Genomic DNA, 72,089 nt, shown 5'->3' with positions numbered 1-72,089 from the left:
GATCCGTCCAAGTGGCCACAATCCTCTGGGCAGTGTCTCGTCGCAGATTATGACTGTATCGCCAACTCGAACCGTTGCGTGACTCCTGGTAGACTGTCTAGGCTGTAATGTCGGGAGCACCTCGCGCACCCAGCGTTTCCAGTACAGGTCGGCGAGGCGTAAGGCTTTTCTCCACTCTGCTCGGCCAAAAAGGTTGCAGTCTGCAGTTTCCGGTGTAGATACTTGAGCTGGCAACCCTCCAAGTAAAAAATGAAATGGCGTGATGGTCGTCGGGTCATCAGGCTCCACGGAGACGTGCGTGAGGGGTCGCGAATTGGCGATCGCCTCAGCCTCCGCCAAAAGCGTCGCTAAAGTTTCCTCTTTGGGCGACCTTTCCTTCAGAGTCGCTCCCAGGGCCACCTTCACGGTTTTCACTATCCTCTCCCACGCACCTCCAAAAGTGGGAGCCGCCGGGGGTATAAACTTCCAGCGGATCGCCTTGGTAGCTACGAAGTCTCGTACATTTTCGTTAAACAATTCTCGAAGAATCCGATTTGCTCCCACAAACGCCGTGCCATTATCGGAGAAAATGGTATCTGGTTGTCCTCTTCTGGCTATGAAGCGGCGAAGACTCATAATCGCCGAATCAGCGGACAGGCTATACACCAATTCCAGATGTAGAGCCCTCGTCGTGAGACATGTGTAGAGCGCTACGTATCGTTTCTCGTGGCGGCGGCCGACAGTCACGTTTACGGGGCCAAAATAATCGAGGCCAGTGAAAGTGAACGGCCGCTGATGGTGTGCCAGTCTTTGTGGCGGCAGGTCTCCTGTCGGTGGATTCAACGGTGCGGCTTTTCGTATTCTGCATTGTAGGCATCGGTTCGCGACGGTTCTGACGGTGTTTCTGAATCTGAGAAGCCAAAACCTTTGTCTAATTTCATTGATGACTGCTTCATGGTTGCCATGGCCGGCTCGCCGATGGTAATGTTCGACCAATAATCGGGCAGCTGGGTGACGTCCATCGAGTAAGATCGGAGAGCGTACGTTGGGGTCCACGTTTTCGACTGCTTTAATTCGCCCAGCCAAGTGTAGGAGCTTGTCCTCTCCCAATGAGGGCGACAGTTTGGAAATGCGGCTGCTCGAGAGGATTGGCTTCGAGTTGACGATAAGGTGGATTTCGTTCTGGAATGACTCGAGTTGGATCCGTCGTAAAACATGCCTTTCTGCGGCTTTCATGAGATCGGCATCGAGAGGCGGCAGCGTGGCGGGCGTGGACAAGCGGCGGAGACGTTGATGAGCGGTAGCCAAACAGTTTTTTAACAAAGCCGCGGCTTGATGCGTTTGTGCTGTGGCACGCAACAAGCGCACCCAGTCACTAAAACGGTCCAAAGGAGGTGTGACTGGGTCGGGAATGACCGCGCCTATCGTGAGTAATCCCACCAATTCGTTACGCGGACATTTCAACTCGTCTCGAACTGGTGGGACATTCAATGGCTCTGAGGGCCAGTCCGTGAGCTACGGTGGTAGCTGATGAATATTAAGTGGACTGTATAACTAAATTAAATGAAGGAATAACAGATACTTAGCTTTGAGAATTATTTAATATATTTTCACCAGTCACCAAAAAGCAAACGACAAGAAGTAAAACAAAATCAACATACAAAACGTCAAAAAAGAATAAATATAAAAACATAATAATATAAAAAGATTACTTACAAAACCTACGAAGAGTTCGCAACAGTGTAGTTTTTAAATAGTTTATTTAAATACAAATAATTTCTCCAGCGTTATCCCGTTTTCGTAGGGTCCGCTTACTATGACCTCAAGATTTGACAGGTCCGGTTTTTTATTGAAGCTACCTGTCTGACCTCTTCTTTTTATCCTTTTCCTTCAGTAATCGGGACCAACGGCTTATCGTGCTTTCTGAAACACGGATCATCTTACTTTCGTGTACCGTTTACAAAGTTGTAACATTTGTTAGGATACGATCCCTTCCCTCGCCTTCCCTCCTTCCCTTTACCTATAGAACTGAAGGTGATGTAGCAGAGTACAAACTCTGCACATACTGGCCTTTCTTTCTGACCGTCAATCATTTTAAATTTCGAAATTGTCATTCCATTCCGCTCCTTTCATTTTACGCTGACGAATTGCATTCCCGACCTTCATAAGAGCAACATAATATCATACTGCTTAGCTCTGGCCGCGCCGCCTAATTTTGGATTGAGATCATTAATTCTTCACTGTACTTTATATCTAAGCGTCGTTATCATTTCTTTGTGAGGTGCTATTAATAAACTGGATATTCCTGTTGGTGTTACTATTTTCGTCGTTATTGCTAATCATTCCACTACTCTACCAGCACGTCGGGACTCCATCCCCACCAATTGTGACGTGCAGCGATGCAGAGTGGTAGCGACCATAGTGTCCTAAAGTGATAGGGCCTTAAGCAATACCATAGCAAACATGAGCCCTATTTACCCCCCTGCTCTAAACACAAGAGCGATAAATGCGTAATAATTTATTTTTGCGCCAAAGGAAGGGTTGCCAAAGGAATTAATGGCGAAATTGCCTATTCCGAGTGTTTCGCCCGTAATGAGGCGAGATTAAGATTAAACTCGGCTGAAAGAGGCTGGATTGGGGAAAAATTGGAAGCACTAAAAGGACTATTAATAGCATGTAATATTAGGCTTGAATGTTTTCGCCTTTGGAAGGTTTTTGTGGAAATAATCCTTTTTCTGTTTCCAAAATTTTTAACATTTGAAATACTTGGTGTTTTTACTTCTTAAATAAATGTTACTGAGATATTTTGCAACGCTTAATAAGTTAATATTGTCAGACGTTCGTAATATAAAAATATTATTGTTATTACATTCCCAATTGAGAGGTAGACGCATCCATTTTAAGATGAACTGAGTACTCACGCCCCACCAAGCTTTGGGTTAGAACAAAGTGATAGGTGAGTCGTATCACTGTGTATAATGGTCGAAAATGTAAATGTATGTAGCCATTTAGTCCACTTATATTGGCCGTTAGTCATCCTAATATTGTAAAGCAACTTTAGAAATATAACATAAACATAATCCCACGACTATGTACCCAATTGGTGTAGTCAGAGATATATTCATCGCATGATGTAGTTAGTACCCACGCCTTACCAAGTTTTTTGTTAAACCAACGTGATAGATGGTGAGCCGTATCGCCGTCTATAATGGTCGAGCTGTGTTAGTGAAAATGTAAAAGTACTTATGTGTAAATATTGTAACAATAAAATACCAAATAATTTTCTGAAAATAAATTTAAAGCTCACGGGGAGCTTACTTTATGTAAAAAGCTTGTTATAAGATTAATGATTACGTAAATAATAAAACAAACAGCCAACAGCCTCTGTGGTCTAGTGGTTAGAGCGTTAGGCTCACGATCTGAAGGTCCGGGTTCGATTCCCGATGGGGACATTGTCGAAATCACTTTGTGAGACTCCTTTGTTTGGTAAGGACTTTTCAGGCTTGAATCACCTGATTGTCCGAAAAAGTAAGATGACTCCGTGCTTCGGACGGCACGTTAAGCTGTTGGTCCCGGCTATTAGCCGTAAAAACACCTCCATCAACCCGCATTGGAGCAGCATGGTTGAGTATGCTCCATACCCCCTCCGGTTGATACAGGGGAGGCCTGTGCCCAGCAGTGGGACGTATATAGGCTGTTTATGTTATATAAATAATAAAAATATTCCTCTAGTTATTAAATAACTTGTAATGTATACCTAAAAAAAATATATATTATTATTATTATGGTGTCAAATGAAAAAGTGCTGGAAAGAGTTGAAGAAAAGAGAACCATATTGAAGACTATAGAGAACCGGAGAGGAAATATGATTGGCCACCTGATACGATACGATTAATTTATAACAAACATTGTAGAAGGAAAAATTGAAGGGAAGAGAGGAAGGGGTAGACCTAGGATAACATTTATGAAACAAATAACAGAGAAGGTGCAGGTCGTGTCGTATCGGGAGGTGAAGGTTTTGGCGGGAAGAAGAGAGGAATGGCGATTACTCCACCGACAAGAGCGCAGCTCTTAAATAGAGAGAGAGAATGTATACCTACATCGATATAAAAGATGTGTTGCCGTTGCAGAATTATGAGGGGGTCAAAAGTGGCTCCAAATGGTTTGTGTAATATTACACACAGTGCTGCTCGCCAGTTCTGTTACTTGCTGAACTTGGCTAGACACTCTTCCACGTGTCTAGATACTGGCTACTGACAACGCTCTTTTCGTAGCCAAATACTGGGTGGGTGCTATATAAGTCTGCCATCAACTTGAACAGAAGAAGTCGTCTTAACATTCCGAAGCAACTTTGGAAGGACGAATAATTGCTTTTATTAATTAATTGCTACCGTACTTGTGCTCACGTAGGTGAGGTGTGGGCAACAAGTTTTAGAATAGATAAGATAAAATTAGAGCATAGTTTGAATTTGAATAGGGTGTTACATAGTCAATTTGCTTATCTCACGAGTAGACGTCATATTTCATAGCAACATTCAATTATCTACTCAAAAAAGGACAGCTTTTATACGGTAGTATTTTGTTGCTTAGATAAATAAATCCGTACTGAATTATGGGTGCCAGTTATGCCTGTTAAAATCGGTGAACATGCTGTATATTACTATATAAAGAGGTAACATTATTCTTCTTCTAACGACCTCCGTGGTCCAGTGGTTGAGCGCTGGGCTCACGATCCGGAGGTCCCGGGTTCGATTCCCGGTGGGGACATATCACAAAAATTACTTTGTGGTCCCTAGTTTGGTTAGGACATTACTGGCTGATCACCAGATTGTCCGAAAATAAGATGATCCGTGCTTCGGAAGGCACGTTAAGCTGTTGGTCCCGGTTACTAATTACTGATGTAAGTAAGTAGTCGTTACATGAGCCATGTCAGGGGCCTTTGGCGGCTGAATAGTAACCCTGACACCAGGGTTGATGAGGTTGGTACTCCACCTCACAACCCGTACGATAGAAGAAGAAGATTCTTCTTGAGGTGAATTACCAACCTCACCAATCCTGTTGACGCAGGATTACTATTGAGCCGCCACAGGCCCCTGACATTGCTCATGTAACGACTATTCCCCACAGGGATTTGAACCCGGGACCTCCGGATAGTGAGGCCGTTCAATTATGTTAACATTCAATTATCTACTCAAAAAAGAACAGGTTTTAAGTTAAGCTAAAGTGACTAATTCGAAGGCGCCCTTTGAAATAAAAAATAAACATATTTCTACAATGTTACATAACAAAACTTATACATATCATATTTTCACTGCAATACGAAGGTAAAACCAGCCCAATTCAGGTTAGGTCTGCTGAGCGTGATAAACATTTATGATTCAAACAAGAATTCGAAAATAAATTCGATAATTTTTGGTTTAGGCCTGTGCGGGGTTTAAACATGCGAGTTCAAAGCAATATGTACCCATTTAAATTACTTATCATTTAATACTCCAAACATGTTACCCCAAGACGCCATTTAAACACGAAAAATTACACATTTTGATTCGTAACCTAGTGTTGGTTATATAATTTGCGTATCTACCGTACTGGGGTATAATAAGCATGTTCAGTAAGTACCTAGAATCGGTACAGACAGCCAGTGATATGCCGTAATTACCCACAGATAAAACTAGTCCAATAAAATATGTTCACTGGAATATTTATCCTTTTTAGATAAGCAAAATTGATTGGCAAATGTGTTTCGATTACGAGGACATTAGTTAGGTAAACGGTTGACATGGATAGAGGGTCGGTCTAAAAATAGCGAGAGGCCAGGAAAGCATTTGATAGGATATTATGTGGGTTTCTATACTCGTTTCGTCTGTCACTGCAACGTAGTCGGATTTGAGTTTATGTTTATCTATCATAGTCTGGTTTATCCATAATTAAAACGAATTCAGACTTTTCAGGCTTGAATCACCTGATTGTCCGAAAAAGTAAGATGATTCCGTGCTTCGAAGGGCACGTAAAGCTGTTGGTCCCAGCTATTAGCCGTAAAAACACCTCCACCAACCCGCATTGGAGCAGCGTGGTGGTATGCCTCATACCCCCGTTCGGTTGCTCGAGGGGAGGCCTCTGCCCAGCAGTGGGACGTATGTAGGCTGGTTATGTTATGTTATGTAAAACGAATTCGAAAAACAAAAAAGAACCATGTCCATCTTGAAAACTGTCACGGGCAAGAATGACTCCCCGATTATGAACGAACGGGCCAAAGTACTTATAACAAAGTTTAAAAAAACTATTCCCGTAGTCTAATATACTAAACTTAGTGTGTTACTTACTAAGTTAGTAATGCTTATTAAATGTTCGGGGAAGATGATTTTAGGGTGTTATATTTGGGGTTTAATGATGTGATTTATTGTTTTTAGTTTATAAGTTTGTATAAGTTTAAAATAAATAAAATGTACCAATCATGTTGTTTAGTATGCCTACTCTCATTTGCCATTATTTAGTTTGTTTGTTTGTTGTGTTTGTTTGGACTAATAATTACCATTTTTTTATTATTACATTGTGCAATCATTTGATTTACTTCGGCACCACGTTTATTTTCCAATCTCGACACTGGCAGAATTGGGAAGTTTCCTAGGTCAAAGATAAATTCTGAAATTCTCTTCACTAAATAAAGAAAGATCTTTTATTTTCTATTTAACTTATTTATTTTATTTTATTTATTTAGATAGGTATACCAACAGTACACATTTTGTAAAATTATAAAATACATGTCTTAAATTAGTTTTTTTACACACTGCATTCACAATTACAACAACTAACTAATTATTTATTTATTTTTATTTATTTATTTATTTATTTTTTTGGACGAAGCCAATTGTGGTTTTGTTTTTGTATTTTGACGAAGCTTGTGCGGATTTTATTATGTATGAATTGAATATGCTTTCCCTTATTTTATTTTTTTTTAATATGAATGTTGGCACTGACGAAGCCTGTGGTGGATTTACATTCTGTTTTTTTAGTATTAAAAAAAATAAAATATTTTTAATAAATATAAATGTTATAATAAGTGCGACATTTTGTTACGTTTTTCTACGACGTCACACGTTGCTTTTTCATACTGATTTGACTAGTTGGAAACTAGCCTATTGCCAGAAGCTTACTTACTTACTTCAAAACATTTAATTTATCGACGGCTGGTTCGCCAGAGTCGTTTCCTTTTCAATCAAACAACACAACACGATTACAACCACACACACATACCCCAAAAACCATAGATAATCTCTTTCAGGCACATTCTCTTTGTAAATTACATCCAGTCGTATCTCAGTCGGTTGCACTAAAATATGATAATCTGCCAGAACTCCAGCGAGTTTCTCCCGCTCGTGAATGTTTCAGTGGAGTAGCTGCTTTATTTGGTTACGAGTCTACTATCTCAGAGATATTATATACGGGTGTTTCCAAGCGCATGCGTTACCCACTGCCAAATTACATGAGCCTCATTTGTCCGGCCAAGTAGTTCAATTAAATTCTTCTCTTCTATCGTGTGGGTTGTGAGGTGGAGTACCAACTACATCAACCCAGGTGTCAGGGTTACTATTGAGCCGCCAAAGGCCCCTGACATGGCTCATGTAACGACTACTTACTCACATCAGTAAGTAGTAACCGGGACCAACGGCTTAACGTGCCTTCCGAAGCACGGATCATCTCATTTTCGGATAAATTGATTTCAATGAAGTTTACAAGAACATTGTCTACAGGTAGAGTCCAAAGGCGACAGAATTTAAATACAAGTTTTCTTTTTACATTTTCAATCTAGATATAAAAACATTAACATTTAATTATTTAACATACAAAACGATTACATACATATGTATACAAACTCACGCCTATTTCCCATCGTGGTAAGCAGAGACTATGTACGGACTGTCAGAAAATAAATTTAAAGCTCATGTGAAGCTTACTTTATGTAAAAAAGCTTATTATAAGATTAATGATTACCTAAATGATAAAAATGTCTGGTATTGAATGTGTTCCTCTAGTTATGAAATAACTTGTAATGTATACCCTCATTGATTTAAAAGATCTGTTGCTGTTGCAGTTTCTTGTCATTTCTTCTCCTCAGCTATAACACCTTGCGAAATGATTCTGATTTCGGAATTACATTTGGTTCGATCCTGACACACTTCTCTTGCTTCCTCCACATTTATTAAAAAAATACTAACAAATAGATTACAATAGATAAAAAGGTTTTATTTAAGTAAATAGATAATAACATGTTTTGTCAATAAAAATCACAGCAGAATAAATATGATTCTTCATAAAGGCGTTTACCAACAAGGTTTGTGAGTTCCATAGCAATTTCGTGTTTTGACGTTTAGTAAAAAATAACTGATTTGACTAGTTGGAAACTAAACCTAACTTCGTTTATGTTTGTAGTGACTTATTACATATAAACTCACGCCTATGATGACTTACTTTCAGCGCTCCCCATTTGTCCGGCCAAGTAGTTCATGCCACCTTCGGCAAATATACAATAAGTCACGTCAAAAAAAAAAAGATGACTAATTTGTTGTATTGAAAGAGTGTGATATTTTTAAAAGTCGCTTACTAGGCTTTCACTACAGAGCGAAGATAAACTGAATTTGCTACTTAAATGCTTTTAAAATATTTACCTCTTAAAGGCTCGTTGACAAATCGTATGGCAGCGGTCGCGGCACGACATTAGCCTCCGTCACTGTGGCACGTGGCTGGCATGCAGGTAGACTGATGCTCTGTTCACGCGGGACATTTTGTATTATACAGGATGTACAGATTTTAACGTATTTTATAACATAATACCCCTCCGGTTGATTGAGGGGAGGCCTGTTCCAGCAGTGGGACGTAAGAAGGCTCTTGAATTATGTTATATTGTGTTATGATATAACATCTTCTTCTCTCGTGTGGGTTGTGAGGTGGATTACCAACCCCATCAACCCTGGTGTCAGGGTTACTATTTAGCCGCCAAAGGCCCCTGACATGGCTTATGAAACGATTAACGTGTGTACTGTGCGTGATGATATAACATAGTACCACCCTTATATTGTCGAAGTAAGTATAGTTATGTCTAAGCCCCAGCTCGTGGGGACCGGATAGTAGCCATTCTATACGTAGTATGTCTTATTCTACGCTTCCGGTCAAGGAGTTATTGCCATGTGAGGCAAACATACGATAAGTCTTCTTTTTATAGTGTGGGTTGTGAGGTGGAGTACCAGCCTCATCAACCCTGATGTCGGGGTTATGATTGAGCCGCCAAAGGCCCCTGACATGGCTCATGTAACGATTACTCACTTACATCAGTAAATAGTTACCGGGACCAATGGCTTAACGTGCCTTCCGAAGCACGGACCATCTTACTTTCGGACAGTCAGGTGATCAGCCTATAATGTCCTAACCAAACTATGGATCACAAAGTGATTTAATAAGTGACGTCAACAAAAACAGAATTTTCAAATAGTCGATAACAAGGACTTTTTTCTATACTGAGACGAGATATTTATTTCAAATTGTTCCATAGAAAGTGAGGAATAAACCATATTCTTTTCTACAACATCCTATAAAACATTCTATATGGATCAAGCCAGAGTGATTAAATGGTTTTAGCATACAGAGGGCGACCGCGCTTTAAAAACATGCACGCACTTGGTATGATACCGTTTCGGTATTTTTATTTTAAATTATTTTAATTTATTGAAAAATCTCAACGTAGTATACTTAGTATAGTACGTTGCCACTTACTTCAGTAGGCCGGAGTGAGATGGTGGCTGAGTTCGGATAGGGACCCTGACCTACGGGGTATAACGTAGAACCCTTGCCCAGGGATACGGGTGAAGACCTCAACGGTTGCAGAGGCGGAGATGGGAGTCATCTTTACGGCAATGATGGAAGGGGCAAGTCACATGGACTGTAATCTAGAACCTGACAGAGGGCAGCAATAACTGTCAGTACTATTCAGAGGCGAAGGAAAGAAGTCCTAGTACGGCTTTGAAATAGACTACTCTGGGCGCCATCTCACTCGCGTACTGCGGCGCGGAAGTTAATAGGGAAACCACTGCCCTTTTTTTCCCTAAAAAAGAAGCATGGAGAATGCTAAGCCGACAAGAGCGTGGCTTCTTATAATTATATTATTAATGAAAATGATAGTATAGTGCATGCGCAAAACCAGACCTGTTAAATATTCAGGTTAAGTAAGTGGACAAGAATGTTATTGAACAGGATAAAGCTAGGGAGATTATGAGTGATGATGAGTCATGAGTGGCGATGATGAGTAGTAGTAGTTTTATGTATGTGTCTGCCCATCCTAATAGAGATCACAGTCATGAGGTTATCCTTGTTTTATTTATTTATTAAAGGTTACCAACAGAGTTAACAACAAGTCCATATACAAATTACAAGTGATCAGAAGACAGTCTATCAGCCGCCGCAATCAGCGGCTCGACAAACGATTGGAAATCGTAAAATTGACAAAATGGATTTTTTTGTTTTTCAGCGAAAAATACAGCTTATACATACCATGATACACCTTAATCTGGGGGCACGGCAGTGCCCCCGCCAAGACGAGCAAAGCGAAGTGTAAGGGCAGGCACTACCTACTTTTCTCGAAACGTATCGCCGATTTTTTGAACCCTCATAACACAGGTTTGGATTACAATAGATAAACTAAACTCTACGCTACCATCACATGAACTTAACGTGACCAAACTATTTCGCTATCGCCACCATAGGTAACAAATTTATTGACTGTTCATTGCCATTCGATCATACGAAACGACCAAGCCCCATATTTTGCCTACTCGTAACGTATAGAGTTTGTGAACTTATAGTTTGTATAATTAGGACGTGTAAGAGTCAGAAACTTGGCGCTACATGAGATCTGATGACTTTTTGATATTGTGATCGATATGATCTCGTCTTGGCAACATTTTTACATACATACATACATAAACTCACGCCCGCAATCCCAAATGGGGTGGGCAGAGCCACAAGTAATCAAAGACAACTTGCAGCCACTGTTGATACGAAGTCCTAAGATGGATATGATGAACCTTACGGTGATAAGGGATCAGCCTATCGCCCATAACATTAGTCCATCATGTTAGAGGACGCAATCCCTCTGTCGGACATTTTTACATGAAAATGTTTTTGTTGAGATTTATTTTTTACGAAATGGCCACACAGGGTCGGATGACGTAGCTAACCATGAAATTTTAATGTTATCCGTCACTTTTGAGGATACCAGGGGGGTTAAAATGGCTACATCGAAGCAATTCATCCAAGAAAGCAATATTGCTATTTGACGTTTGTTTGCATTGCGCACTTACTTTTACATGAGCGAATGTCAAATTGCAAGATGTGGCCTTTTTAATCCCCCTTATTTTCTTATACCATGCATAAAACAATAAATTCCCTAGTGTCTGTTTGTATCTGGATTAAGCACCTAACTTTATAACTGCACTATAATTATTTACGTAGTTCGTAAATAAAATTACGCTTAGGATTTACGTTTCTATGGGAATAAATTTGCCCTGAGGATAACTATTGTTAGATTTGCTATGGTAAATTGATCCGTAGCTCAAGTGGTATATTGTCTGAACTACTTATGAACCGTTAAGTATTGAGTGTTGGCGCAGTTGGTTTATGATTTGATGTTAATACGCAATCTAGAGATGTGCTTCATGTTTGGATCATAAATAATTATCATAATGCTAACGGCCTCACGATACGGAGGTCCCGGGTTCAATTCACGGTGGGCATATATCACAAAAATCACTTTGTGATCCCTAGTTCGGTTAGGACATTACAGGCTGATCACCTGATTGTCCAAAAGTAAAATGATCCGTGCTTCGGAAGGCACGTTTAGACGTTGGTCCCGGCTACTATTTACCGATGTGAGTACTCGTAAGTAGTCGTTATATGAGCCATTTCAGGGGCCTTTGGCAGCTCAATAATAACCCTGACACCAGTGTTGATGGGGTTGGTAATCCACCTTACAGCCCACACGATAGAAGAAGATAATGCTTAGCGTCGAAGGAAATACACATTTTCAGAAAATGCGTTTTGACTGTATGTGATCTAACCTATACTGGATTGATTTTGTTTTCGCGGGTTGGAAGGTAGGACAGGCAGTAAAAATATAAGAGAGAATACTAATGGCTAAAAATTAATTCTTGTTTCTTATTTTTTATTTGACAGATTTTTAACTGTATTTTTTATTGTGGTATTAACTTTTCGGAAGCTTTTAATTTAACTGTACACAACCAAATTATCAAAACATATTTAAATTCCGAAACATTAAAGCGTTAGTGAACTTTCTTAATACTTTCAATCTTTTTTTTTATTTGTCCCAACTAAAGTTTTACCCAAACGAGAGTCGAACCCGCACCCGCGTCTATCAGTCAAACGGTCACGGTACGTTAGGTGTGTCCAAACTGACCATGTAGATGGCCAGATATGGTGATACGGGATTTGATTGTATCTCGTGTTACGTGCTATTTGTTTTGATACTAAGAGTTTGAGTTATATGAATTGTTTTTGATCATAGATTTACTACTACCGTAGATTAAACATCAGCGCTCAAAAAGTAGGACTCAAAGTTTCTGTTAATATGGCGACGTTGACAGTACTTTACCTCAGTCCGCGATTAGACGCCGAACTAGCAGCACGGGGAAGTGCGTGGTAAAAACTTAAGCGAAAATAGAAGGATGAAACACCGTATTTCTAATAAATGTAAATGACATTGTGCATGTTATCATAGTACAAACATTTTAATTTTCGCAATAAAACTCACCAAAATGATTTTAAAAGTTTAAAATACACTAAAACAAGTTCTCCCGGTCAATCCGAGTCGCAGTATAACCCGACTGCGGTACGAAGCACCACGCGGTAATATACGCAAGTTTTCGCCGAATTTTTGTATTAATCACTGTATCTACGGTAGTGGTAAATCAATGTTTTTGATGGAAGATTTAAATGATGTGGATGAGTTCGTTTGTAGCCAATTGTATCCTTAACTTGTGGAAATCTATGCTTAATAACAGTAATCTGCTACTGACGCATCGCATTCTCGAACAACATTTGTAGGTACAGCTAAAAACTATCGGCGCCCAAAAAACGTTCCAAATAAATAGTTGTATTACTTACACATTTTTTATAATAGTTCTTATACTTAATTACTATATTTTCTACAAATAAGCTCGATATAACTTTAAAATATTAATAAATATAAATTTCATCGTCTCCTTTTCACAGGGTTCGCTTACCTAAACTGAAGATTTGACAGGTCCGGATTTTTACAGAAGCGACTGCCTGTCTGACCGGAAGGTCAGACGGGTTGGAAAACCTGCGAAGCGAAAACCAGCCCAATACAGGTTAGGTTACATACCTCCGAAAATGCATTTCTCGGAAATGTGGGTTTCCTCGCGATGTTTTCCTTTACCGCTGGGCAATAAATATAAATAAAAAATATTAATCATTCTCGTTTCGTCTCTTTTAAATTGCTGTGCCCTTGCAAGGCGTCACATTTATCTATCTACTTACAATGTTCATATCAAATAGCAGTGATCATTCTATAAGCCGTTTGCTCATAGATATTTAATAGTATATCGGAGGTCATAAAGAACAAAGTATAAAAAGATAAGGCTATTGAAACGCCGCCACCCATCCTCCGTATGATACACTCACCACGGTGTCGCTAATAACATTACGACGGCAGTGGAGTTGCTAGTTTTATATTTTATATTTTTTAAATTTTATATACTCATAAAAGCAAAAAAAAAAAATAAACAGATCAAAAACTGGCTTCAAAGGCATGATGGGATTAAGTTGCATGTTACAGATTTTGACAAATTTTCATTCGTTCGTTCAGTGAATAGAATAAGTATTTTTATTTTTTTGTTTTATTTTCGATAAATCAACTTGATCTTTTCTATCTTTTAAAAGACTCGTATGTTTTTTTTACACTGAGACATCAGAACCTTTGCATAAAAATAAAGTAGTAACACACATTATCAACTAACCATTATTTATTTTACTTGTTTGAATTGTACCTTAATTAAACATAAATTAAACCTTACCTAATGTGAATTGTATTTTATTTAAAATATATTTTTTTAAATCAATCTCTATTAACAACGACATTGTATTTTAAATAAATGAATTTATTTTATTTGCTCAACCATGAATACAACTAGCATGCCAAATGAAAAACAAAAAATTATAATAAAAAAAATATCAGCTTCTGACCTTATTTAGCCCATTGCTATCAGCTAATAAAATAGATTATTATAATAATAACATGCGATTCAACAGTTTCCCCTGTGCCGGACACAACAAAGACATAGTAGCGACGCTTGGACCATTCATCACGACGATCTCTATCTCTCTATCGGGCGATCTGCGCACAGTGATTAGTATTGTGAGCATTATTTTAATAGGCCCGATTTATGCTTTCCAGCCTTACGTAAACCTATGTTACTGATCTGTGTACTTTGATGGGGTGTGTTGAAATCAAGGCGGGATTGTGAAAGTTTGAATTGGGTCGGTCCCGTACCTTATGTTGGTATTTTGATTTAAAATGTATGTTATCCAATGATGACCTTGCGGTAAAAGCGACAGTCTCACTTTAAATATGGTAAAGTTTTTGAGGTGCAGATACCGTTTCGTTTCTTTTAAAAAATAAATGTTTAAGTACTAAAACCCGACTACGGAAAAATGACGCTCTAAAAGGTATGAAACAAGAAAATAGATATATTACTCATAATATTCTCCTAAATAGTGATGTTTAGGAGATTTCAAAAATATCTTTATTCAATAGGTAACATAGTTACACTTTGAATCGTCAATTTTTACATAACGAACGTCTCATCCGCTTAAAACTACTGCAGCTTCTCACAACCAGTAAACATAATTATAATACTGATTTTAAGGCGGTAAGAACCCGGTATTATGTGTTTAAATTATAGATCAGTGTGATGGAATTGGTTTAATACGTGTAGGTATAAGTGTCTTCTGATGGAGAAGAGTTTACTGGTGGAGTGCGATGAATCAATGCCAAAACAGCACTGTATCTCTAGTACTTTATCATGTTTAAACCACTGGACCAATTTGGATAAAAACTGCCACAAAGATTGACAGCGAGACTATCTATTTATCTATCTATCTACTTAGCCTTTATCCACTGCTGAGTATAGGTCTACTCTCTTTCACGCCATCTTTTCCGGGTCTGTGCAAGTCTCATCCATTGCTTTCCGGCATACCTCACAATGTCATCCGACCACCGGGCTGGTGGTCTGCCTCGACAGCGAGGTCTGACAGCGAGACATATACATAAAATATGTATTTATAAAGTGAGATATATTATACTCTGCTTACGCGACATAAACGAAGCCCACGCTGATAATAAATTAAAATAGCAACATTAATTCGATATGTATAAGTATCTTCATAGATCAAAATATAATAATCATAACCAAAGGCGTACAGCCGAGGCAAATGTTATGACCACAGGTATAGAAAGCTTAGTTCCATATCGTATATGGTAGCCGTAACCTCGATCTAAAAGCTATTCATACTTAGAACGACTAAGTACTATTGCATATAATAGCGTGATTTCATCACCTCTTGAGTACTTCAAAACGTTATTTTATGGGTGAAATAAGAACTAATTGCTAAACACACATGAAATGGAAACTTTGTATGATGTTATGGGACTCTCTACAAGTTTACTGTACTTGTCCATCTCAAAGCGGCTTTTTAAAACTATGACTATTAACCAGGTTGGCTATGCAAAAGACCTGTGAAAACTGCGATTATCATCATTTCCCTAGCATTATCGCACAGGGTCCGCTTAGCTAACCTGAAGACTTGACAGGTCCGGTTTTTTACAATAATGAGCTAATTGCTATAATTTTTATAAAGCAGGCACAAATCTTGGAAACCATATGTTATAAATTTGTCAATGATCAAAACATGAATTCAACCTAATTTCAAACGTTCTGCGAAGTCTGCGAACGCCCTAGGAGGCTTCTGAGCTTCTGGAAGGAGCTGCGTTGGCTAGCCAAGAATTATTACACGCTAAAATGGGTCATATATGTGTGTAAATACGGAAAACCCACTAACAAATCATAATTCAAAGTCAAAAAGTCGAATTCAGTGGTTCAGAGTCCGATATGGGATTTGAACCCCACTGCGATGTATGTCTCGCGATCTCCGAACAGGCTATCACGAATTTATTATTTACTACCTTTTACCCATGTTAGATAATTGGGGGGTTAGAAAGAGACAAAATTCAAATTCAAAAATATCTTTATTCAGTAGGTAACAGTTACACTTTGAATCGTAAATTTTTACATAACGAACGTCTCATCCGCCTAAAACTACTGCAGCTTCTCACAACCTGTATAGCCGGGGAAAAGAAGCTGCAAGAAAAACCTCGGCACAGGGCCCTAGATGTTCTTTAAAAAAATATATTAGGTAACTCTCCATCCCTCCAACTATCTCCACTTAAAAAATCACGTCAATTCGTCGCTCCGTTTTGCCGTGAAAGACGGACAAAGAAACAGACACACACACACTCTCTTACATTTACAATATTACTACAGATTCACAAATAAACTTGACTTTTATATGTTTAAGAATGTATGTATGTTCATAATTCCTGTACACTCACATAAAATATAGTGTGAAGTTTAGTACCCAGACCGAAACTAAATTGCCTAAGCTTTGTTATAGATCATTACGGCCTAGAGTGGCGCAAGAGGACCTTTTAACCGAGTGCGCTAAAGCGGGTAATGTATGTTCGATGGTATCGACTATCGGTATAGGATCACATCGGCCGCGGGCAGACATTGTTCTTATGCTTTCATCTATAGTCTAGTCTTTGAAATTATTATCTAGTGCTTGAAATACAACATACAAAAAGAAATGTTTTATTGGGACCACGTGTTCGTCTAAAATGAGGTGTTATAAAAAAAACGGAAGTAAGTATTATAGTACCAACATGGACCCGGTAAGGGCACTGCAACTGATAGCATAAATAGTCTGTATACGTCCCGTTGCTGGGCACGGGCCTCCCCTCAATCAACCGGAGAGCTGCTTAATTTTTCTTTACCTTTGATGGGTTTGCTCTTTGCCTCAGACTTGCCCGAAGGCATTGACGAGGCCTAAGATGGAGCTCGCCCAGGTGCTTTTATATATATTAAGTGGTGATATTTTTAAACAGCAGCAGCAGTAGGGGTTCAGCAGTGGGGACGTTAATGGGCTGATGATGATGATGATTTTTGACCCGTCTCGGCGTCTAAACCAATTTGGAATTCATCATTCGGGGTGCGGCGCGCGCGATATACATATAGGTACTAACACAGACAGACTACACAATACACATTTATGGAATTCGTATTTGTTTATATTATTACATTTGTTTACTAGTTTTACCTATATTAATAACTTTCTTTTTTTTTTATTCTAACCTTAAGTATTTACGTATACATCTTTGCGATAATTTTTGTCTATGTACACTCTAATTCTATTAAAATAATTTGGTATATATTATAAAGTATATTTTGGAATTGAATTGGAATATATACACCATTAACACATGTTTATGAAATACGATGTTCGTGCGTCACCCAACAGGGTCCACATAATATCAGCGTCGTGGTTCACGCCGCGACTTGTGCTGAGTGAGGCCCTTTTATCTCAGGACGTCCACCACCACCTTATGGTCATTTCGACAAACATCCGTCTTGCTTTTTTGTAATTGTTTTAGTGGAAATTTGATATGATGTTGTTGTCTTTTTTGTGTGTTTTGTTGTCCTTTTATAATAAACTTTTCTATTCTATTCTATTCTAATTATTCGAATTGGAGTCGATTTTGAATTTTCTCGAAGATTCGAATTTGGAATTCATGTTTGGATCATAGATAATTGGACGTGGTTTCCAGGATTTGTACACGGTTAATGGCAATAGATTCGCCCCTTATTACTAAACACACATGACCATGGAAATTTGCATTTGTTTGTATTCAAAAATACAATAATTACTGGCACTATACATTTATACAGAATGATGTCCAGGTAAGACCATGGTGTGACTATAAATACGCGCACGGTGTAAAGCACGGCAGTAACGCAGGTTGTAATTCTCTGTACATTACAGCTCGGACGAGAGTGAGAATTGTAGCCTCCAGGACATAGGGCTTACGCAAGGCCGGCCGATGTACGAACATGTAGATGCGGCATGACGCTTTCAAGAGTACTACTCTCATATGTATTTTTACTTTGCTTAATGTTGGTTTGCTTCGAGCGGTATTGTCTATTACCGACGCCTGTAATACTTATCCCACCAAAATTATTTTCATGTAAAATGTGTAGCTTAGAAGATATCATATCGATTGCAGTGTCAAAAAGTAATCAGATCTTATGTAGAGCCAAGCATGTAACTCTACACGTCCTAACGATACAAACACTATATTCACAGAGACAGACTCTACACGTTTGGCAAAATATTGGGCTTGCCCATTTCGTTGCTGCAAGAACTATATAAACAGAATAGCAATAAAAAAATTGGAAGTGGCGAAGACGGCGAAGTAGTTTTTCCACCTTACGCTCATGTGATGGTAGCGAAATGGTCAGATTGGAGTGCCCACCACACACACACAGACTCACTCACACACATACCGACAGACACAGACAATCTCAATCGCAATGCCATAATATGCTGTAAATCTATAATATCTGCTACTTATAATTATTTAATTTTCTCTTACGTCCTGCCTATTAACATACGGTTCATCATATCCAACGGTTACAGAACCACTTCTGTATATCTCCACAGATAGGAGCCATCGGTACGGTATTGCAGAGAAGGGGCAAGTCACAGCGACTGTCACCTGGAACCTGACAGAGGGTAGCAGTAACTCTCAGTACTATTTAGAGGCGATGGACAGGAGTCCTAGTACGGCTTTGAAATAAACTACTCTTGGCGCCATCCCACTCGCGTTAGACAGAGTTCTGCGGAGCGGAAGGCAAGAGGGAAACCACTGCTCCATTTTCCCTAAAAAAGTAGCACGGAGAATGCTAAACCGACAAGAGCGTGGGTCTTAAATTAGTTAGGTTAGGTTAGGTCTTTAATTAGGTTAGTTTACAAATATAAAAATATGGCTGTAAATGACTGTGAACTCTGTCTTAAATTATTAATGTATTAAACTGCCGCATCGCCTTAAAATCATCTTCTTCACTCCTCCTTCGCCCTGATGGCGAATTTACACGCTAGTGCAACGTATATGAAATGTGATTACGCCTGTTTCTCCGGGATATTGTGTTACGATGTTTGGATAGCTTCCTTACTGCCGCCATTACAACGTATTATATACCCGGACACCTCTACTATATTGCTTAACTACCCACTTAGTTATAGTTTTCAAAAAAAAAATGGAGATGTCCTTAGAAAAGATTTAGTACGATCTTCTCTGAACCGGCGTGCGTGTATAAAACGATTAATGAATGTGGAGTAAGCAGGAGAAGTGTGTTAGGATCGAAGCAAATGGAAATCCTTAGTGTCTGCTTACCCTGGTAGGAAGGAGGAAAAGAGTGGAATACTTTGCCGTCTTCTGTATTTCCGAATGCTCATAACCCGGGTGCTTTCAAGGCCAGAGTGAACAGGCACCTTCTGGGCGCTCCATCTTAGGCCTCGTCAATGCCTTCGGGCAAGTCTGGGGCCAAGAGCAAACCCATCAAAGGTAAAAAAGAAACTCGTCTATCTTCATTATCCGTCTTAAGACTTCATGCATCTTAGGGCTTCTTGTGAAACATGGCGTTACCTACCTCAATCGGGATGACCTTGTGGTTTGGTGTGAATCTAAAAACAAATCTACAGTGATGTCTTTACCAGGGTTTCGAACCTGTTACATTCGATATGCTGGTGCGCATTCTAATCGAATACGGCTTTAAATTAAAGAGATAGGTACCTATTTGACTCCTGTAACATATGGACCGGACCACCTTTCTCTATAATAGATCTAAACGTTTTTTATCAGTAAATGCCAAGTCAATCTAATCAAAACACACGATTTAGACGGAACAAAGTAAGGAAGATTTATTTGTGTGCCACTGCGCATATGAATTACCGGCCGTGACTGATCGTCGCATAACATATTGAGAGAAAAAAGTCGCCTTACCACCGGCTTCAATCCCGTCGATTTATTACCCGTCCAAGCGTAGGAGGCAACTAAAAATTAACCATGAACAACTACCGGTCTCGGATTTTAAAATTTCCAAGAGTAATAGTCGAGATTAAGAGCATTGTTGCCTCGGGAGCCACATAGAACGCTTATTAGAATTTATGCGGACCACTTTTGCTGCGGCGCTGATCTGGCACTTGTTTTTCAGACTATCATCGGTTTTATTAGAGGAGGAAATATGGAAGCTTCGGCGATCATGACGTATAGAGGCTTGTTAGCGGGCCGCCTCGAGCTTCGGAGGGCAAAGTAGGATAATTCAGTGGTAATTCGAGCTGTCGACGAGATATCAGCCGCTGGTGACGCTATGCTTATGCGTCTGGATAATGGTCCGTTCAGTAATAGTCAAGGCTGCGCAGTAGCGAGCGGTAATAGGTGGTTACACCAGGGCGGAGTCGCTGCGCGGGTTGCGCAAACGCAGGAATTCGCGGCCATAGTGGGGACACACCGACACTGCCATGTCCACTAACTAAACACAGCAATTGGTCCGGTATTTGACAGCTTGATATATGGTACCATTAGAGCCTCGCACACTGAAATAATAACAAAATCAATACAAACCTCAGTTGTTTGGAGGCTAAATTTGCTACTATTATCATATTTTACGTAATTATGTTGCCGCAATCTATTTGTTCAATTGACTTTTGTAGGTAGAGCGAGTCGATAGCTTTATGAACTAGCGGCCGCCCACGGGTTCGCTTGCAAGTGACACTTGATTAACCTGTGTAATTAAAATGCACACTCACTCTTATCGGACAGTTAGCTTCGCGGATATGAGGTAAATCGTCCGGAAATCTTATCACACGTTCAGAGATAACGTAATTTGCTATAACTTGTTTATTTACTATATCTGTTTAAATGTAGGTTTCCGATTGACGGGCTTTAATTAAATGATTTTTGTTTTTATAGCAATCACCAGTCCGCGTCCTGTCGAACACGATGGATCATCTGTAAGAATAGGCTGATCCCCTATCATCATACGGTTTATCATTATCCACCTTAGGGCTATGTATCAAAAGTGGCTGTAAATAGTTTCTTGATTATTTGTAGTTCTACTCACCCCTTCGGGGAATACGGGCGTGAGTTTAGGTATGTATGTAGCAATCACCATTGAATTGGGAAACTCACGAAAGGAAAATAAGTCGAAAAAAATTGACTAGGATGAGACTTGAAACCGCAACTCTTGTCAAGCCGGGACGATCGTGATAACTATTACATCACTGGGTCCTCCTGTCCATGCGAAATTCTTTCGATCTATGTATCGTCATTAAGCCGACGCAGACGCCATCTATCTAGAATATTGAGTAGTAATATTACTCTTTTTTTTCTCGTTACGGGCTTTAATAATTCATTGAAGAATATGCTTAAGTGCTAATTAAAGCACATAATAACGGGTTCTTACCGCGTTTAAATGGGGATATGAGACTCCCGATATTTCGACACTGTTGCAAGTGCCATGATCACGGGGTGACATACTTTTCTACGTATAAAATTATGGATCTACCTACTCCACTCCGTGAGGAGCTCGGTGGCGCAGCGGTAAACGCGGTCTGCGATTGTTGAAGTTAAGCAACTTTCGCAAAGGCCGGTCATAGGATGGGTGACCACAAAAAAAAAAAAGTTTTCATCTCGAGCTCCTCCGTGCTTCGGAAGGCACGTTAAGCCGTTGGTCCCGGCTGCCTTAGCAGTCGTTAATAACCATCAATCCGCACTGGGCCCGCGTGATGGTTTAAGGCCTGATCTCCCTATCCATCCATAGGGAAGGCCCGTGCCCCAGCAGTGGGGACGTTAATGTGCTGATGATGATGACCTACTCCACTCCAATCTCATCAGTCATCCCGTGATCATGGCACTTGCAACAGTGTCGAAATATCGGGAGTCTCATATCCCCATTTAAACGCGGTAAGAACCCGTTATTATGTGCTTTAATTATGATAATAACCGCGTAAACTTAAAACAATGTATGCTTAAGTGCTGTTTTAGGAGCCAATAAAAAACTATTTGTTATACGAGGTCTATGTCTACGATAAAATAAATCAGTTATATTTTCTTAAAAAACCAATCAACATAACACACAATCGATTCTACATATCAAAATAATTTCATCACAAATAACAATGCAATCAAAGTAACATACTACAAATTATCTTCTTATTAAATTCTCTTGACCTCGAAAACCTCATAATTATACAGGGTGTTAGTGACATCGTAACGAATACTCAGGGGGATGATTCAGACCATGATTCTGAGTTAATATCAGGTGGAATTTTTCGTCGCAAAATTCATGATTTTTTTTTAGTTTTTTTAAATTATTTTCAATTCTATACTTTTGCGATGGAAAATTCCACTTGATATTAACTCAGAATAATCAGCTGAATCATCCTCCTCAGTATTAGTTACGATGTCACTTACACCCCGAACAAGTACATACGGTAGCCATACAAATAGGTATAGGTGTTAATGACACCGTAACGAATACTGAGGAGGATGGTTCAGACCATAATTCTGAGTTGATATCAAGTGGAATTTTCAGTCTGAATATTCATGAAAATGTTTGTGTTTTTTTTAAATTATTTTCAGTTCCATACTTTTGCGACGGAAAATTCCACTTGATATTATCTCAGAATCATGGCCTCAATCACCCCTCAAAGTTTTTGTTACGATGTCACTAACACCCTGTATAATCAAACCTATTGATACATTCCACTTCACATTTAACTCTCTTATCACTGGTATATCATTATGGTGCATATGTGTATAATAATACACGTTTTCACTTTTTAATTAGTTCATTATCGATTGATAGAATAAACACAATCTACATGTACAGTTGCGTACAATAGTGTTATGGAATAATATATTTATTTATTTAAAGTTCTGTGCTCACTACACCGTATATAATTCTTTCAAATATTTTTCCTCTCAGACGTCCTGAGCCGAGGTTCGCGCCCAACTAGGTACCCTCAGGCCTGTTGTCTTAAACGTTGTACCGGGTGAGAGCCTTCAGCGCTCCCCATTTGTCCGGCCAAGTAGTTAATGCCATCTGCGGCAAATCTACAATAAGTCACGTCAAAAAAAAAAAAACTACACCGTGTCATACTAGGACCGTATCCGTCCCGGCTCACGAAAAAAATATTCTTTGTATGATTTTTTATGGCGCGAAACTTACTAGATCGTTCCTTCACCAACTATGAGGGATATTATCCAACATTCGTCAATCATGACTTTTTATTCAAACAAAAATCGACCTTTTTACCGTGGTAAAACCACGATCAGCACCCGACCCTACTCGTACAAATAACGATGGCACTACAGTAATAATAAGGTCGATTTTTGTTTGAAAAAAGTCGTGATTGACGAAAAATTGGTGGATAGATGTAATACCTCTCTAACACCATAGCATGACATGGCACGCACGTCCGTGCATGCATGGACCGGCCATGATAACAGTCCTGAGCATATGTTATGTTATAAGTATAAAAGAAATGCATAACTAAGTCAAGTTATAAAATACTTAACCACTGCTAACGCGACTGTCCGTTCGATGTATAATAATATAATCTGATGGACAAAACCCCACAAAAAGTGGCATATAACATAGAGTATTTACACGGCTGATTCAGTTAACTGCTAACCAGAAGTGGCTTCTCGTGTAATGTAGTTTAACTGTTAAGGCGCAGCACTAGCCAATTAAGATGATGTACAATCTTTCCCTAGCTTGGTATTTTTTTTTTTGGCCTGTGCTAAGCAATGGGACGTATATAGGCTGTTTACGTTATGTGTATAATCACCTGTTACATAACAAGCAGTATTAGCTACATCTTACAAGCAAACCATGGTGACGCATGGTGACGAATGGTGACGCATGGTTACGCCATTAACATAAAGTACTCACTTGAATAAAAGCTCACCAGGTGCCACTAACTATCACATGTCAACTTCTTACATTTTGATGACTATGGTGGCGCCACCCTGATTTCCTAGTGAGATATGGCCTTAACAAAACATAAATGATACAAGACCTTAGAAACGTTAATACGTTAGTACGATCTACTCTGAACTGGCGTGCGTGTATGAAACTATTGATGAATGTGGAGGAAGCAAGAGAAGTGTGTCGCAGGGTCGAAGCCAATGGAATTCCATAGTCTCTGCAGTCAACGTACATCGGACAAACAAAACGGTCTATTTCTTGCCGGATTAAAGAACATATTAGTGCCATGAAGAAAAACGACGTGCAGAAATCTGCTATAGCTGAGCACGTACTGGAGTCGGGCCCTAACCACTGGATCGAGTTTAACAATCCACAAATATTATCGACAGAACGTCATTACATCCCCAGACTCGTAAAAGAGGCTATTGAAATCAGAAAACATAAAAATTTCAACAGGGAAGACGGGTTCAAATTATCGAGCATGTGGAATCCAGTAGTAGGTGTTGTAAAAAGCTTGAAACGGCCTAATGTGGTGAAAAAACGTGAGGACACAGTGAGTGCGGTTTGTCGTAGTGAGTTTCGTGCGAGTTCAGATGGTTCCGAACATTCCGGTATCAAAAACATAAACAAGCGGCAGAGAAAGAGGGTAGACAGATATGTCTGCCCGTAGAAAAATTATGGATCTACCTACTCCACTCCAATCTCATCAGTCATCCCGTGATCATGGCACTTGCAACAGTGTCGAAATATCGGGAGTCTCATATCCCCATTTAAACGCGGTAAGAACCCGTTATTATGTGCTTTAATTATGATAATAACCGCGTAAACTTAAAACAATGTATGTAAATGACACGAGATATAGGTTCTTGTGAAGATATTATAAACTATTACAAAGAAAGAGAGAGAGAGTTTTGTGGGTGATAAGTATATACCCTTAAACCCGGTGTACAGTAGGTAATATAACTCTGTTTACCCCTTTGGGGATACATGCGTGATATTATGTTAAGTTATAAAGAGCAATAACTATAGAAAAAAAAAAACAAAAAAAAAACTATAATTTCTAACATTTAACCTCTCATAAGTCACAAAAAATATTCACTTAATTTTATTATCAGAGCAATAACTGTAGTTTCTAATATTTAACCTCTCATAAGTCCCAAAAAATATTCACTTAATCATCACTTAGAAACTGACACTTATAAATAACTTTATTTTCACTCTTCCTTTCTGGAAGCTTCTCCTTAACACTGATATAACCGCAGTGCTTATTACGAATGTAGTCATTATACTTAGGAATGTCAGACATATATGAACTTATACTTAAACGTGACTTAACTGCGACTTAACTATAACTTGGAAGTGTGTCAGGAGTGCTCTGTCTATCTGCAGTCACTTTTATTATCGTTTGACATTTCTAGTGCTGTTACACTGCAGTTACAAGTATTATTTGTAAAAACGATATTGATCATTTGTACGTTAAAGTTTTGCAGCAATCGTTACTAAAATGTTCTTTCATATATTATTTTAGTGACGTGACTTCGCTTTAATTTGCTGAGTGAGGCCCTTTTATAAAGGACACCACCACCATCGTTGACCAGTCCATACACTCAATTATTTGTATTTCTCGTGTAAGTTGTTTTTATTATGTGTTTTGATTGTAAGTTACGTGTTTTATAATATATATTTGTTATTTGTATTACTTATATTTGTTACTGTGGTGTCCCTTTATAATAAACGTTTCTTTCTTTCTTTCTTTCTTTAATATTAAGTATATTTGATTTGATTAATCCGTGATAAACCTATTCACGGGTTTGAATCCCAGCTCGGGTCCTATGCCTCAAAATTCACCATTGAATTGAATTCCATTAATATTCTGATCAAAATAAAGAGAAGCAGTTTAAGTAGCAACATAATGTAATACAAATATCAAGCAACAATTCTTTTTATGTACGCTTCGGCCATTACATTGTATTTTGGAATAATTATGTATAAACAGACAGCCTCCGTGGTCTAGTGGTTAGAGCGTTAGGCTCACAATCTGGAGGTCCGGGTTCAATTCCCGATGGGGACATTGTCGAAATCACTTTGTGAGACTGTCCTTTGTTTGGTAAGGACTTTTCAAGCTTGAATCACCTGATTGTCCGAAAAAGTAAGATGATTCCGTGCTTCGGAGGGCACGTTAAGCCGTTGGTCCCGGCTATTAGCCGTAAAAACACCTCCACCAACCCGCAGTGGAGCAGCGTGGTGGAGTATGCTCCATACCCCCTCCGGTTGATTGAGGGGAGGCCTGTGCCCAGCAGTGGGACGTATATAGGCAGTTTATGTTATGTTTTATGTATAAAAAAAAAAATAGGTACAACGCCATCTATATTGGTTTTGGTGAATGTAGCCTGGGAAGTCTCTATTTCTTACCCCCCATTGAGGCTTTTGTCAAATATTATCTTTCATCATCATCATCATCACCAGCCCATTAACGTCCCCACTGCTGGGGCACGGGCCTTTCCTATGGATGGATAGGGAGACCGGGCCTTAAACGACTTTGAGAGACGAGACGTTATTATCGACTGCTAATGCAGCTGTAACCAACGGCTTAACGTGCCTTCCGAAGCACGGAGGAGCTCGAGATGAAAACTTTTTTTTTTGGTCACCCATCCTATGACCGGCCTTTGCGAATGTTGCTTAACTTCAACAATCGCAGACCGAGCGCGTTTATCGCTGCGCCACCAAGCTCTATTATCTTTATTGAAATATAATCACTCATTTTACTCAACGAATCCGTCTGTGGGATTGAATTAGGCAGTCGATGGGATGGTCACAACTCACATGCCAGAAAATGGGCCTTCTCTCTCTCTATTTAAGAGCTGCGCTCTTGTCAGTGGAGTAATCGCCATTCCATCCATCATTTGTTGGGCCTTAGTCATCTGATAATTTGTGGCTCTGCCCACTCCATTTGGGATCACGAGCGTTATTATGGCCAACAGCAGTGTAGCAGTTCCATCACTTGTAGTTTCGTTTGACAGTTACTATTTGCATTGCAAAGTTTTGTTGGCATTACCATTTCGATCGATTTTCAATTGTAGGTCGATATGTAGTACAATGCGAAGGATCGACCAGTTGTTCGTGTCGATTCGAAATAGTCTATAAAGTTCAGCAAGTTACGATATTGTGAGGTATTTATTTCTCAGTTTGACCGTAAAGATATAAAAAATCGTACTTCCTTTAAAAAAAAATGCTATGTTTTAGTATACAGGGTGTTAGTGACATCGTAACGAAAACTGAGGGCGATGATTCAGACCATGATTCGGAGTTGATATCAAGTGGGAATTTCTGTCGCAAAAGTATTTTTTTTTAATATATACATACATAAGACATAGTTATACGCATATAGCATGTTTATGTTAAGCAGTATGCGTTATTAATTTATCTTAAGTGTAGTTTTCTCTAACATAGTTGGCGCAGAAATTATTGACGGCGATACGGCTCACCTCCTATCACGTTGGTCTAACAGAAAGCTCCGTGAGGTGTGGGTGCTTAGTTTATTTTGCAATGGATCTAGCTCTGACTTCCCCAACACGGATATAGTGTGAACTTATGTTGATTGTCCAAAAAGGAAGATGATCCGTGCTTCGGAAGGCACGTTAAGCCGTTGGCCCCGGTTACTACTTACTGATGTAAGTAAGTATTTGTTACATGAGCAATGTCAGGGGCCTTTGGCGGCTCAATAGTAACCCTGACACCAGGGTTGATGCGGTTGGTAATTCACCTCACAACCCACACGATAGAAGAAGAAGATAATTTGTCTTTGACCCAGTCAAATACCTAATTGTGTCTGGAAAACAAGGTCTTACCAGGTGAATGCGTTGCCTCATAATCAGCAAACGTCCGGCAAAGATAGAAGGACATCTACTAACCAGATCACAGATACTGATCAAGATGTAACACTGTAGATACAAACGTACCGATTTACGTTACAACCTATACATATATAATTGGCTAAGCAAGTTCCAACATCCTAGAAACTCGATTTCTAATATTAAATTTACAAGATGGCCGCATGTAATTCACACTTAAATACACCCCACATGTATAATTAAAGATAACTTACTGTAACAGTATCACTGCGATTACCACGTAAGAGATTTACAACCGATATTTTCACATTCTAATCGAGCGGTACGCGATCGACACATAACTAATCGATTATAATAATCGATTCAATGTCCGCGGGGATGTTCTTGTTCCCTTTGCATACGTTTAATAAAACATACGTTTATTAGAGCAATTTTCTCGAGAACTCGATTTGCGAGTTACAATGACATATTGACAGGGGTGCCCAACCAGTGCACCGTTATGGAAGAGGCGGCTTGATGGAATATGTCATCGAGCCAGCCTCAGGGTACAATTACAACTGAGTCTGTCTCCCGTAGCCCATGATTTACAACCACTGATCACTCGCCCAGAGGGAGTACATAGGCTTCGATTTAAAACGACCGAGTAAATACTGTTATGAATATAATGTAATAATTGTTTGCGAGATTCGCAAATTAACAACCATATTGAATGACGACATTATAAAGTAGCGGTCACAAGGTGTCATTATGTTGTATTACTATACAACTGTTGATTGTTCTTGATGTCTTAACTTGGGTTAGATAAAGCTATTTGTAATATTTTGTTGAAGTATCTATTTCTAGGAAATTCATAATAAGTAATGGAATAGATATTTTGATCCTTGACAGAAAGATTCCTTCCAGTATAATGGATTAACAATAATATTAATAGGTCTTCTTCTTCTTTGGTTACAAGATCGATTATCAACCTCATCAACCCTAATGTCAAGGTTATTATTGAGCTGCCAAAGGCCCCTGACAAAGATCATGTAACGACTACATACTTACATCAGTGCCTAGTAACCGGGACCGATAGTTTAACGTGTCTTCCGAAGCACGGATCATCTTGCTGTCGGACAATCAGGTGATAAGGTGATATAAATAGGTACTACAAAAAACACTTTAACAATACAACCACTTTAGATGCGAAGTTCAAAGATGCCGATCAGCCCATTGCCTATTATAATGGCTCATCATGTTAGAAAACACACAACCTCTCTGTCGGTTTTCCCGACATTCCCGGAGGTGATGTTCCGGTCTTAAGTGTCATAATAATTATTACGAATGAAATGTCAATAACTGGTGGTCAATATCCGTTAAATGGAAAAAAAAAACCATTAAATGCTTTATAATATTATATGTATTTTATGAGAGAGTATTTATGAGAGCCCTCAGCGCCTCTATTTATCCGGCCAAGTAGATGCCGGACAAAGTAGACACATTTTGAGGAAAATCTACAAGAATAAGTCATGTTAAAAAAATAGCTTTGATAAAGAAACTTTAAAAAAGAGAGAAAATGTAAAAAGAAGAAAAAATACAATGTAATTAAATGTACCTAATGTATTTTTTTATGTAAATCTTGTTTGTAATGTTATGCATCGTTGTAATGTTGGAAATGTAATATGTAACGTTTTATTGAAGTTTTCTACGCACAAATTCTGAATCTAATAATAAATCCCGGAAGTTTCCTAGAAAGGCGAACTGGAAATTGTCAACATCCAGTGATTGGTAACAATTATTATTCATTACATGTGATAAGATTTATATTGCGGCGTCTAATCGTCAATAATTTATTAGGCGTCACACATTTCATGTAGAATTATATCGGACGCACTTTAATTTGCCTGCTCTACCGGGTGCCGCATGCGCTGTGGTAACCATGAGGCGACGTCGTAAATGTACTAAAAACATCAATATTTAATCATAAGTGCGAGCGGGATGGACAATCCGCGCGCGCTCTCTGATTATTTTCAGCGGCTACCATTTACCTAGACTAAAGTAAGACCCAGAGGGGATGAGGAAACGAATTGGCGCGGGGGAGAGTTACCGTTCTATACGCTGGATGATAGTTATGTTTTTTTTCAAATCACTCTAGACGTGTCTATGAACGGAGAATGACTTATAAATATGGTTGAGAAAAACTACAGCAGTTTTAGGTGGATTTGATGTTCAACAAAAATATACATTTACGATTCAAAGAGTAACTATATTACCCATTGAATAAAGATATTTTTGAGTTTATGACACTCTTACAATATTGTTACTTATCTAGGCATGCATGAATACCAAATTTGACTGTATGTTCTCTTCTAAAGATTATTTTACTACGAATAATTTATATCTGGCTTTTTGGTTATGGTAGGAATAGATTCCGGGAAACATTGGTTTAGTCGTCAAGGTTTGATCCGGGTGACCACATTCACAGTATGGCGACTCCTTTAAGCCCTATTTATGTAGGTGATGGTTTGCCCATATCTCACATAGTGAACGAGTGCCCTCTGCACCGGTTCCCAGGTGGTATAGCCGAGCTGCATTGTGTGACGGATGCGGCAGAGACTTGATTAGGGGAGCTTCAGCTGGATATAACGATCCACGCAGGATATTTTTATTTTTGTCTGCCATACGCAATAATAATAGTCGTCAGGTCGTGGCATTCATAACTTGCCTGAACAAATTAAAGCTTTGTAGGCTGTTATCCGGTAACATATTACAGAAATGAAACTACAACTCGCTGTACCACTTTCTGTAAAATGTAACATATTACAGAAAGTGGTACAGCGAGTGTCTGAATCGCGAAACCTAGGGTTACTAATGGACGAAGAGTTACTTTTTGAAAAGCACATTACGAATACTGCTAGCAACTGTTTTTACAGACTGAAAGTAATGTACCAAATTCGAGAATATTTAAGTACTCCCATTCGAATCAAACTATGCGACTCTTTAATTCTCTCTAAGTTTAATTATATGGACGCTGTGTATGGGCCTCGGCTTCTGGCGCGCTCACAAAAACTGGTTCAGAGAGTACAGAATGCTTGCGCTAGATTCTGCTTCAAAATTCCTCCCCGCACACACGTAACACCTTACATAAACAAGGCTAGAATCCTAAAAATGAAATATCGCAGACAGTTTCATTTTGCAACGCTGATGTTCGGAATAGTTAATTTTAAATTACCGCCATATCTTGCGGACAAACTGGTTTGGTCCCGCGACGTGACTGCTGCCAGGACCCGTGCGTCGTACTACTCACTCGCGGTGCCTCGTCACCGCACCACCGCTTTCCGTGGCAGTTTCAGGTTCGCCGCATCCAAGTGCTGGAACGATTTGCCGCCGCCGTTTCGTAGTCTGAAAACAATTTACAGCTTTAAATCAAAGTACAAATGCTATCTCCTAGATATGCAACTATTAAGCTAATTAATATTTTACCTAATTGGTTTCGACACGTCAACGTGGCGGAGTCCTCCTAGCGGGCTGGATGCGGCGACACAACCTTTGTCATGATTATTATTATTTTCCTTCGGGTAATGTTTGCATGGTCTGAAAAGTAATCGCAATATTGTACACAGGCTTTATATTATCCGTCAATCAAAAATAACAAGTACATGCTTATTCAATATAAGTGGATAGTATAGGTAGGTACTTTAAGCATAAAACACTAGACTTATTTTGTTTTGGCTTACCTCATGGATTGTTTATTGGGGTTTTCAAACGACTGCACGTTTCTATTATTTACTATGGATGTTGTTGAGTGTATTGGACGTAATTTATTGTTTCTAATTTGGTTAATGTATAATATTTGCTTTATTTGATTCACTTTATTTTTTCTTTTTAATTAATATACGCAATTCTATTACAAATATATAATTTCGCTTTACTTTAGGAACACGTCGTGCCCGTTCGGCGGCGCGGCGGTCGAATGAAAAAAAATATTTTGTTTGTAAGTACTAGTAGTAACCAAACTACTTTACCGACCGAGCTAGAATCGGGGTGCGGGGCGCGCAATATACATATAGGTACTAACACAGACAGACTACACAATACACATTCATGGAATTCGTATTTGTTTATATTATTACATTTGTTTACTAGTTTTACCTATATTAATAACTTTCTTTTTTTTTTTTTATTCTAACCTTAAGTATTTACGTATACATCTTTGCGATAATATTTGTCTATGTACACTCTAATTCTATTAATTCTATTAATATAATTTGGTATATATTATAATGTATATTTTGGAATTGAATTTGAATATATACACCATTAACACATGTTTATGAAATACGATGTTCGTGCGTCATCCAACAGGGTCCACATAATATCAGCGTCGTGGTTCACGCCGCGACTTGTGCTGAGTGAGGCCCTTTTATCTCAGGACGTCCACCACCACCTTATGGTCATTTCGACAAACATCCGTCTTGCTTTTTTGTAATTGTTTTAGTGGAAATTTGATAATGATGTTGTTGTCTTTTTTTTGTGTGTGGCGTCCTTTTATAATAAACTTTTTCTATTCTATTCTATTCTATTCTATTCTAAATTGCTAAAAGAATAAGAAACAGTTTATCCAACCAAATCTATCTTCACCGTATCCCTACAAGATCATATCGATACATCGATGCGGTATCGACGCAATTACGAGCGGAATCGGCACTGATTTATACGATAATGACGGGCCGAGCCATTCACATGAGAGCCGCGGAACACAGGAGTCATAAGTACTCGTACATGTAATTATTACTCACATTCATACTGAATATATTGCCTTGAGTTTTTCTATGGGTCATTCTAGAATGAATTGTTACGTGACTAAAATAAAGTATTTTTTTTTTCCTAGTTTCAGTGGAAGAAAATTTGTGGTTTTGCAGCCAAGGTGTTTCGCCACTACACCTCAGAGGTTGTCGAATTAGGTCCTTGGTAGGATCAAATAATTAACTTTTCTATCGTGTGGGTTGTGCGGTGGATTACCTTCAACAGCCTTGCTGTCAGGGTTATTATTGTGCCAAAGGCCCATGACACCGCTCATGTGATAAAGCATGAGTGATACCCTCATACCCCGGATATTCCGTATTCATTTTTACCGATTGCCGCCGTATCGAGTGAAAACGAGACAGACATTCCGCGCGTGCCTCCCTTACTCTTTAACGGCTTACGGCCATTTAGACTAAAGTAAAACCCTACCAGAATCCATTTCTTCGGCCTCCAACCAGTACTGATACCGCTGCTGCCCGGCATCAGGGGCGCTAGTAGGGCTAAATTGGTCGGTGTACTGCGGAATGGAAGGCGATTGGGGCAACCACCGTTCTACACGCCCTATCTATGGAGTAATGAAAATGGAGGCGATTACTCCACCGACAAGAGCGCAGCTCTTAAATAAAGAGAGAGAAAACCTCCCAGAGGGGGTGAGGTAAATCTACCATCGTCCCTCGATTCAAATTGGCGCGGGGCGGAGAATTAGCGTTCTATACGTAGTATTATTCTTTGTTCTATACCAGACATGAGATGATATGTGTATAAATAGGGTGTATAAGTTTAAAATAAGTTTATACCATCATCATCATCAATTTAAGAGCCACGCTCTTGTCGGTGTGGCATTTTCTCCATGCTACCTTTTTAGGGAAAATAGGGCAGTCGTTTCCCTCTTGCCTTCCGCCCCGCAGTACTCTGTCTAACGCAAGTGGTATGGCGCCCAGAGTAGTCTATTACAAAGCCATACTAGGACTCCTACGTTAAAAAAAAGGAAAAAAACGAAGTTTATACCAACAGATATTAATCTATTTACATATAAGTATATTTCGTTTATTTTAGCGACTCCATGGGCAATATAATGTACCCACTTTAGGACTCTTTGAAATTCAGTGAGACTTACAGTTCAATTTGTCAAAAAAGTTAATGTGACATGGTACCAAAGTGTATTCATATTAATGCTCGTGACCGTATTTATATACCTAGTGGGAGAAACTTATTCCGAAATGGTTCGCGTCCACTAATGTTGAAATTAGTCTACAAAAAATAGTAGTCTACAAAAAATAGACGACTAGATTTTTTTGCGGTTCTATTCATGAAAACACTCGTATAGAAAAGAAAAGAAACTTTTGGCGATATTAAATTGGCTAATCGGATTCGATTCGTAAATTAGATTAAAAATTTCAGTAAACCTTTCAGATTTGACATTGGTTTAAACGTTTTTTATTTGAGTCGGTATTTTTAAAGATTGACAAGCATTCCTAAATTACTAATCTACTCATTGGTATCCAATTCTTACGTCAAAATTACAAGTATTTTTTGTAATCGCTTGAAAAGTAATGAATTGTATTGAGACACATCGTTAGGAATTGCAACGCAATTTTACAAGTGAAGACAACACACAATAATAATAATAATAATGTGTCACACCACATTTAGATTAAACTGTCTTAAGGGGCCTCTACGTGTTGGCTTCGACCCCACGCACGCCTCCCAAAATTTCGGGCCTCCATAGGCCCGAGATATGAAAAAGACATGCATAATAATAAATAAGGCCCATCCATGAGTGGCGAGTCACCACCTACTCATTTTATCCATGTTTACCAACATAGGTCGAGCAGGCGCCATAGTCCCTCATAGCTCCATTATCCCGGTCCACTAACCCCCAACCCAATAGCCCAGTTCCCTTTGTTCCCATAATCTGCAATAGTCCTACACGAACCGGGGATTGTCTTTGGGTGCACTCCCATAGTGCATACAAGGATAATCGCCGGTAGGTGTCACACCACATTTAGATTAAACTGTCTTAAGGGGCCTACGTGTTGGCTTCGGCCCCACACACGCCTTCCAAAAGTCCGGGACTCCATAGGCCCGAGATATGGAAACGACATACAAATAATAATAAATAATAATGTTAATAGTCTTCTGATTTTATTTGTGGCTCTGCCCACCCTTTCGGGGAACATGGGCGTGAGTTTATTTATATATGTATGTATGTTTTACAAGTGGTAAAGCGCCGGCGGGATCGACTTCTTTTCCTCACCTCAGAGATCATTTCTATCGGTCCACTGTGAGCTGCTTCTCTACAAGCCTCGGTACTCCGGATTGGCATTTACGCCTATGCACTGCCAGGCATGTTATCCTAATTCTTTGCTATGTGGAGAAGTTAAAACACTCAACTGATTCTGTTTCTAATTTTGTGACCTAACACAACATAGAATCACGCCAAATGTGAATAGTCTTTTTTTTTTTTATTTTATTTACATTATATCCTTAATCTAAATACATACTCTGGATTGGCATATTGGATTGGATCTCCTCGGCAGTTATGATTAAGTCCCATGCAATATGGATGTAAAAAATAATAATAAGTACCGAAATAAAACTTTGGAATTTGAATTTGAATAGGGGGCGAAACTAATTATTTATTTATTTTAATTGAAATTATGTGTTATGTATTATGTAATGTGTGTAAGTCCTATTGACTGTAATTAATAAAGAAAATTATTATTATTAACCGGCCACAAATCCTAAAAACAACGTGATATCAATTACCTACGATCTAAAATTATATACAAACAGTAAATACTCCTTTATAAAAAGTTTTCAATAATCTCAAAAAGCTAAAAAAAAAAACAAGAAAACAGAATAGACCTGCAGAATAATTTGTGGTTGCTTGTAAGAGGGTAATGAGACGTTGCAATGTGGTTTATGTCCTCCGATATGCGATTAAACACAATCAACATGCCATAGGAACACATGCTTCGATTATTGGTTAGCTGGCATGCTCAGGGGTAACGTAACAAGGTACCGAGTATACGGAACTGAGTTACTAGTAACTCAGTGGCGTGGCTAGGGGGTCACCTGGTAGAGGGGACACTCGGTATGGATATCGAGGTGACACCCTAAGAAAATGTTCTTTGTCCGGCCAAGTAGTTAATGCAATGTGACAGATCTACAATAAGTCAAAAAAATGTCCATCAGAAAGCCTAACACGCTATGTAGCGAGACGCGACGCGACACGAGATAAAAAAAATCCCTTAGTATAGGCGACTACTGAGATATCTACTATTATTTAACACTTATACGGACAAAACGTCTACGGACGTTCTGATTCTCTAGATCTAAGATTCAATGACCCATGCATGGTCTCTGTCCGTGAAAGGGTTAAAGATGTCGCACTCCAAAGGAAATATCTCATTATTGTATATGATAAAACTTATAAAAGAAAAAACAGACATAAAGAAACAGAAATTTTCATAAGAAATAAGGAAATAGATGGATTTTAACATCATTTGCGTGGCACGCTTTTCATATTCAAGTCGCGAGCAAGTCGATGCGTGAACGAGGTACCTCGTTCGTCTGTCAAATTTGACAATTCGCGCTTTGACATCCCCCGAACAAGCAAGGCCACGCAGCTAAAGCCAAAAAGTAGTACAGGCATACAGGCACTGCTTAGAGAATGTATACAATAGTCATAACCAAAGGACGTTCTCTAGGTGCAGGCCTCTTTACAATTATCTAGTGTTTTTAACTACAGTGCATTAGATCAGAATTAGAGTATTACAAAAATAAGGGACACTCTTCATTTGTAAGTATTATGATACAGTTTTAAACAGCATTTATTTCTTTAAAGAGAAATCAAACCAGTGGAGTAATTGACATGATTGCTATTTAATGTTAATCTAAGCATTTCCAATGGAGTTAATTGTTCAAGTTGATAGCGAGCAAATGTAAAAAATAAAAAATAAATAATAATGTTAAACATTTGCTTGTTACTCGCTCTACTCACACTGTTAGCGTGCTAGATTATAGATTCAATAAGTTTTGTCCAAATCTACAAAGTTTGTTTTTTCCCTGACATGCGTGTCACGTTTTGTTCGTATTTTGATAAAACGACATGACTTCTTTGGGTTCACATTTTTAGGACCAATCGACAAAACGACATAATTATATCGTCAGAATCGATAAAATGATTGTGACAAAATTTTATCACGTTATTATTATTGGGTATTGCAGACAAAAATAAAATATCCTGCGTGGATCATATATCCAGCTTAAGCTCCCCTAACCAACTCACGTTTATCTCGTTGGGCTAACCCTACTGAAGGTGTCATTAGACATGGGTGACACCCCTGTCAGCTCCTTGCTACCTCACTGGTACATGAGTCTAATAGTAAGTATGGTTGTGTTCCTTTTCCTGTACTAAGTGTTGGTCAGGGAAATGTAAGATAAGGTAATTGGAAACGTTTGCATATGCAATGAGAAAGTGAGCTTAAGAGCTTAAGGGTTTTTATCAAGTAGCCTTGAGTGTTGCGTGACTGCGCTTGCGTCTGATCTTTGCATCGTTGATGACGTGTCAGACTGTGAGAAAATTCTAACAGGTTGTTTTGTACCTGTTTGGTTCGAATCACAATTAATGGTAATAATAATTAATAAATAAAAAAAACGAAAAAAACCTATTTTCATTTGGACCTAGAAAGGTAGTAATATAATAGGATTTTTCAAAAAGGCGCTCACTATTATTACAATGTTTTTTCAACGAATGATGTAAGTAGTAAATAGAGATACAATAATAAATACGAAGCTAAGCTAAATAAAAATTATATAGGTACCTACTTAGCTAGATTCTAAAAATATTATTTAATTATAATAATGTTTATTATTATAAATGTCGTTTCCATATCTCAGGCCTCGAGTCCCGGACTATATTATTACAGAATTATTATAAATTTTCTATTCTTATCCACTGAAAAGAAAGTGTCAAGAAGTTCATAACTAGTTTTTGTGTCACCAAGTTCATTCTTTGATCTATTGCATAATAGATCTCACTATTGTGGTTATTTTTATCCTTAACTCAATGCATTATAATGTTTTTTCTCTAGCTTTGTATTAGTATCTGTTATTGTTATTATAGACACGAGATTAGGGGTGCATTCACTTCTGAAAATTCGAGTCGCGATTTCGCAAGTTCTTTGTGATTCGATACAAAAAACGCAAAATTCGACGGAGGCAGTTACTCATAATCACTCATTACAAAAGCGGTTTCACTTCCACGAGCGTCACGTCTCACGATCAATTGGAAATAATATCTCGAAGATACAGATTTTAACTGGAAGAGACATTAAAATTACATAAAAAAAAAAATCTATTATTTGTCAATAAAAATCTCTTGTATTTATCAAAACTTGCATCTACTGTTACAACGCCATCCTATTAGACATATTTACAAAAACAAAATCAATTTTCGTTTCATTTGATGAAATGTTACGCCCATTTTGAATATAAAATGAAATCACAAAATGAATATTTACGCAAATTAAAGTAATATCATATATTTATATTTATAAGAATAAGTTTAAGAATAAAATTATTGCGTTAATGTGTTGTCAGACAGTCAGTCGCTTCTGTAAAAAACCGGACCTGTCAAATCTTCAGGTTAGGTAAGCGGACTCTGTGAAGAACGGGATAATGCTAGGGAGATGATGATGTATTTCTGTGTTATCCTATGTACAATAAATGGTTCAATAAATAAATACATAAGTAAGTAATAAATTTTAATGTTTGTGACTTGAATGTGGAACTGCCTTCATCTTTCGTTGTCTCTTCCAAAATCTCTACAAACTGACCAACGGCATAGATACCCAGAATCGTGCCTACTACCGTTCTCTTGTTCGATATGTTTCCAATAATCCAGCTATAGATTAGCCTGGCCTAGTAGAAAGTAGCTGAGTACTAGTTCAGTGCGTGTTAGATAGTCCTAACTCATTTCACACGAGTTCTATTGTCCAATCACGAAGCTTGTTTCATAAATAAGGGTATCTCTAAACTAACTGTTATATCAAAACTGGTATTTCATATTTATGACTAATATAATGAGTTTTGTTTTATGTGTGTTTGGTTTTACTGAACCTCCTACCATATCACAGTACCATCACATACCCGACAAATATGTTTGCCAAGATAACCTGACCTGTAATTGATCTCAGGTCAGATAGTAGCTTGTGTAAAAACTGGACCTGTCAAATATTCAGGTTAGGTAAGAGGATCCTGTGAAAACGAAGTATGTTAGGAAATGGAATTGCACAGTCAAACTAATATCCTTATCTTTATGAGGCTAGAGACGATATTGCTAGTTAATCAGCGTGTTAGAGACACCGTAATGAAAACTTTGAGATGGATTCGCACCATGATTCTGAGTTGATATCAAGTGGAATTTTCAGTCACAAAATTCATGATATTTTTTTGTAAGTATTATTCAAAATTATTGTCAGTATTCAGTACCGTGTCACTAACACCATGTATTCATGTTTATGTATGTTCATTGGTATACGTAGAAAGGTTAAGTTACTTTAGGTGATTTACAAACGCAGTACAAATTAGACACAAGAAATATACGCAGCCTAATTGCTAGTTAGCAATTTCTCCTAGGTAACCGTTGGGTGAAAAAAAGCTGTCTAATCTAATTTAATCTAGCCTACAAGATCCCACTGCTGGGCAAAGACCTCCCCTTCCTCTTTCCATTTTTTGCGGTCCTGTGCGTATTCCGGCCAGTCCCTCCGGCAAACGTCCAAAAAAAAGCAAAAACCTGTAATTAAAGATAAATCTAAGTACCATTTGTTTGTTCTAGCATCGATTCAGTTCATTTCTATAATAACAAAATCTAATCTTCTGTATCAATTAGAGCGCAAAATTTTGTCAAAATTGATGTTGAAGCCTAAAATTCAGGCATGAAATTAAGACCGTCTTGACTGTTTGATGAAGACATTATTTCGGTAACTGACGTCTCAGACACGTATTTCAGTTCCGTTTTATTTTAACGGATTCTAAATAACAAACGGTTTTAAATAGTTATCTACAAAAAAAAACATCCAAATTGGAGAAGTCTTCAAAAAAGGTTTTATTACCATTTACTTTTAATATAACGATTAGCATTTATGGGCGTATTCACAGAACAGATTAGGTGGATTTTTGCGTGTGTAGATCTTCAGCCTGTATTACCTTCGTGGCAAGTTACATAGTATATTACGATAATATTACGTAGTATACGTATATTTTCATATTAGGTAAAAATACAACCCAATATTCTTATACACTACTGGGCACAGAACTCACCTCAATCAACCGGATGAGGTATTCCCCGTTCTATAGTAATAATTATATATAATATTCTATTATACTCCGACTATTATCTTTAATTACAGCTTCTTTCACTCGAAGGTTGCCCAAGGTTGTTTCTTGTGTCCAATTTGTTATTTTTAATGTGTGTTTGTCGAAATTTTTGTATTGAACTTTGTTTGGAAATAAAATCATTTTATCATTACATCGCGTACCAATAAGAATACATATACGTACATAAACAGCCTGTATACGTCCCACTGCTGGGCACATGCCTCCCCTCAACTAACCGGACGGGGTATGGAGCATACTCCACCACGAACATTGATAATAATAACACATACGAATTATCACTATTATCCACATCATCACTCCTCATCACCTGTCATTGAACAATGAAGCCATCGTCAACATACTTCAGACGCGTACGTCAATTTGTCAAGATCTGTCACTCGCGATTGACAGCGGTTGACAAATGGCGCCGATTGAGAGATTGCGCGCGCGCAGTATTTATGAATCTTTTGATGCGCTGGATTCCTGTTCGAGCACTCAATCGGGGATTGATGAATTGTTTTAAATAAGTTGTTTAAAATAATGTTTATGTTGTGTGATTAGAGGCCCTAATTGTAAAATTTAAATTGAGTCTACAGAAGTGGAGCAAAAAGGTGTTCATAATCTGATATTGCCAGAAACAGGATACCTTTTTCTAACAATTGTTTCTGACTACCCTTAAGTAGGTGTTATTTTTTTCAGGTTATTATTCGTTCACCCGCACTGCAAGCAAACTATACAGCAACACATATTTTTTTTTTTAAATACAGATTAATACTCTCAACTTATCGATTTTTAATAAGTATATACTTACCTAAAGTGTTTTGTCGAATTCAAATTCAAATTCAAAATATCTTTATTCAGTAGGTAACATAGTTACGAGTTTCTGTGTGTATGTGTGTTCATTTCACAATCGTTTTCCGCGTTATACAACCAACCACCAACAACCTCTTACCCGTTAAACGGTTAACAAGAACGGTTGTCGGGGGAAGTTATTCAAGTACAATATAAGATAACATGTGGTTGATGCGGGGTAATGATAGCCACGACACTCGGGTTGCCAGAAGCGAGGGGCAGGAGGGGCCTACAGGAGCAGTCACAACAATAGTTATTTAATTATAAATGGGTTCGAATCCTGGTAGAGACAAATCATAAAAATAATTTTGTGATAAATAGTTTTGTAAAGACATGGCATGCTGATCACCCGATTGTTCTAAAATAAGATGATCCGTGCTTCGGAACGCACGTTAATCAGTCGGTTCCGGCTACTACATAGTGTGTAGTCGTTAAATGAGCCACGTCAGAAGACTTTGGCGGCTCAATAATAACCCTGACACCAGGGTTGATTAGGTTATTCGGTGATTAATTTCACAACCCACACGAAAGAAGAAGAATATACAATACAGGTTGTTAGTGACATCGTAACGAATACTGAGAGGGCGTCGCAAAATCTTTTTTTTAGTTTTTTAAATTATCAGTTCTATATTTTTGTGACGGAAAATTCCACTTGGTATTAACTCAGAATAAAAAGCTGAATCATTCCTCGCAGTATTCGTTAAGATGTCACTTACACCCCGTACAAGCACGTACAGGTAGCCAAAGTTTTCGTTACGATATCACTAACAAATACTAAATAAACTGTATACAAAATTCCATTACCTCAATAAGGGTGGGTGAGCACATAGCTCCTGTAGATAATTTCAAGCTACTTTAGATGTTATCATCCTAGTATAAACTGTTACCAGTATATCACTAATTTCAGAACCACGCTTTCGTCGGTGTAGCCGTATTCCTTTTTAAAGAAAAATAGGGCAGTGGTTTCCCTCTTGCCTTCTGTCCTAAAAAAAATATAAAGGTAGCTAAGGTATAAACGGTAGATAGGTAAAATTATAATGTTATGTTTGTCAGAGTTGAAGCAAATGGAATCCCAAAGTCTGTTTACCCCGGTGGAAAATAGCCGTGAATTTATGTATGTATGCAATAGTGACAGATTATTAAGCTAATTCTTACTAAGATTACTTTATAGAGCAGATAAAAAACACTTATTTATAATTCAATAAACCCTTTGTACTCTTATTTTTTTAAACTTTTACATTTCAGTGAAAACAGAAAAATCAACATATCCAATTTACCCACCATTCCTCTACCTACTTGACACACTTCCAGGGTATAATTGTAGCAATTTACCACACCGCAACTAGAGACACGTCAAAACATATCGACAGTTGCGCCTGGGCAACCTTGCTGTGATTGAGCCATTCACATATAATCAGACGCATTTATGCCAACTTCACTCAGTGCTAAAAACTCACAGAATATCCCTTTAGGGTATAGTATAATGTGTGTCAGATCGACACTTATGCTGATTACGAGTGTAATATCTTAGTTATACCTTAAGAGGCCCTATTGAGCCGCATGACATGGATTTGTTGCGTTGCGTGATAGAAATACTTTGGCCCTCTATATAGGGTATATAAGTGTCAGTACCTACAGTAAAATACAACAACTCCTTATTTCACTTAAAATAAATATTAAAAATAAACAATTATAATCAGTTAGACTGTACATAAGTCAGCCTTATTGCTAAGGTAGCAATCTCTTCCAGGCAACCTCGAGGTATAGAAAATGAATTTTAGTTAAAGCTTAACGGGATAGACAGTGCAAAATAAAAGTAAAAATAAAATAAATAATATTAGTATATTCTATATAAACTATAGTAAGAGCAATACAAAGAAGATAATAGGTAAATAGTGATTATAATATAATAGATATGAATTATAAATACGTATATACATACTTGTACTTGTACTTATTGTGAAAATGGAGGCGGTTACTCCACCGACGAGAGCGCAGCTCTTAAATGAAGAGAGAGATATACATACTTATTCAATTATTGTTACTTATTAAAAATAAAAAAAATAGATAAAAATGTGTAAGGGGGCGGAAGGCATAATGTGGGAAACCACTGCCCTATTTTTTCTAAAAAGTATGGAGAATCATGGAGAATGTTACACCGACAAGAGCGTGGCTCTTAAATTAGTGATGATGATGATGATGATGAAGTGTAAAGTACAGTTTAGTATTAGTTTTCAAGCATAAGGGACCAAGGTCAAGGGCGATGATTATGACTTTTTAATAATTTAGATTTTGCCTTCCGTAATACAATATACAAATTATAATATGGAATTTATTTATTTTTGTATGATTTAAATCTTATTACATTTAAGATCTTTGTGTATTGTGTAGTAGACATCGAAAACTCCCAATCTGATGACGAAGTGTCTGTCACTTCTTCTTCTATCGTGTGGGTTGTGAGGTGGAGTACCAACCTCGTCAACCCTGGTGGTTACTATTGAGCCGCCAAAGTCCTCTGACATAGCTCATGTAACGATTACTCACTTACATCAGCAAGTAGTAACCTGGACCAACGGCTTAACGCGCCTTCCAAAGCAAGGATCATCTTACTTTCGGACAATCAGGTGATCAGCCTGTAATGTCCTAACCAAACTAGGGACCACAAAGTATTTATAAACTTTTTTATTATTATTATTATTTTTTGTGATAATATGTCCCCACCGGTAATCGAACCCAGGACCTCCGGATCGTGAGCCCAACGATCAACCACTGGACCACGGAGGTCGACTGTAGTGCTACTTTTACAATGTTGAAAATAATTAGTACTGATTTTCGAAATAATGAGCGCCACTTATATTCAGTATTTATTGTTTAAATGGATCAATAGTAATAACCTAACTGTGTTCGAGAAAAATGTGTTATCCGAACGCAACAGATGTACGCCCCTAAATGTAAAAAGATTAAATTATTTATTTTGCAACACTATCTGTCTGTAACTGTCTGATCTAACTTGCTTTGTAGAAAAAGTCTGCTTCTCGAATTTGGCTATTAATAGAATGAATATTGGGTTGAAGCTAAATTGTAAGGTCGTGTAGTTAGCAAAAGAAAAAGGCGTTTTTATTTTGTCGGCGTTTTGAAAGTTGCATACGGAACGGATACACATTTTACTGTTGTTATTGTGATTAGACAAGAATGGTACCATTTGTTTTAAAATATTTACTAGTACAATTTTGGTATTATTGAACAGAAAGGCCATTTGATACGACACGATTCATTTATAACAAACATCATATAAGGAAAAATTTAAGGGAAGAGAGGAAGGGGTGGACCTAGGAGAACATTTATGAAACAAATAAAAGAAACGGTGCAGGTCGAGTCGTATCAGGAGGTGAAGGATTTGGCGGGAAGAAGAGAGGAATGGCGATTACTCCACTGACAAGAGCGCAGCTAAATAAAGAGAGAGAGAGAGAGAGAGAGAACAGAAAGACCTATTCAACGCAATTAGAGATTATATTTTAATGAAGATACAACAACAACCAATTAAAACAACAATACAACAATTACATTACAATATCACAACAACACAACACAACACAACACAGCACAACAACAACAATACAATAAAAAAAGGAACACAAAAAAGTAAAAGAACACTTTTACAAATCCCAATGCGGTGTTTTAACATATTAATCTAACAAGTAAATTTAAAATAATAATCACAGTAATACCTATTATAAAATATTTATCTGAGATACCTGTTTATATATCTTGCACTACATACTAAATACTGTCATATAAGAATACAAACATATACGAATACTTACCTATTATTTTATTTAGTTTTTTATATTAAAAATATATTTCTACTTTTCAGCACATTCATTTAAAATTTGTACTTAATTAGAAAATTAAAAAATGTTCTTAGACTTTGCGTCCATTTTTTGTTTCACGTGTTACCTGATTACCTTACCGGTTTCAACTGAAAACCAGCGTCATAGTCTAGGCTATGGCATTATGCTGAGGTGGAACCGTTTCGGCATACATTCATAACTGTACTATTTTATGTTAATTATGTTAAAACAATAAGTATGTCGAATAAATATTTTTCTTTCTTTCTTTCTTTCAATAACCTTCAACAATACAATACAATAGCCTCAATGCGCGGTAAGAATTAGATCTGTCAAAGAACATGAGCTAGTTGGTGTGACGTTAATTTGCATAGTGATCTATCAGTCAATATTAGGTCGATCGATTCCTATTAAATATAATAAAGTTGATCGGCTGAATCTCGACTGATAAGTACATCACTATGCTATTGAATGTCACAGCACTGGCTTTTGCACTTTGACAGATCAATATTTAAAATCACTAATTGTACTGAACTAGATGTTTTGCTTGATAGTACCAACCAAATTCTAAAGATTCGAGATTTATTCGAAAAGCAATCGAGAATCGCTGGTAGCTTTAACTCGACCGATGCGTAACACAGTGGCCGGTGGAAGCTCATTTCATGCACCATTGTAACGTCTTGTGAAAGCAATCAGTCAGTTCGAGTTTTTGTCGGAAATAATTACCAACGCCTGTGTTCTAGTTAACTTTGCACGTGGAGATAGTTCGACTTTACTTCATTATATTTTTTGTATGACGTGGCTTATTGTTTATTTGCCACATATGGCATGAACCACTTGGCTGGACAAATGTGGAGCGCTGAGGCTCACTTACTTCATTACAGAAGCTAACTTAAATAGAGACACTCTATCATGGCGTTTCAACGTTTGTCCCACTCTTTTTTTGTCTCTTTATTTTTTTAGGAAGTTTTGTTTACAAAACTTGCCAGCTACATCAAACTTTAAGAAGTACTACAATCTATTTCATATTTAAACAACTTCTCAAACAGTTTAACAGCTTTCAAGACATTTTGGTCTCCCACTCATCAGGTTTCTTAATAATTCATAACTATGTGCGTTATATGAAAAAACATCTGTACTTTATTCTGTTCATCAAGGTTCATTAATTTACAATTAACTTACTATATTGACGGACCAATGACGTTCAACCCCGCTACCGGACTAGCGCACCAATGAGTTATTCATTTACTATAAGTGCAATTTTCACTAACACAGTTGGCTCGACCATTGTAGACAGCGATACGGCTCACCACCTATCAGACAGCGATACGGTCTAACAGAAAACTCGGTGAGGTGTGGGGTGCTCGGTACTTAGATCGTCTTACGATAGACCTCTGACTAACTCATTGGGATATTATATAATCGTGAACTTGTGTTATATTGACGGAGCTAATTTCTGTACTTTTTCTTGTCAAAACATCCAACATAGGGCGCTAGATGAGGAAGTAATTTGTAATTATTTACCCAACTCAAATAAGTAGCGTAAACGGACAGCTTTAGCTCAGTTGGAAGAACGCTAGATTCTCATTGTGAGGCCGCAGCATCGAATCCGTTTATTTTCGAATTTGTTTTCGAATGCAATATTTTTATCGTACGTCATCAATAGTTCTGTGGTGAACGAAAATATCGTCCTTAATTCCCGAGAAATAGGTCTCGTAGGTATGACCTAATCTATATTAGGGTCATTTTAGACAAGCAGTCGCTACTTCAAAAGACTAGAGAGTCAGGTAAGCCCATGAAAGCGGAATAACTAGGGAGATATAAACAAATATCGAATGAATATTTACCACTTTTCTGCTCGACCAGGTCGGAGAGTGAAAATAACGCAAATGAGTTTCATAATTATATCCTTTCCAAAATGATGGACAATTTGTACAGAGGATCACAGAAGATAATTTGCATATGCATCGCATAATTCGAATACGAAGGCGAGAGACGCATGGCACGAAGGCGAGAGGACATGCTTCGCAATGTTCGTATTCGCCTTTAGCAACACCAGATTTTCTAATAAAACAATAAGTCAGATTACGCGTAGAATTCCATGGAAACTGTCGTAAACTTCACTACATACGAGTAGTATAAAACAAAGTCGCTTTTTCTGTCCCTATATCCCTATGTACGCTTAAATCTACAAAACTACGCAACGGATTTTGATGCGGTTTTTTTAATAGATAGAGTGATTCAAGAGGAAGATTTATATGTATAATCACATCCATTAAATAGTGGAGAAATACTGTAATTTTGGAGCAGCTCGGTGGCGCAGCGGTAAACGCGCTCGGTCTCCGATTGTTGAAGTTAAGCAACTTTCACAAAGGCCGGTCATAGGATGGGTGACCACAAAAAAAAAGTTTTCACCTCGATTTCCTCCGTGCTTCGAAAGGCACGTTAAGCCGTTGGTCACGGCTGCATTAGCAGTCTTTAATAACCATCAATCCGCACTGGGCCCGCGTGATGGTTTAAGGCCCGATCTTCCTATCCATCCATAGGGAAGGCCCGTGCTCCAGCAGTGGGGACGTTAATGGGCTGATGATGATAACAGTAATTTTGAGGTTTTTAATGTGATGTCGTAAATAATTTCATTTTTTCCTCAGCATTGCACCCGAGCGAAGCCGGGGTCGCTAGTTTTCCAATAAAACAATAAGTCAGATTACATCTACAATTCCATGAAAACTGTCGTAAACTTAATTACAGTGTTATTAGCAAAGATTACGTGATTAGAAAGGTGTTAGGTTATACAATCGTTATAGAAATCAATACGCGGTGAAGTTGAAACTTTTTTTTGACAAATGCACCTGATTTTGTCAGCCCGTCAATGCATTTTCTGCAATGGGCCTTATATATAGTATAAAGCTAAAGCTGTGGCTAAGAGAGAAGGTTTTTTATTCTTTGAACGAGTTATTGCACCCTAATAATGTTATGTAAATTTGATGTAAATATAATTAGTTAATTTAGAGTAAGATTAGGTTAATAATATAATAATAACCTATTGTATGTCAGAATATGACTGAATGTGCTGAACCATAATATTTACTTCCTTCACTATGTATGACGACATTTACTATAATATTTCATTTCATTTCAACACTACGTACCTATAGAACGACAACTCTCCGATCCCCACCAGCGGCTGAGCTAGATGTGACACATAATTTTCGGTTCTTCCATTCTTATCACGCATGCTCGCAGGTTTAGAGTGCTCTTGACTTGACGTTTCTTTCATTTGAATCTTCAATTCATTCAATTGAAATTGAGATTACGGTGAAGAAAATCACATAAAAAATATGAGTTTTCAAAAATGCCTTTACGAAGTTTTCACATAAGGCAATGTGTTTTTCTTTTTTTGACGTGACATATTTTAGATTTGCCGCAGATGGCATTAACTATTTGACCGGATAAACGGGGAGCACTGAAGGCTCTCGGGTGAGAATCCGGTACAACATTTAAGACAACAGGCCTGAGGGTGTTCAGTTCGGCGCGAACCTCAGCTCAGGGCGTTGTCTGAGAGGAAAAATATTTGAAACTTAAGGCAATGATACAACGAATTATTGTACGTATGTGCCTATATATTTATTACTGACTTTACTATCCTGTGTTAAAATTAAAAACAAACAACTTGAATAACCAACCTAATACGCACGTACGAAAAATAATAACAATTTCCATAGACCTTGAAAGAAATAAATCAATTTAACATTTTAGTGCCACTTGTATTTTTTCGTAAAATGTTGTACATAGCGTAAACGATTGAATCGACACGAACGATTACACTTTGCAACAGTAGATGTGTGACGAAACAATCGACACAACACTACGTGACCTAAAGCTATATAACTCTTTTTATTTTTTAATTATTATAAAATGTTTTTCATAAAACATTTTGACCTTTGATAAGAAATCTGAGCTCTAGAAATGTGATGATGATGACGACGCTGATGCGCCCGGAGATGGCTTATGTATCCTATCTTTACAGTGAACTCCCGCGCACAGTGAGGGCACGAAAAAAACAAACCAAAAAAAAAAATTAACATGCAAAGGTAAAAGCAATAGGCAAAAAACTACACCTAAAATTCTTATTATGTAGTCTTTGATTAAAATAATGACTTTTATAATATACACTTCTCATCAAAAAAATCGAAACACTTCCGTTTTCATTGTTTCTGTCCGAATTTAACACAAAAAAGAATTCATACGATGAAAAAAAATACATAAATGTATAGCTGGCAGTTTGGCCATTACAGTAATAAGCGAAAATTCTAAATTCAAAATTAGAATTTCATTTGTTTATCTTATAAACGAAATGAATCACTGTTTTGAGACAAATGTGTGTTTAGGGTTGGAGTACATTTAGCGTTTAAAAACTAAAAATTGGCGCCTATCCTTAAACTTTTTGTTTTTTATTTCAATACTGTGACTTTGGGACGTCTGAAAAAAGGTTTTTTTTTCTAAAACGTATGGATACTTCGCCCACAGAAGCCGCCCAAGTTGTGGCATTGCTGGATTCTGGCCTTAGTCAGCGTGTTGTGGCTGCAAGACTGCATCTAAGCCTGTCATCTGTTCATAGAGTCTATAAACGTTATCGGGAGACTGGTTTGTTCACGCGCCGTTCAGGATCTGGCAGGAATCGGGTCACTTCTGAGCGAGATGATCGATTTATTGTAACAACTTCTTTAAGAAATCGACGCCTTAACGCTTTTCAACTGCAGCAGCGGCTTCGTGTTGTACGAAGGGTGGCTGTAAGTGACTCTACAATTAGAAGAAGGTTGAAGGATCGTGGACTGGTACCGCATAAGCCAGCAAATGGGCCGAAATTAACTGCAGACCATCGAAGAGCGCGCCTTAACTTTGCACGTGAGCACCTAAATTGGTCATACCTACCTACAGTGGAGCAAAGTTCTCTTTTCTGATGAGTGTAAAATTATGCTGTATGGTAACGACGGAAGGAACAAGGTCTACAGAAGAGACGGAGAACGCTATGCACAATGTTGCATTGAAGAAAAGGTCAGCTATGGTGGCGGTTCGTGGACGGTTTGGGGAGGAATCAGCGCCGACGGTAAGACAGAGCTTGCTTTCGTGTCTGGGCCACGTCTGCCTGCACTAAACTGTCATCGGTACGTCGAAGAGTGTCTCGAGCCTCATGTGATGCCCTATGCACATTTTATTGGCAACGGCTTCATATTCATGCACGACAATGCTAGGGCTCACACCGCGGGCGTCGTACGAGATTATCTTAACGAAGTCGATATCTCTATTATGGAATGGCCAGCAAGAAGCCCGGACATGAATCCCATTGAACATCTGTGGGATGAATTAAAGAGACGAATTCGAGCAAGAGATCCTGCCCCAGAAACACTTAGCCAGCTGCAAGATGCAATCCAAGAGGAATGGGACAATATACCACAGCATGTGATCGTGACTCTCATCCGATCGACGAAGAACCGTATGGAAGCAGTAATTAGAGCTCGGGGAGGGAATACAAGTTATTAAATAAACGTTTTTTAGCTTTTTTTTTCATTTACGTGTGTTGTTTTATCCATTTCCTTTATACTCCATACGGAATAAAAATGACTCATTTAACAAAATACGAAACCTATGAAAAATTCATTTAAATTTAGAACATTAACATTAAGATTTGATAAGCTCATATTACTCACTATTAAACGACATTTAACATTTATTCCTAAATGTACACATTTTTCTGATAATCCTGACAAAACGTAAACTTGCAAGGTGTTTCGATTTTTTTGATGAGAAGTGTATATAACGGCCTTAAGGAACCTCCTTTAGCAAACCTCCATTCCAAGCTACTTTCTAGGCTACGTTCACCAAATCAATAAAGATGGCGTTGTATAGTTTTAATGAAATTAATAACCTATTTACTCATTGCTCGGGTACATAATTGTTCCAAAATACAATGTAACTACGGAAGCAGACATAAAAATAGTTGTTGCTTGATATTTGTATCATATTATGTATAGAATTATGTTGCTACCTGTATTGCTTCTCTTTATTTTGATCAGAATAATAATGGGTGGAAGATGTGATTGTATCTGGGTATTATAAAAGAGGTCAACATTTATACCCAAAACAAAGATAAGGATGCATATATTGCATATATCTGTTATCCATGAAGTTAGAAGGTTAAAAAGGTTTAATACGATCTACTCTGAACCGGCGTGCGTGTGTGAAGCGATTGATGAATGTGGAGGAATCAAGAGAAGTGTGTCAGGATCGAAGCAAATAGAATTCTATAGTCTCTGCTTACCCCGGTGGGAAATAGACGTGAGTTTATGTATGTATGTATGTATGTTAGAAGGTTAAACGCAGGAAAATCTGTACAGCGCCATCTACATTGCTGAGAAACGCATCTTGGAATGTCGCTCGTTTGCTAAATTAACTCAATAATGTGTATACATTTGAGTTGGTGTGCGCCCACAACCAATTATTGGGAAAATCACACTCACAAACTTTTCAGAAAAGTGAAAACTTAAGTCATATAAACTATAATTTTCATTTGATAATAATGTTCTTAACGGTACAGATTGTAAGATGACCATGAATGTAGGTACCACGTCTTAATAATCTCTCCACTTGTATGTACTATCTCAATAGGCTAGTTGACAACCTAGTCAAATGAGATATTTTTAAGAAACGTCAAAACGAAAGTTTTCTTTGGAGATTGTATGGAAATACTGTACTGTGACGTCATCAATAAAAGCGGTCAAACGTCGTACTCATTGTTACTTAATTAGTAATTAAAATTCGAAAATAAGTCAAAAAGTACAATGAGATTGATTTTTGAACATCATAGGCTGGCTTCTATTTCTAGATTCATCATCATCAGCCGTACGACGCCCACTGCTGGGCATAGGCCTCCCCCAAGGATCTCCACGACGATCGGTCCTGCGCTGCCCGCATCCAGCGGCTTCCCGCGACCTTCACCAGATCGTCGGTCCACCTTGTAGCGGGCCTACCCACTGAGCGTCGTCCGACACGCGGCCGCCACTCCAGAACCCTTCCGCCCCAGCGGCCATCGGTTCTCCTCGCCATATGTCCTGCCCACTGCCACTTCAGTTTTGCAATTCTCCGAGCTATGTCGGTGACTTTAGTTCTCCTGCGGATCTCCTCATTTCTGATTCGATCAAGCAGGGAAATACCAAGCATAGCTCTCTCCATTGCCCGCTGAGCGACACCGAGCCTCCTCACGAGACCCATAGTAAGCGGCCACGTCTCACTGCCGTAGGTCATCACTGGCAACACGCAGTGGTCAAAGACTTTCGTCTTGAGACACTGAGGTATTTTGGATGAGAAGATATTCCGCAACTTCCCGAACGCTGCCCATCCGAGTTGGATCCGACGAGAGATCTCTTTCTCGAATCTCTAGATTAGTATTTTATAATTTTTCTTTGTCCCAGTCAAATACCCAATTTCCAAGTCACAAACAAAACACGGTCGGGCCCTTGGGAACGTGCCCACTCATGTGGAAACAGTGTGTTAACTAAAAAAAAGTTTGACATCATTTCACGTCGATCAACTACCGGGCTCAGTCACACCGAAAAGGTAAAAAACTCCTCAATGCAACTCATTTTATGAATGAAATAAGATTTTTTTGCTACGGAACCGCGACGAATACGTGCTTTCCTTTCCCGCCGGTCTAAGGCGACGGGCATTCATTTTTAACTTGAAAAATTCCAGTTTGGCGTATCTCTCTTATTTCTTTATCCAAAAGAGCCTTTATGAACTTCTTTCGTAAAGCTAAAGTTGGACGGTTAAAATGCTGCTGTGAAGGTGTGCGTAACGTTTTGTAGGCGTCTTTGAGAAGTAGCCGAGTCCACTGCAATGTAAGAAATGAACGCTTGAGGGACACAGATGTGGCTGGAGTAACGAGATTTTACCGCTCACAGGCTGATTTATTTTTAATTTCATTCATTATTTGCTTCGAGAAGTCTGAAAGGGAAAAGGTAGTATTGCCCCTAGCAACTGCTGTTAACGACAATAAAATTATAAATAGATTTTATTTCAGGCGCATTATGCATGTATAGAATGTAATATTAATAAAAGATTTGACATAATATTAAATACAATTCTATTCTCAATTATTTATTGCATTCCATGTAGTACAATGCGGTGTTACACCTATGTAACTAAATGAAATTAAAAATAAATCACCCTGTGAGCGGTAAAATCTCGTCTACATAGGAACTAAAACATGGACCCTGTAGGGCACAGCAACGTTGAAAGGAAGAGAGGAAGTATGTATTAAAGTTAAAACTTATCATTTAAAAATTCGTGTACTGTATAATTTTTAATAAATGCTATTAAAGAAATGTTTTTTTTATAATACGTACATAACATAACATAAATAGCCTATATACGTCCCACTGCTGGGCACAGGCCTCCTCCCGATCAACCGGAGAGGGTATGGAGCATACTCCACCACGCTGCTCCACTGCGGGTAATATTATTCTTTTATTATAATTAAAGAAAGGGCATACGTCGTGTCTTATAAGGAAGTCAAAGAATTGGCCTTTGATAGAAAAGAATGGAGAATGCTACACCGAATAGAGCATGGCTCTTAAATTAATGATGATGAATTCACTCTTATAATAATTTCCAATACGCAGAGCCATAAGAATAATGTATATTTGTAGTACACATTTGTCGCTACAAAACATCAGGCTTATATTCTTAAAGGGCTAAAAACTCTTTAGATATTATTTATTTAACAGTTTATTGTACACAGAAACAAAGAGAAAGAGACAAGAGGGGTTAAAAAGGCCACATAGAAGCAATTCATCTAAAAATTCAATATTGCTATTTCACATTTGTGTGCATTGCGCACTTACTTTTATATGCGCAAATGTCAAGTTGCACAAGCATAAAATTTATGGAACACACGTCCATTTTAAGCACGAATCTAAAACAACCGTATAAAAAATTTACATTGGCCAATAACCCGCCAGAATTATGTTGACAGCACACGTCAAACGGTTTGCATACCAGCGAGATAACTTTTTGATTCGCCCGGGTTATTAATTTGTTTACTCATTCTTCCTAAAATTAAGAGCTGTCTCATCTGTCCCTTTCCTTTTCGGCGGATAAGAAAATGACAAATTTAACTTAAAGTAAAATTAGGAAGTGTCTGCAGGAATCGGGGCCTTTATCTATGATCCGAATTAAAATTCAAACTCATAAAGTAGAATTCGTTGGTTTAGAGCACTTTATACACAGCGAGTGTCCTAATGTTACTTTTATGAAACCTTTTGATACTTTGTGTCACTATGTTCCTTTTGTGAAGCAGACTTTTCAATCTGTAGCAAAAATAAAATCATCCTTTATAAAACGCACAATGGACCAGTCTGAGGCACGCGGCGGTAAAAACTGAGTACCTCGTGGGAAGTCAATTACAAGATTAGTGGGCCCGAGCCACGTCTACCCTGCTTAACATACGCCGTGATGAGGATGCACTTCTGTCAATGATATCTTTCTTCTCCTTCTTCTTTTGTGTGGGTTGTGAGGTAGATTACCAAATTCATCAACCCTGGTGTCAGAGTTATTATTGAGCCGCCGAAAGCCCCTGACATATCTCATGTAAGGACTACTTACGAGTACTTACATGAGTAAGTAGTAACCGGATCCCACGCCTTAACGTCCCTTTCGAAGCACGTATCATCTTACTTTCGGGAAATCAGGTGATCAGATAATGTCCTTACCAAACTAGGGATCACAAAGTAAATTTTGAGGTATGTTCCTACTGGGATTCGAATCCGGCACCTCTGGATCGTGAGCCCAACTCAGCCATTGGACCACGGAGCTATATTTACAATGTGATTTGGTGACGTACTTTAAAAATATGCTTCTGTGCTATAATAGGAGCGAATAAAATCAAAGAACGCATTCAGCTGCATATACGGGCCTTAGTTCATGTACTTATGTAGTTATGTATGAATACATATTAAGAAACAGGGCCTAAGTATCAACTCTGATCTCCACACACAGATGGCGCTAAATATTCGAAGCGAGACTTAAAACAGCTATCAAAGCTGGACTAATCTACATCTTGTGAGCGTCCATACCATGTCCCTATTGGTGTCACAGCATACAAATCGAATGGGCAATAATTGTTAATTTTCCTCAGCGTGCCCTCAGAGACTCTCAGTACGACTAACGATCCCATTGCTGGATGCCTATCGGGTTTCCGCACATTTTGGGCTGGTTGCACGAAAACTGGGCAAAGGTTTAATGTTTAACTACAGGTATAATTTATTTAATTGTGCCGAAACATAGCAGCTCACGAAAGATCACATTTATAAAATTAGAGTGGGACAACGGGCTATGAAGCGCGCCATGTTAGGCATCCACTAGGTAGATTCTATACCAAACACGGAAATTCGGAAACGCACTAAAGTCGAAAATGTAGGTATACGAATCGCTAGGCTTAAGTGGAGATGGGCAGTACACTTGGCAAGACGGGAAGACAACAGATGGGCTAAGGCTGTTACTGAATGGTGGCCAAGGGATGGTATGCGATATCGACGCAAACCACCAACCAGTTGCAGTGGATGAGACTTGCACAGGACTGGCAAGGTTGGCGTGAAAGAGAGGAGGCCTATACTCTATACCCAGCAGTGGATGGACACAGGCTGAGTAGATAGAAAGACATGTTTAATTCTAACGGGCCTGAGGGTGCTCAGCTGGGCGCGAACCTCGGCTCAGGGCGTCGTCTGAGAGGATAATATTTGAAAGAATTAATCGACCCTAGTGGGACGACAAGCGATAAGCGTTGAAAGATCGGGGTTCTGAAGTGTTTGTTGTTGCGAGTTGATTGGTCGCCTCTATGGAGTAATCGGGTCGTCGGGATTGTATATTACGTCCTTCGAGCGCCGATAGTTTTCAGTACCGTTCCTAAGCGGGATGTATTCGAAAGCCGCAACTACTAGGGGAAGAAACAAAATACAAAATGATTTCAGCTTTTTTATTTTGAGAAAATCCAGATAAGTCTGCCGAGGTAACAATAAGTCGTCAAAAAGATGGGCTATAATTATATGGTAGTCTATCTATCACTATACTGATTTATTATAACCATCTTAGAAACTAAATACTGAGAGAGCCAGTACTATATTTTCTTATGATATTTATGCTTCGGCCATAACAAACCAATGCCAACCAAACAAATGTTAACAATTGTCCCCAAATATTGGCTTCGTTGCCAAAGAGACACCAACTTAGAAAAACGTCGCCATGTGAGTTTCATGATAAAAATTTCAATATGAGTTGTTCAATCTTAGTCGTTGTCAACTAAAACGTGCAACCGGCGCTGAAAGCTATGCGAGTACATAATACATGCGCGCACGCACCGACGCGCCGCGCCGCGATCGATGGATCGTATCGATCCGCACAAAGCATCGAGTCGTGATCTCGATTACGTTGCCATTCGAAAGTTTAGCCGTTTATGTAAACTTTGCTTTTGTTATTCCCTTTCTTGTGTGTGTGGTATTTATAAGGCTGATTTATATTTATAACAATACATAATGTACTGTGAAGTTTTTTCTTAAAGATACTTGAGTGATGGAGTTATGATCGTTTGACATAACGAAGTTTTTTAAGTGTGCCGGAAGCAAGAAATATGGTTTTGATAGGTTTGTTTGTATATGCCTATTGAAAATATTGGAGTTAAAATCAGTTTGTATAATAATATTTAGTTTGTAGTTGAAGAATAACTATTCAAAAAAGGTTGCTTGGAAGCAATTGCTGCATGAGCAATAACGCCACTTGTTGTGACTTTGTGTATCTGTTGTCCTTATCTCTGTATCTTGTGTCTATTGTGCTCAATAAAGTATTTTATCTATCTATCCATTAGTACTTTAAAACGACCTCCGTGGTCAAGTGGTTGAGCGTTGGGCTCACGATCCGGAGGTCCCAGGTGCGAATCCCTAGTTTGGATAGGACATTACAAGCTGATCACCTGATTGTCCAAAAAGTAAGATGATCCGTGCTTCGGAAGGCACGTTGAGCCGTTGGTCACGGTTACTACTTACCGACGTAAGTAAGGAGTCGTTACATGAGCCATGTCAGGGGCCTTTGGCGGCTGAATAATAACCCTGACACCAGGGTTGATGAGGTTGGCAATTCACCTCACAACCCACACGATAGAAGAAGGGTACTTTAAAGAGTTTGAAGACAGGAATAGACGAACGGGAGTTCTCAGTTGTCCTTACGACCTTCATTCATATCTCGGTATACAGTCATATACTATTTAATCATTTTGTAACTACACTTGTTATTGAGGTGGGCCTTAGCCAAGTTGAAAACTTAATCTTACATTTGCCGCAAATTGTATTAACTTCCACAATCACTAATATAACACTAGTGAGATATTATATACTTTCCCAAAAATCCATTTAAACATACATAAACTGACACCTATTTTCCACCTTCTTTTTTTGACGTGACTTATTGTAGATTTGCCGCAGAAAACATTAACTATTTTGCCAGACAAATGGGGAGCGCTGAAGTCTCTCACCCGGTACAATCTTCAAGACAACAGGCCTGAGGGTGCCCAGTTGGGCGCGAACCTCGGCTCAGGGCGTCGTCTGACCGTCGAAATCGTCGACCACGCCGGCGGGATCGGTATCGGGGTCCTGAAGTGTTTGGTGTCGCGAGCTGATTGGCCGCCTCTATGGCTAGAGTAATCAGGTCATCGGAATCGTATATTACGTCCTTCGGATGCCGATACTATTCAGTACCGTCCATAAGCGGGATGTATTCGAAGCCTATTTCCCACCGGGGTAAGCAGAGACTATGGAATTCCATTTGCTTCGATCCTGACACACTTTTCTTGCTTCCTCCACATTCATCGATAATTTCATACACGCACGCAGGTATCAGTCTTCGACATCTAACGATGAATATCCAAATATCCAGCTTATTGTAAAAACAAGCATCTATTAGCATGGGACTGGACGCGATGCCGGAAGATCGCACACGGACAGCCAGATCGCCGGTAACAACCTTCGACATCACACGACGATACTAGAGATGTACCTTTGTCGATATCGATTATAATAATATTAGAAATTAAGGGGAGATTCGATTGAAGATCTCGACCTCCATGGTCCAGTGGTTGAGCGTTGGGCTCACGATCCGGAGGTCCCGGGTTCGAATCCCGGTGACATACCACAAAAATTACTTTGTGATCCCTAGTTTGTTTAGGACATTACAGGTCGATCACCTGATAGTCTGAAAATAAGATGATCCGTGCTTCGGAAGGCCGTTGGTTACATGAGCCATGTCAGGGGCCTTTGGCGGGTCAATAATAACTCTACACCAGGGTTGATGAGGTTGGTAATCCACCTCACAACCCACATGATAGAAGAAGAAGGGGAGATAAATATTACTTACTATGTTTATCACACCTAAGCCACAAGATAAAAGTTTTTTTTTATATTAAAGTATTATTTTAATCTACTATGTACTTATAGAGTATTATTTTTCTTCTTTGAATTAAGTATATGTAGCTGCGTGCGATTCTAAAAACACACCCAAAAACATTACCCATTTCATTCATGTTATAAAGAAAATTACGAAACAAACCTACTTTTTTAAAATTATTAATTCAATTTCCCGACAAAATACCAGAGCAATACCAATTACATAGACGAAAAGTAAAAACAGACTCGCCACTTCATAAACTCCTTGCCTAATTGAGATTGCGGCTGACTGGCGGAAACTTCAAACCTTAAAAAATAATTAAAAACCCCAAAACCATTTACCCGTGCCACGTTAAATCTCGCTGGGTAATTATCCTGGCTCCACTCCAAAGTGTCTCGCTCATTTCAATTAGGTCTTCTAAAATATTCAATGTCTTTAAAATAGGCTGCGCGATTTCACGTCGCCTGAACCCCACTAGTTGCGAACTTTCATTAGAACCTGGGTTAATTGTCGGGTTAGAATGCTGAATCTTTTTACGACTCAACTTTTATATGAGTTTATGAACTGATTTTTGTTGTTATTATATTTCGGTAGGCTTGTGGGTGCTTTCATTAAATCTTTAATTATGCATTGTGTCGTAATAAACACGAAGAGACTAATCTCTGTAGTGTCGTAAAATGTATTTATGTAGTTATTTATCTGAGATAAAATCTCCTCATTAAGTCGGAGATAAAATTAACTTTTTAAAACACGTGTTCAAAGACTATAAGTATGCATATAGTGGGTGAATTTAAATACTGATCACGCGCTGAAGGTTTTTATTTTTATTTAACTTAGCATGTCTCCGTTTAAGTTGTTTATGATAATATATTATATTTAGTTTTTTGTTTATTCTTTAGGCTACTTTATAATATTTTTAAGAATATAATAATTATTATGCATTGTTTGAAAGTATCTAATTTTTATGTAAGAATTTAATTTTGTTTGTCTATCCGAAATTATCGATATCGATAAAATCTCCATCGATAGTACCCGCGCGTGCGTACAGGCATCCCTAGACGCACACGGACTGATGATCATTGCGGGCGCATGCGCTCTATAAATAATATGTTGTAAAACGATTTTCGATAGATTAATCTGAATCGTGCGCACGGTCGTGCGCCGCCGGGGCAGCAGAGGATCTATTGTAGATCAGGACGGGTATAGGAACGGATAGAGTCGGCTTTGTCGTAGTCTTACTATAGATAAAAAAAAATAAAGAATAAAAATCGATAATGATTAATACTATGTGAACAATTCGTCAAAACTGAAATAAATATATTTTTAATTTATCACTTACATCATCCCCCTAGCATTATCCCGTTTTTCACAGGGTCCGCTTACCTAAGCTTACGTTCAGCTAAGCTTTTAAACTTCTCACTTACTTACATGCTTACTTAATTTTTCCACATATTTTATATCAACAATCACGCTTACTTTCTGTGCAACCTCTTGTGGCCGATACTATAGTGGAGTCAATAATGAGTTTCATTTCTAATTTACCAGGGACAGGTCCGATTTTGATGTTTATTTTTTTTGTAGGGATATTTTTGATATCATTTAAAACGAGAAACATCATGTGGCGCAAATAAATATTTTTTTGAAAAATATCTACCTTTACAAAAAAAAAAAACATCAAAATCGAACCTGTCCCTGGCAAATTAGAAGTTTGTTATAAAGCCCCGGCTTTATTGACGCCATTATTAATGGAGTTTAAGTTTTAAAAAAAATTTTTAACAAAAAAAAACCGACTTCAAACGCAAAACTAAAAAGCAATAAATAAATTTACTTCGCACAAAGTAATAAGTACGTATTTTCAATTAGTTAATTAATTTATAATTCTGAAGCCGGTGCCAAGGAAATGCTACAACGAAGTACCGATTCATATATTTTTCAATACTGATTGTTTTGTAATTTTTTGTTTGACATTGTTTTGTAATTGCTTTGATATAGGTATTAAACAATATTGTGTGTACATAGTAATTTGATATTGTAGTAGGGTTGTTGTAGCATTTACTTGGCACCGACTTCAGAATTATAAATTAATTAACTAATTGAAAATACGTACTTATTACTTTGTGCGAAGTAAATTTATTTATTGCTTTTTAGTTTTGCGTTTGAAGTCGGTTTTTTTTTGTTAAAAATTTTATTTTATTTTACGATTTTAAGTGATGGTTAGACCGAGCAAGGATGCAGACAGACAGATTTTCTGATTTATATTCATATATAATAATATAATATATTATTAGTAGTGATCACAATTATTATTGATGAACATGTTTACACACACACACTCACACACGCGCTAACGCACACGAGCACACGCGCACGTACACACGCACACACACAGATACACGCACACACACAGACACACGCACACACACACACACACACACACACACACACACACACACACGCGCGCGCGCGCACACACACGCACACACACACACACACATGTGTATGTGTACATACACACATGTGGTTGTCAGTGGAAGCTGCTATCATACACACTCACGCATACATATAGATACAGTAGATTTCGCGTGGTTCGCTCGCTGCTAAAGCAGCTCGCGTGTCCTGTTTATTCGAAACTGTCCCTCTTCGTATGGCGGCCATCTTGTTTTTCCGCCATTTTGTTTTATTTCACCGGCGACAGAATTTGACCAAGATTTAAATGGGTGTCGTGGAAACAAACAAAATCCAGGTGCAATAGGTTTGCCAGACCGTAGGATGTCTCCCTGATTGGGAGCAGTTTTCAAAGATGACGTTCCGATCACACCCCTATACATCATTTTTACCCCCAAGACATTTTCTGAAAAAACAAAATTTTGTATGGCGGCCATCTTGTTTTTTCGCCATTTTGTATTTTTTTCACCGGCCATTAAATTCGACCAAGATTTAAATAGGTTTCGTGAAAGAAAAATTGGTTCAGGTGTGATAGTTTCGCCAGGCCGTAGGGTGTCACCCTGATGCGGAGCAGTTTTCGAAAATCGGGAAGTATTTCCATACTTAACATGACGATCCGATCACAACCCCGATATATATTTTATATCCCGAGACATTTTCTGAAAAAACAAAATTGTGTATGGCGGCCATCTTGTTTTTCCGCCATTTTGTTTTTTTTTTTTACGCGCTATGGAATTTGACCAAGATTTTAATAAGTGCTCTGAAAGAAATATTGGTTCACGTGCGATAGTTTTGCCAGGCCGTAGAGTATCTCTCTGATGCGGAGCAGTTTTTGGTGACCAGAAAGTATTTCCGTACTCTACATGACGTTTTGAGTAAGCGCCCCATACATTATTTTTACCCAAACGGGCTTCTTCCAAAATCGACAAAATTTTGTATGGCGGCCATCTTTTTTTTCCGCCATTTTGTTTTTTTGCACCGGCGATTGAATTTGATCAAGATTTAAATACGTTTCGTGAAAGAAAAATTGCTCCAGGTTGTATAGTTTTGCCAGGCCATAGGGTATCTCCCTGATGCTGACCAGTTTTCGAAGGTCGGGAAGTTTTCCCGAAGCCTAAAGATCGATCCGATCAATATGACTTTACAAACGCACTAGTCGCTCCTACGATTTTTGAAAATTCCCCTCGATTTCTCTGGTCTTCCATCATCAGATCCTGACTTCCTTGACATGGGACCCCCTTGGGTATATCTCCTTTCAAACAAAAAAAGAATTATCAAAATCGGTTCATATACGACGAAGATATGCCCGAACAAACATAAAAAAAAAAAAAAAAAAAAAAAAAAAAAAAAATATACGGTCGAATTGAGAACCTCCTCCTTTTTTGAAGTCGGTAAAAAGTACATTCGGTAATCCGAACATCGTGTACCTTATTATGTTTAATTGTTGGTCATTTCGCCATCCGTAATATGAATATAACACAATTGGGTTGTTTCCTGGCTCAAAGATAAATTATGAAATTTCTGATTACTAAATAAAGACTAAAGGTGACAAAAAAGCGTTTTATTTTTAAAAGTAAAAATAACCTTCCTTTATGCTTCGCCGCAGTCAAGTAAAAAAAAATGGTCTACAAAAAAAAGGAGAAAAATCAGTTTTTTTTTGACGTGACTTATTGTAGATTTGCCGTAGATGGCATTAACTACTTGGCCGGACAAATGGGGAGCGCTGAAGGCTCTCACCCGGTAAAAAATCAGTAAAAATACGTCAATTCTACATAATGCTTGTATCTAGCGGTCAGTGCGCACGCGTGCCCGTACGTAGAACGTAAATGATCGTCCGACTTGTGGGAATGTCCGTCGGGACTATTTGCTCGCAGTACATGCCTCTAACTGACCGACTCCGGCGCATAACATCACATAAGCCACGACTACCCAATGGGGTAGTCAGAGGTCCATCCATCGCCAGGCGACCTTGGTACACTTCACTGAGTTTTCTGTTAGATCAACATGATAGGTGAAGAGCCGTATGGCCGTCTATTTTGGTCGAGCCAACTGTGTTAGTGAGAACTGCACTTAGATAAATTAATAACTCATTATTGGAAGTCCGGTACCGGGGTTCGAACCGGCGTTTGAAAAGCAAGTTCATTGCGTCTCGTCATAAAGTGGATATCATATTTTTTGCATATCATAACAAATATAACATGGCATCACGCAGTTCACGCATGTATCACCGATGGGGTAGGTAGAATGTATAGTATATACACCCATTCCTCCGCATGCCCATGTAATAGGGGGCATGATATCAATTATCTCATCATCATCAATTTAAGAGCCACGCTCTTGTCGGTGTAGCATTTTCCATTCCAGTCTATCAAAGGCTAATTCCTTGACTTCCCTATAAGACACGACGTTAACCTTTTCTTTAATCTGTTACATGTAAGCTCTTCTTGGTCTTCCCCTTCCTCTCTTTCCTTCTAGCTTTCCTTCTATGATGTTTTTAATAAATTCGTCGTGTCTTATTAGGTGTCCAATCATCTTGCTTCTTACATAAAGCCAAATTTAATTATATAGAGCGTGAGCTGGTATGCATTTTCGGAGGTATGTGACCTAACCTGTATTGGGCTGGTTTTTCCTTCGCGGGTTGGGAGGTCAGATAGGCAGTCGCTTTTGTAAAAAATCGGACCTGTCAAATCTTCAGGTTTAGGTAAGCGGACCCTGTGAAAAACGGCATAATGCTAGAGAGATGATGATGATGATGAAAGCGCGAGCCGAGCCCATGACAGTATTGTCATGGGTGACCAATAAATTACCCACGGCACTGTGTAAAAACCTTTAAAAACTTCAACAAGTTACCAGCTCCTCCCATAACTGTAAAAATAACAATTTTATACTCATATCAAAAATGCTCTTTCGCTTATACTTTCTTAACTGGAAACTTTAAGCCCTGTAAAACTTTTGGAGCGTGCTCTACATAAGTTTAACGTACACTTTAATAGTATACGTTTTCCCAAGAAAATATTACACTCGCTCTTTTTCCTTTATTTCCTAAGTTCTAGGAAATAACGTTCAATTTGTGCAAACGCTTGATTTTCCATAAGAAATGCACATTTTGCCCTAGTCTAAGGAGGCGTGAAACGCTAGAATGTTATAGGGAATATAATCATAAACACTGCAGTGTGTAGTGCTCTTTATCTGTGCTCTTTATATGACTTTTATGATAAACAAAAGAGTAATGAAAATATCTTCCAAGTTTACGGCGCTTTGTGCGAAGTTGAAGTTTATAATGTAACGTTTTAGAATTTTGCAAAACTGTAGAGCCGCCAATTGTGTTATGATCTTTCACGTGTATGTTTTTAAATATTTATTGCATGCAACATAGCAGTAGCACGCCTGTATCCTTGAAGTATATTGAAGTCCAATATTGTTTGTCTTTTTTTTTTCAAAGTACTTCTAGGGCCTTGTGCCGAGGTTTTTCTTGCTTCTTTTCCCCGGCTATAAGGTTGCGAGAAGCTGCAGTTAAGCAAAAAATTACGATTCAAAGTGTAACTATGTTACCTACTGAATAAATTAGTAGCGTAGGATACTTTATGTCTCTTTCTAAACCCCCCCCCCCCCGCCCCTACCACTTCCCTCCTAATATATGGGGGGGTTGAAGTTTTTACGGAGGATACCGCACATTTCAAGGTAGGAAGCTAAAAATTGGTATGCGGTTTATTTTGACTCAAACAAAAAATCATGAATATTTTTTTTTTGGAAATCTGCCTGAAACCCCTTCAAAGATGGAGCGAAATTTTATATGGGACGTTTCGCGTTTTTCAAGGTAGGAAGCTAAAAAATTGGTGCATTAGGAAAAGAGTATCGTGTTACCGCGAATTTGACGCGAGCGAAACCGCGGGAAAAAGCTAGCCAGTTATATTTAGGTATTTAATTCATTTTTCAAGGTAGGAAGCTAAAAATTGGTAGGTACATGAGGAAACGGGAACCACGTTACTCCTAATTTAAGGCGAGCGAAGCCGCGGGCTAAAGCTAATCAGTTATAATATTTATTTAGGTATTCAATGAACAAAACACATCAAGTAGCTCCACAAGTCACACAGCCTTAACCAAACCCTAAATAACTGACCAATTTAGTAAATGCACAATTGCATACGATCAACGCAGTTCGATACTGCAATAAATGCTAATGCGTGCCCGTAAAATGACAGCAGATTGCAATTAACGATAGGTGCACACTGCAAATGCGGTACTAGGCGCAACGGACAATGTAAACCTCGGGGGCGATTCTGAAAATCAAACGAGTTGCGAGAAGTGTATCAAGTGTATGTATGCTTTTGAAAAAGAAAAAAACAAAAAAAGTTGAAAATAAAAAGAAATAAATAAAAACAAAATTGAACGTATATAGGCGGTCCCCTGCCTTTGTCAGGATCAGACATAGCGTCTTACGTGGGTATTAAGGCAATTCCAAAAGAAGTAACAACCAACTCTCAATCAAAAGTTCTTATAATTCGATAAAGTCTCTTGAACCTGTGAGACATAAAATAAGTACACTCACGCATAGGAAACAACTAATTATATCCGAATTAATTGTAATCAACGATTCAAGTCCTAAGATTACGAGGAACAACGACGTGTTTTTTTTTTTGTAATATCTGTGACGTGTAATTATTATTATCAATAAATTACTATGACTATGACAATTGCGATTCGTCGGAGACGTAATGCGCTACCCGTTGACGTTTTAAAAAGTGACAACCAATATGGCCGCGCCGACACGACGCTTTGCTAAACTGACAGCTGTCAATTGATTGCTGCCAATTTCGTTCCAACGCAACTCAATAGATGGCGCTAGTGCGGCGCCGTTAAATGAAAAAAAAAACACAAAACTAAACGTGAAGTGTGATAGAAAGCAATAAAATTAGGTTAGGTTAGGTATATAGGTACATTTGTGGCTTGCTGTCTTAAATATTAAAGAAGGTATATTTGTGGCTTGCTGTTTTAAATAATGTGCTGGATGAGAGCACTCAGCGCGCCCAATTTGTCCGGCCAAGTTGTTAATGCCATTTGGGGCAAACCTACAATATCAACTCGTTAGGCGCATTAGCGTACGTAAGTTAGAAAAGTTACTTACGGTCACGAACATTTAATATTGTATACACTTTGGTACCATGCCACATTAACTTTTTTGACAAATTAAACTGTAAGTCTCACTAAATGCCACTAAATGTAATCCGTGTCTGTGGTGTCCTAAATAATAAATGTTTCTTTCTTTCTTTCTTTCAAATATGTTAGTGCCACAGAGTCCTAAAGTGGGTACATTATATTGCTCATTACTGTACACTTTTGACGTTCGGATTAAAAAATATTACATTGAATATAATATTTGTACACTTCTCTCGAGCAAGTCTCAGAATAGCGCCCCACAGCTCACGTGTGACAAGATCTCATTGTTGGAGTACGCGACCGATCGCCGCTGCGATTCTGAACGTCGTCGCACCACGCTGCTTCTTGTATCTACATACCAGACACGGATTAAGCACCGTGCACTAGTACTTACATTTTTGTAAGATTTCTTTAGTGTCGATTTCCCTCAATCAGCGCTTATCGCTATCGACCCACTAGCGTCGATTAATTCTTTCAAATATTTTTCCTCTCAGACGACGTCTTGAGCGGAGGTTCGCGCCCAACTGGGCGTACCGGGTGAGAGCCTTCAGCGCTCCCCATTTGCCCGGCCAAGTAGTTAATGCCATCTGCGGAAAATCTAAAATAAGTCACATCAAAGTAATTAATTAATAATTTTAGTGCCAGAGCCTTATCTCACTAGGACACCAGCACACGCCGGCACTCCTTATAAAAATCACATTCTTACAGTCAAAGTGTGCACGCTATCTATCGCCTTTTATTTTTAGGGTTCCGAACCTCAAAAGTTTAAACGGAACCATTATAGGATCACTTTCTTGTCTGTCCGTCTCGTCTCGGAAACGCGTGGAGGTATCAAGTTGAAATTATCATGTAATACTTATGTCTGCGGTCTCTTGAAGTTGACCATTTTTTTCTTCCCTGCCTTATAAGATGGGCAAGGATTTTTTGAGATACATAACCGCCATTCAAGTCTAAAAGTAAGACTGAGAGGTGTGGTACAGTTCTATGATGTACGTAGTATTATTCTTTATTTAAAATATTTGCCCTTTGTACGATTATGCTCCTCTGTAATAACCGACTGTGTAAAGGTCGCATACGACAGATTTGCGGCACTATAATTGTGGTAAAGTAGCCGATATTTACTACATACATGGTATATTTCTCTACTTTAGACTAACAAGTATCGCTTAATAATATATAATTTTATCAGTAGTATGATCATACCATATGATTTGTAATGTTTAAAGACTGTTTTTACTGTAATAAAGTCTTTAAAAAATTAACTATTTCCTTTGATACAACTTTGTTGTCTTGACCATAGTTTGAGTAAGCTCATAGCAATGTCATATCCCAACAATTGGGTCATGACATTTAATGTTACCCTACATCCTTAACGTATTGTGCCTTACCCAATGGGCCTGTACCACAGATCATAGAAATAAGGGAGATATGCCTTCAGTACTAAATTACAGGAGTCCTTATGTCGACTGATAACTCACGTCGGTGTGTGAAGCGGCCGCAACAAGACATTTCTGGCTGGACCGCTACATCGATTTACCTGCCGTTCATTGCATAGTAACGCAAGCACTAGTTGTGATTGCGCGATACGAAAGAAGCAATGAATTACGTGAAAAGATTTTTTATACCTACGCACCAGTAAAACATTTCGTTTTGTGCATATTTCCTCTAGTTACCGACTATGCTCCCGCGCCATCTTTCTATAATAGGAACTCTGTGGCATGGTACCCTTCGACATATAATTTAATTGCAGCCCATACAATTAATAATACTGTTCTATTGTTTATAGGCTCAGCCGCGGTTTCGCCTGCAGGCTCGCTACAGTTAATGTGCGCAAGAGTCTAATATATAAAGCTAGAAAACTAATCGGTGTTTTTATTACCTTTATACAGCGATTTCAATTGAAATGTCATCGTAAAATGTTGTTTAAATACGTGATGCCTCCAGGTCTTGGGAGGAGGCAGAGATGTCTCGGAACTGTTTCTGCGAAGACCATCAGGTCATGATTTTGGCATTTCAGGTCCATAAATTCTTGTCTTTATAATTTCGTGTTATATTTCTATATGTTGTTATAATATCTGTACATATCATTAATTTAAGAGCCACGCTCTTGTCGGTGTATCATTTGCCATGCTACTTTTTTATGGAAAATTACGACAGAGGTTTCCCTCTTGCCTTCCGCCCCACAGTACTCTGTCTGACGCGAGTGGGATGGCGCTCAGAGTATTCTATATCAAAGCCGTACTAGGATTCCTGTTCTCCGCCGTTTTCAGGTTACAGTTCCTGTGACTTCTCCTTTCTTGTTATAATATTATATAATGTCCTAAAAATAACATATCGCCTACTAATTAGATTTTTGAAATTCAGCATTCTTTTCAGCTTTAAAGAGGTATGGACTAAGGGCCTAATTAGGATACCATGGTAGCGATACCAATTGACTGTGGCGCTTTCAACAAAATGTATGCAGGTGTATAAACGCCACCTGTCTCACGTGGATTGATGTTAACGCAACCAATTATTCAACTACAGTATTTTCTTGTTGATGAAATGGCCATGGGGCACCGTTATAGTATCCTAGTGAGATAGGGACCCTAATATTGTTTCAACCGGGGACCTAACCCGACGACCTCTGTGATGGCCACCTTGCTACAAAACCAATAAAAAGCTTCCAGCAGATTGGGAAAGTGTTACCCTGAAGCTATTGTGTCTTGTTGGTTGTGCAACAAACAAGGCACCAGGTGTCAACTGCAACTTTTGTTGGCGACGCCATATTCATACATAACTTACATAAACAGCCTATATACGTCCCACTGCTGGGCACAGGCCCCCCCTCAATCAGCCGGTGGGGGTAAGGAGCATACTCCACCACGCTGCTCCAATGCGGGTTGGTGGAGGTGTTTTTACGGCTAATAGCCGTGACCAACGGCTTAACGTGCGCTCCGAAGCACGGAATCATCTTACTTTTTTTTATATTCATCAGGAATAAATGCCTGAAAGTTGTTTGTTTTGATTAATCTGCCCTAATATGAATTGTTCGCGACTGTCGTTGGAAATGTGGCCATAACGACTCGTCGGAGATTCGGACGTGGTGTTTTGAGGAGTTATGGCTCTTATTTATCATGGACATGACTTTATGACTCCTCTGTGTGTGAATATCTGATAACATTAACTTCCTACTACCGTTTTCATAGACGTGCCAGGCAGTTTATTAGCTAAACACTAACTTATCAATCGTTGGCAATATTTTATAATACCACAGGGGCACAAATTCTGTGCTGTTTATTAGCGTAATGGTTGACAACGTGGAACTATTAGGGTCTTTGGACCCGGTTAATAGTCGAAGGACCACAATGGGGTGTTTGGAATGAGATGTGAGAAATTAGCGGTTTATAAAAACTGACATTATATTATACGATTCTACTTTAATAGGGAGAGTTTGATCAGAATTATCATAGATATCTCGTGGTTTTCAGGATTTCTGCTCGGTTAGTGGCAATAGGCTCGTCACCTATCACACTGGACTTAAACATATCTGGCGAGGAATGGGTGCTGTATATAATATGCACCTCTGCCTTGATATTGCAAACCGTTCATTGGGCACCATTTCGTAATAGTTTTAGTCCATCTGATGTCTTCCCATCTTGCCAAGTATCCTGTCCATCTCCACTTAAGCCCAGCGACTCGTATACCTACATCTTCGACTTTAGTGCGTTGTCGAATTTCAACGTTTGGTACACGATCTACCAGGTGGATGCTTAATATAGCGTGTTCTATAGCCCATTGTGTTGCGAGTTGCAAAATCGCTATAGTCTCCTACCTTCCACCACTGAACATGACGAATGGCGGCTTGAGGCTGGTCCCCGGCTCCATACATCATGCATCGGGTAATTGTTGCCTGGAACCGTTTCTACCGGAGTGTCGTCGTTTGTACGGGCATATTAGAGGCAGCCCCAGGCTGGCCTGTGATTAATTCTATATGGAGCCTTTAAAAGGGCCGTTAGTCGCCGGGTGTGGGGTGCTAGGTGTCGATTGTTTAGCTATCTCTGCGATCGGTCGGGTTATCTGTTACTTGAGGGTAGGTAAGAAGAACTAAGAGCGTCATCTAGGTAGGTAGAGTATGTCATGAACATTTGAGAATGTCGCAGTTTACTAGGAGATAGCGTTTTTCCCATTTGCTAGTGCGTTATACTTGTTCACTATAATACACTCACGCGCAGATGACTCCTGATGATGATGATGATGATACTTAAAGTATCATAAGTAATACCTTAGCCTTTTTAGGCTAAAGGTTTATGCTTGGCGATTTGAAAACTTTCATTCAGAGCAACAAAGAAAATTTTGAATAAATGTTTCAAGCTTTAAACCCGTTATCGTGGTTCTTATGTTCGTCAAATGTAGGTACACACATTTTTTAAATAATTTACTTATAACAGTTTTTAAGATTAACTTACTTATATACGTTTGGCCAGTTAGAAATACAAGTATTATGATCAGCCGTTTATATAAAAGTGGCAACTTACTCCAGTGGAATTCATAAATAAGCCAGAAGAAGGCAGGAAAAAAAGACACGACATTATTTCCTTATTACCTCCTGATATACAGCCTGAAGCCATAAAAGGGAATAAAAAAATCACTTGACGCACCCACAACATACATTCACGACAAATTACGTCAAATAGAAAAAGATAAATAAACGGTTCCCCTTTGCCGAATAAACGGCAATAAATCGATGTTCACTGCGTCAACGGTGTATTAGTGAATATTGCACACCAATAAACTCTGACCCCTGACATTACGTCCAATAGTCCAAAACATCGCAGCTAAAATGACAAGGGTGTAATGCCAGAGGCCTGGTTAAACCGGTCGTGTTAAGCCCTCAGATTTGTTGCGACTAAATCACGCGCGAAATCCACGATAAACGTCTATATCCGTTTTTCCCACACATTTTCGCGTTTCCCTCTCATGTGCTCACTTAATATGATGGTGTTTGCCTTTTCTCCCCTTCCTACCCTCTCATCATCAACGAAAAATTTACCCTAATCACCCTTCCTTTAAGTTCTATTTCGAATAGTCACTGTTAGAAAATAAAAATGCCTGTTCTTTTTCTGAAAAATGATACACGTATTTCGCTCCAGAGAAATTTCAATCCATTATCTATTTCAATACAGTCTTTATTTCTGTAGCACACTTGGTCGTTCACTTGACTTTGAAGGGAAGTTCGGGTGACATTGTAACACAGTGTATTGAACATTATTGGGTGATTGAACGTGCTTACCGAGTACCGACGAGTTTGATAAGGTGCTCGCGTTAAGGATGACATGGGCGTGAGTGGGACGGCTTTATTTGACGGGTTTAGAAGTGGATTTTGATAGATTTAGAAGTATGTGTACGATTTTTCGGGATTTATTTGATTGTTCGTTAGCCATTATTTCCGTTAGGTTGGGAGCAAATGGAATTCCATAGGGTCTGTTTACCACGCCGGCGGAAAATAGGCGTGTATCATAATATCATAATAATTTTATGTACGTAGAATATGCGACTTTACCGCCTTGGCGTCGGCGACTACTTTGGTGGCGCGGACTATTTTTTTTAACTTAGTATTATCTATAGTCTTCAAAGTTATTATTTAATCTGTAAGGGTCTCCGTGGTTCAGTTTTAGCGTTGGGCTCACGATCCGGAGGTCTCGGGTTCGATTCCCGGTGGGGATATCACAAAAATCTCTTTGTGATCATTAGTTTGGTTAGGCCATTACAGGCTGATCACACGAATGTCCGAATGTAAGGTGACCCGTGCTTCGGAAAGCATGTTAAGCCGTTGGTCCCGGTTACTACTAACTCATGTAAGTGAGTAATCGTTACATGTGGCATGGGCCTTTGGCGACTCAATAATAACGAGGTTGGTAATCCAACTCACAACCCACACGATTGAAAAAAATTTAACCCGATGAGAGCCATCTGCACTGCCAATTTCTTTGACTTAGTAAAACATATCGTCCGGAAAAATTATAGCCAAATTGTCGGTCACAAAAAAATCTCTGCAAGTCACATGAGATACAAACCAATCAATAAGAACACATGAAACTTTCCAATCTCATACAATACGCGTG

The 72,089-nt window shown here is 38.5% G+C and overlaps 1 long non-coding RNA gene across 1 annotated transcript; it reads right to left on the bottom strand.

The window, feature by feature from the left end:
* Nucleotides 1–31,000: 31,000 nt before the first annotated feature.
* On the bottom strand, nt 31,001–31,982 carry LOC126374053 (uncharacterized). Its single transcript, XR_007567391.1, has 3 exons — nt 31,741–31,982; nt 31,487–31,597; nt 31,001–31,405 (listed from the first exon to the last, which is right to left on the bottom strand). It is a non-coding gene; the product is annotated as an uncharacterized LOC126374053 (long non-coding RNA).
* Nucleotides 31,983–72,089: the final 40,107 nt, after the last annotated feature.

This window comes from Pectinophora gossypiella, chromosome 16 (assembly GCF_024362695.1).
Source record: "Pectinophora gossypiella chromosome 16, ilPecGoss1.1, whole genome shotgun sequence".
Lineage (NCBI taxonomy): Eukaryota > Metazoa > Arthropoda > Insecta > Lepidoptera > Gelechiidae > Pectinophora > Pectinophora gossypiella.
This window is presented reverse-complemented; position numbering and strand designations above follow the sequence as displayed.